Source organism: Trifolium pratense, linkage group LG1 (assembly GCF_020283565.1).
Source record: "Trifolium pratense cultivar HEN17-A07 linkage group LG1, ARS_RC_1.1, whole genome shotgun sequence".
Lineage (NCBI taxonomy): Eukaryota > Viridiplantae > Streptophyta > Magnoliopsida > Fabales > Fabaceae > Trifolium > Trifolium pratense.
In genome coordinates this window covers 50,493,643-50,562,384 of record NC_060059.1, presented here as the reverse complement: position 1 = coordinate 50,562,384, position 68,742 = coordinate 50,493,643, and the positions used below count along the sequence as shown (strand labels likewise).

General features: G+C 32.0%; 8 protein-coding genes across 10 annotated transcripts in view; 3 read left to right on the top strand and 5 right to left on the bottom strand.

The window, feature by feature from the left end:
* LOC123903236 (alpha carbonic anhydrase 1, chloroplastic) overlaps positions 1-1,372 on the bottom strand; it is a 2,571-nt gene extending 1,199 nt beyond the window's left edge. The window contains exons 1-3 of the mRNA XM_045953177.1: positions 1,156-1,372; positions 866-1,074; positions 473-579 (exon numbers count right to left, since the gene is read on the bottom strand). Coding sequence (XP_045809133.1) covers positions 473-579; positions 866-1,074; positions 1,156-1,225 — 386 coding nt within the window. The 5' untranslated portion in view covers positions 1,226-1,372. The remainder of the gene's footprint in view (positions 1-472; positions 580-865; positions 1,075-1,155) is intronic.
* Positions 1,373-5,631: 4,259 nt separating this feature from the next.
* LOC123903235 lies at positions 5,632-18,300 on the bottom strand. Its single transcript, XM_045953176.1, has 12 exons — positions 17,827-18,300; positions 14,749-14,813; positions 13,982-14,054; positions 13,718-13,736; positions 13,356-13,475; positions 7,394-7,463; positions 6,901-6,944; positions 6,766-6,807; positions 6,598-6,657; positions 6,249-6,316; positions 6,054-6,111; positions 5,632-5,945 (listed from the first exon to the last, which is right to left on the bottom strand). Exons 1-12 carry the CDS (start codon positions 18,141-18,143, stop codon positions 5,856-5,858), a joined length of 1,026 nt encoding a protein of 341 aa, XP_045809132.1. The 5' UTR covers positions 18,144-18,300; the 3' UTR covers positions 5,632-5,855.
* A 4,161-nt stretch (positions 18,301-22,461) lies between these two features.
* On the bottom strand, positions 22,462-23,181 carry LOC123903234 (protein BIC1-like). Its single transcript, XM_045953175.1, has one exon. It carries the CDS (start codon positions 23,042-23,044, stop codon positions 22,589-22,591), a length of 456 nt encoding a protein of 151 aa, XP_045809131.1. The 5' UTR covers positions 23,045-23,181; the 3' UTR covers positions 22,462-22,588.
* An 8,379-nt stretch (positions 23,182-31,560) lies between these two features.
* On the bottom strand, positions 31,561-40,785 carry LOC123903233 (cell division protein FtsZ homolog 2-2, chloroplastic-like). Its single transcript, XM_045953174.1, has 8 exons — positions 40,659-40,785; positions 39,601-40,366; positions 34,440-34,739; positions 34,251-34,341; positions 33,915-34,039; positions 33,140-33,232; positions 32,230-32,295; positions 31,561-32,153 (listed from the first exon to the last, which is right to left on the bottom strand). Exons 2-8 carry the CDS (start codon positions 40,246-40,248, stop codon positions 32,019-32,021), a joined length of 1,458 nt encoding a protein of 485 aa, XP_045809130.1. The 5' UTR covers positions 40,249-40,366; positions 40,659-40,785; the 3' UTR covers positions 31,561-32,018.
* Positions 40,786-48,197: 7,412 nt separating this feature from the next.
* On the top strand, positions 48,198-51,696 carry LOC123903232 (iron-sulfur assembly protein IscA-like 1, mitochondrial). Its single transcript, XM_045953172.1, has 4 exons — positions 48,198-48,333; positions 48,451-48,687; positions 49,878-49,995; positions 51,231-51,696. The coding sequence occupies exons 2-4, from the start codon at positions 48,498-48,500 to the stop codon at positions 51,319-51,321; spliced, it is 399 nt and encodes a 132-aa protein (XP_045809128.1). The 5' UTR covers positions 48,198-48,333; positions 48,451-48,497; the 3' UTR covers positions 51,322-51,696.
* Positions 51,697-54,342: 2,646 nt separating this feature from the next.
* LOC123903231 (F-box/LRR-repeat protein At1g67190-like) lies at positions 54,343-56,185 on the top strand. The gene is made up of 2 exons (XM_045953171.1): positions 54,343-54,479; positions 54,743-56,185. The coding sequence occupies exon 2, from the start codon at positions 54,797-54,799 to the stop codon at positions 56,054-56,056; it is 1,260 nt and encodes a 419-aa protein (XP_045809127.1). The 5' UTR covers positions 54,343-54,479; positions 54,743-54,796; the 3' UTR covers positions 56,057-56,185.
* A 1,797-nt stretch (positions 56,186-57,982) lies between these two features.
* On the top strand, positions 57,983-59,031 carry LOC123903230 (germin-like protein subfamily 3 member 2). The gene has a single exon (XM_045953170.1). The coding sequence runs from the start codon at positions 58,014-58,016 to the stop codon at positions 58,689-58,691; it is 678 nt and encodes a 225-aa protein (XP_045809126.1). The 5' UTR covers positions 57,983-58,013; the 3' UTR covers positions 58,692-59,031.
* An 887-nt stretch (positions 59,032-59,918) lies between these two features.
* LOC123903229 lies at positions 59,919-67,337 on the bottom strand. 3 transcript variants are annotated; one of them, XM_045953169.1, is made up of 7 exons: positions 66,953-67,337; positions 66,790-66,881; positions 65,444-65,559; positions 62,589-62,851; positions 62,283-62,494; positions 61,650-61,917; positions 59,919-60,489 (listed from the first exon to the last, which is right to left on the bottom strand). In XM_045953169.1, the coding sequence occupies exons 3-7, from the start codon at positions 65,481-65,483 to the stop codon at positions 60,196-60,198; spliced, it is 1,077 nt and encodes a 358-aa protein (XP_045809125.1). In that variant the 5' UTR covers positions 65,484-65,559; positions 66,790-66,881; positions 66,953-67,337; the 3' UTR covers positions 59,919-60,195. The 3 variants fall into 3 exon arrangements, with proteins under 3 accessions (XP_045809125.1, XP_045809124.1, XP_045809123.1); XM_045953168.1 differs by having other exon boundaries at positions 66,790-67,337; XM_045953167.1 differs by lacking the exons at positions 66,790-66,881; positions 66,953-67,337 and having other exon boundaries at positions 65,444-66,116.
* Between the last annotated feature and the right edge of the window lie 1,405 nt (positions 67,338-68,742).

Sequence of the window (68,742 nt, the reverse complement as noted above, 5' to 3'; positions counted from 1 at the left end):
GACGTAACATGTGAGTCATTGTTCACATGTATATTGATTTGGTCAAAATCAGTGGGGGTCAATATTTTGCAAAATTAACTAAAGTTAGGGAGTCAAATATACTATTATGAAAGTTATGGGGTCAATATTACAAGTTTGTAAAAATTAATGAATCAAAAATGCAATTTAGCCGGTAAAAAATCAAACATAATAAAACAATGCAATTAACAAGAAAAAGATAATTTAAGTTGGAGAGACGGCTTCATCAATGTTGTTGTTTTCTTTTTACTAATGTTCATTTGTTTTTAGTATGTGTATTCAGGTAAATTCCAATTATATAAATCTAGAATAAGTATATGATTATTCATTGACAGGTAAAATAAATAGTAGTATATAATATTTTTTAGTTTCCATAGCCATAGCTCCTGAAAGCTATGAAAGGTGCCACCACCCTTGATTGTGTTGAGATTAGGAGAAGAAAGATGGAACTTACCTACGTCCATGAGCCCAGTGCTCTGCAGGAACATGCCAATGAAGTTGTTTCAATGAGTAATTCTTTCCATTTATATTAATATCTCCCACTTTTCCTTCAAAATGCACCTATAAATAAATCCCAAACTCAACCATATTAGTTTCATACCACAGACACCAGATTAAAAAAAAATTAAATGTAACTACATGTCTCAGTATTGTACTGTAATGATGTCCGACATCAGATTAGTATTTCAAGTTAATTTTTTCTTTTGAGTAAATTGAATGTAACTGTATGTATATGCATCATGTTATATTGGTGTCCGACAACAACACGTATCAGACATTAGACACGCGCCTTAAATTCAAGCGAATTTTTACTTTTGAGTGATTTGGTAGTTGAGAAACATCATACCCCAATGTTGATTTGGTTGTTAACTAGTGTTGCATTTGTTGGAACATAGTTTCTGTCTAAAGATTTCAATCCATTGTTGAGTACAATATCTGTGGATGCAAGATTCACAGGACTCTGAATTTTCCCATTTGAGCATGCTGCGTAGTTCGGACTCAAGTTTCCCCACTTATCAGGTCCGTTTGGACCAATATAACTAAAATTAACTGAATCTACAATAATAAAAAAAAAAATCAAACATACTGTATATCATACTAAAATTAAGGTATGATAAATGCAAAATGAAATCTTACTGTACTCTGCTGAAATGCATAATGCTAAAGTTGCTATAGAAAGAATTATGAAATAAATCTTGAAGGCCATTGTGAATGAATAGAGATATTAGCTAGCAATGCTTGCTTTGATCTAAGAGCCAATGTTTTATTCTCTTAGCTTTATATAGAATATAGAATAATAATGTGATGGTTGTGTGGTCTTGTGTGGTTCTTCAATATATATATTATGATTATGATTATTATGGCTATTTTGTTGAAGGTACTTACAAGATCAGTGGAGAGACATTGCTGTCCTTTTCTATTTTAGGAACATTAATATGCTGCCAAGGAGCATGTACCAGATTCTGTTCTGACTGTTTATTATCTCTGATAACCGTAATTTTTTTTTAAAACTCCGTAGCTTAAGAACTGACGCTTTGTTAATTGTAATTAATGAAGGATTTAATTGTCAAGGTGGTAACTTAGGTTGGTCAGTGATAATTAAGTTTGTAAATTTAATTTTTGTTGTCAATATATTAAGTAACTCGTTGGTGGATAATACTCCTTCCGATTATTATTATAAGCAAAAAACTATTTTTTAGGTTTAAAAAAGTAATTTTTTTGTTTATAATAGTAACCGGAGGGAGTATATAAGTATTTTTATAAATGCTCGTTGAGTCTTGAGACTTTCTCTGACTCTGATGAATTCTTAAGACTTAACTCACCTAAATTTTATATTAATTAAAGTATTCAATCATATATAGCTAAATGTCTTCGTAATAGGATACGATCAAAAGTATGTGTAAAAATGTTTTATGATTTCAATGAATATATAGAAATTAGGACAGTTTCGATTTGGCTTATATTTGAGCTTATGAAAATAGTTTATACAAATAAATAAACTTTTTAAGTTGATTCATACGTTTTCACTTACAAAAAGTGTGTTTTTATAGCTGTTTTTTTTTTCTTTCATAAACTACCTTAAAATGTTTATAATAATACATAAAAATTTATTTATTTACATAAGTTATTTCGCATAAGCTCAAAATAAATCAATTCGAATGAACCCTTAATCACATATATCAATTAATTGAAAAAACATAAAACTTGTTTCTGTTTAATTGACTGTTAAAAAAGTTAATCAATTTGATCTCGTGACTCTATCTCGCGTCAAAAGTATATATTAAAATTTAAAAGACTTAATTAGATTTTGAAATAATTAAAAATAGTTTATGTTATATAGTGATGGACATGAAGGGCCAAAATTAAATAGTTAAATTTAAATATTAATAAATTTTAGTTAAGGTTACGAATTTGATCTCTTTACTTAAATAATTATTAACTAAATATTAGTTACTTTTTAATCGAATTCATGTTAATTAAGACTAATTCTTTTGAGGAATTAGAGGGTTAAAAACATAGTATGAAATGGAAAAAGTTGAAAAGAATGATGTTGATAAAGAAATTAAAAAGTACTTTGTGAACTATATTGCACAAGAAATCACATAGTACTCGCTAATAATACACATATGCCAGCAAATTAAGAAAAAGAAAGCTGAACATTATCATAGAAGTTTACTACATGGATTACAATTCTAATGTTTTTCATCACTTTCTAACATCATTCTTTAAAAGAAAATCACTTTCTACACCATTATTCCAACTACCATTGATAACGTCTTTACCATTACCATGATAATGGTAATATTATTTTTTCAAAATTAGAGAGAATAAATAATTATTAATATAATAATACTAATAATTAATTAGGTACAACCGTCTTTGATAGAAATTGAACTCTACCTCTTAAGATTACAATGTCAATCTCTCATATATGAGGATTTTATAGTTCATGTGTAAATTCAACATGTATCGATAGAATTAACTGATAAATAAATAACTAAATAAGTTATTATTTAATAAAAATTAGTTAATATTATTTAAAAATTTGTTCATCCAAATCCAAAGTACTAAAAAAATTGGAATTTTTTTTGGTTATTTTAGAGTCAATTATGTTTGAACCTAATTAACAATTGATGCGTACTTAGGCTTAATTACTAAAATGGTCCCTTAAAGATATTTTTGGTTTCACATTGGTCCCTTAAATAAAAAAAAGGTCTGAATACGTCCCTTAAAGAAAAAAAATGTTCGAATAGGTCCCTTAAAGACATATCCGTTAATCAGTGTGGTCATTTTCGTCCATTTTTTCCAAAAACCCTTAAATGATTTACCACATATATGCCATGTAATGTAAGCAACCACGATTTACCACATAATGTATGTCATGTAAGTAGCCACAGTGTCACGTGTACACTACTTAACGGTTTCTGGAAAAAATGGACGGAAAGGACCAAACTAATTAACAGATATGTATTTAAGAGACTTATTCAGACCTTTTTTCTTTAAGGAACCAATGTGAAACCAGAAATATCTTTAAGGGATCATTTTACTAATTAAGCCTAAGACTTAAATCTCTTACCAATTTTCAATTTATTTTTGAAGCAACTAAGGAACCATAAACAAAACACTATATTAGCACAAACATAATCTAGAGGTTAAACAAGAGTCAAATTACAACACAAAACAACAAAAATATAAGGTAGAGTGTCGAAAGAGAAGCACATCAAGTTGCACCCAAACAAATTAATGGGTTCACAAAAAACAATATTACTAGCTATAACATTATTTGGAAGAACGTACGAAATCTCTAACCAAGAAATAATACCATACCAAATGACATTAGAGAGGACATTAATGAATGTTGATTTTTTTTTTGTGGAATAGCTTATATATTAGAATTTTACCTTTATAAATAACTAAATAGATATACTAAAATTCAAAGTTCAATTTTTACATATTGGATATAATGTTCCTACCAAACAAAAGTGAAATATGGAAGATATTCCTTTTATTTGCGTGGTTTCTTAAGAACCAAACATAAGCTACAAGTCAATGTCTTTCCTTTCCTCATGAGTGGTGATATGATTAAGATGCATGTAAAAGTAAGGCCACTATTAGTGACACACATTCATATTGGTTTGGGCACGCGTACAAAGCACTATATCAGGCTAAGAGACAGTTGCTACATTTCATTTTTCTTTTTTGATACATTTTTTTCACCTGTTTAAATATACTTTTTAGACCTCATTATTCAAAAAAAATATAATATTATTGACCCATCCAAATTTGGTTCTCCACATTATAGGAAACTATCATCTTTCCCAAAAGTTTTATAGGAATCCGACTTCTCTGGACAATTAAGTTTAGAACATAAAGTGAATAATTTTAATTATTGATTAACAAATTCTAAATGTAAATAGTATGATTAGTAATTAAGTACACACTTTATTCCAAAGAAAAGAGTCACAAGCTTGTCACTGCCACACATGGTGTGCTCCCTGTCTGAGGAAGCTGCCTAAATCTATCCTGCCTTTTGAACCATTCAATTCATCACATGTGTAACTTTAGGTTCTATCTCAATATTTGTATTATTTTTTGATTTCAGACTGTTTAACTTTAAAAAAATCATCAATGTTGCTTGCTGCAGGAAGTAGTGGATACGTAGACCGTTGTATATTGATGGTCGGTTCATTCGTCTCAAGTTTTAGGAACTTCTATTTTATTTTAGGATTAAAAAAAAAGTTGGTTTATTTTATTGTCTTACATGCTTTTGTGTTCACTCACTAAGTTAGGTTTATATTTCTCAATTTTGTATATATTACTTTTTTTAATATAATAAGGAGATATAGGTAAAGAATTAGGTCATAACCTGCTTTATTCTCTAATGTCTACGTGTTTTTCGCCTTGTTATAAAATAATTGTTTAAGTGTTTGTTTATTTATTTTTTTGACAGAAGTGTTTTACTTATAGAAAGAGTTTGGGACCAAGGTATAAATGAACCTCCCCCAGGTGGAAACTTACGTTTAAAGGTAATGCTGAAAAAGGCTTATTATTCTAGTGTCAGATAGTGGAATCTCCATGTCTCTAAAGTGAACGATTCATTTGATGGGTTGAAGAAAGAATTTTTACTGCTAAAAAATAAGCAATTGTTGAGTTTAATCATAGATAGATAGATAGATAGATAGATAGATAGATAGATAGATAGATAGATAGATAAGAAAAAACCTTGATAGCAGCAGCTACGTGAAACATTAAACCGTATTCATAGGTTTTTTTTAAATAAAATATTAGTAGATAACTGTTATGAAAGTTGATAACATATGAACTTAAGGCAGATAAATGGTAATTAACTTAGAGCATCAAATTTGTAATGTTTAATAAAATTAAACATTGAACTAATGATAAATATGAAATGACATGAATAGACATTTTAATTAATATTTAATTTTTACCTCAAACAAATTAATATTTCATTTTTTAATTAAAATAATAAAGATAAAATGGAGAGAAAAATGGATAAATTACAAGTTATAAACTCTCTCACACACACACACACAGATGTATTGTAACCCACAATTTAATCTTTTAAGCACCAAAAACCATTGTATAACTTTATTTTTGAGGCAAATTAAATCCACTATTTGATATTTTTGCTATAGTAACAAATTGATTTACCTGTATAAGTAAGAACCAATTTAAATTTTACAAGATGAAAAGAAGACAGGAGTCAGGCTTAACAAGATATTGAGTAAAAGATCTCATACGCTTCACAAAAAATCGCTTACGAGCGTAAGCTTTTTATTTTTTTCATGAAAGTGATATTGATATGCAATGTATTACTAAAGAGTGTAAGTTGCTCTAATGTAGTCTATGATTTCTGCACTCTCAAACATTTCTATACCAGTGTTTGGATCTTCCAAAAATGGTACCTGTAAACCATAACCATCATAATAATCTATTAACCAAAATACCAAATACCATGTCATGAAACTTGTAAACAGCGTATAAATTTGCATAAACTAGAACCAATAAAATACCTGGAAATGTCCGGTTTTCTGATATAGTATATTTCGTTTTGCGCTACCCCTAGCACAACTACAATCAAAATATTAAAGTAACATGAAAAAACAAAAGCTGATTAGAAATATATCATAATCACCAATAACATTAAACTATGGACTGCATATATTAAAGTAAAAATCATATGGTTAGTAGAAAAATAAGGAATTTACTTGACAAGCAAATGTGGCAGCTCTAATTCCACAAGTACTTCCCGTACAATTTTGCAGAAAGGAGATCCCTGAACAAACGTATTAGAGATATCGTTAGATAGTTCGTTAGTCAGTTACTACTTACTAGTTCGATGTAATCCCTTTACTCATTCAATCAAATTTAGTTTTCGCGATTCACTATTTTCTTATCTGTGAACAATGTTTTTGAGTATGTAAAATATAAAATTTGTAGCACTAGATAAATGCTACATTGTCATGCTCATGCATGCCGATCAATAATTTAGTAATGGTCGCCGCCTTGTATACTCATTAAGTATCAGGATGCATGGTTTGAATGTTTTGGACCAACCTCATACGCCCATAATTTAAGCGGTTGTGGTGGTAACTTTGCTGGAGTATATGTTGTTCCCTGAAACGTTAATATTCTTTGCAAGTTAAATCTTCTGACTACGAAAAATTGAAATGAATGCATAGTAGCGACTTCCATTACATAAAAGGGAAATAAATCAGATATTACCTTTGTAATACGACCAAGCATAGATAGACCACAAGTCAATGACTGCAAAAAGATATAGTATTTGCTTGTTAACATCAATGATTCAATTCAAATTTCTGGTGATAAAAACCAATGATGGTGATGTCAGGTTCTAACCGTTAAAAATCCAAGTGATAAAGCAAGAGGAACGTTTCCATCACCTACAGAACAGATCATGAATGGTCAAAACACATAATAGGATATTTTTGGTGAAGATACAAAACTAGTAATTGCAAGAACCTATAAAGATTACTAATGCTCTTCAAATCGAAGTATTGGCACAATGTTGAATGTTACGGTGCTTAAACATATATATGCTGCATGCTGCAATGTTACATGATGATTTCCCTTTGTAAGTGGTAAAATACACATTTCTGAAAAGTATGGATGATAATATCTTCTCTCGTACACATGTTATTTATTGGACAAAAGCTCGTGTCCTACATCTCCTATAAGATAGGACTTAATTAGAGCTGATAAAGTTTGAACAGTCATGATGTTACAGACTGATTTTGTAAGGTTGTGTTAGGTCCAAAATCTATGCCGTTGCAATTAGAAAGACTAGAATACAAAAAAATGCAACAAAAAGGATATATATGAAGACACTAACCATATTTGCCGACCAAATACCGAATTATGTCATCTGATTCATACATTGAAACGCCAGTGTTTGGGTCAACCTGAAACAACAAAGTTGTTATTTCTTAATCTAATACACTAAATTTTATGACAGATAAATACATAACTAGTAGAAATCAATTTAAGGGGCAAAGCGTTTGGCAGCAACTTCAAAAAAAGAGAAATTTCACTGCACCTTTAATTTAAGTCAGTAAATGTACACATTGTCAAAAGATATGTATATGAACATAATAACAAAGTTTATATATTGGAACACAGTCAAATCAAACCATGTTTAGGATACCACTCTTGGTTACATTTTTCTTTTAAATTAAAAAATTTGAGTCAATTTGCTAGTGTTAGGACTCAGAATACAAATGTTGACAATGAGTCATCATTAGCTAATGATCACCATGTGGGGCCTAGGAATTGGTTAGTTTATTCTAGAAGAAGGACAGCTGGCAGGAAGAGTTAGTTGTGACGTAGAGCAAGAGAGAGAAGGGTGATAGCTAGTAGTAACTTCCTTTCCACAATATAAGGAGTCAGATATGATTGGAGAAGCATCTTATCATTTTACTAAGTTTGTTAGAATGCAGGTCCAAGTCTAACTTGGCCTTACTGAGCGTTGCTCTGGTTAGTTACAGTGTTAGGATCCCATTTCTCCTAATCTCATCTGTAATTCTTCATCATTATTATCAATAAAGCTATATTTGCCCTGTTTTTCACTATATTTCCATTGATACCTGTTCTGGTTCGTATCAATTTGGTCCGACCTACCGGATCGATATCGGAGACCAGTGAATGCCTAAGAACACTTCTCAAATTCAGTTAATCAGAGGAATGGATGATAAGATTGCTTCGTTGGAAGCAGAGATCAGTGGGGTCAAGACGACCTTGGCCAACATGGAAATAAACCAAGCAAAACTCATCGCCATGTTCGAGAAGAGCATCGGAAAATCAGTTGAAGTTGGGGATGAAAGGATCGTTGAGGATCCAACACAAAAAATTGCTGAAGGATCAGCGCAACGTGTTTCTCAATCGGGCAGTAACCAGCTCGATGGAGAGGCTTTGGCTGAGTTTCGCCGTTCGGTGAAAAAAGTGGAGTTACCTATGTTCGTTGGTGAAGATCCAGCTGGTTGGATTTCACGAGCTGAGATTTATTTCCGTGTCCAGAACACACGACCGGAGATTAAGGTGAATCTAGCTCAGTTATGCATGGAAGGGCCAACAATTCATTTTTTCAACTCATTAATTAATGAGAACGAAGAATTGAATTGGGAGCAGTTGAAACATGCGTTACTGGAGAGATATGGAGGACACGGTGAAGGTGATGTGTATGAGCAGTTGACAGAGCTTCGACAACGAGGAAGCGTTGATGATTATATCAACGATTTTGAGTATCTAACCGCTCAAATTCCTAGGCTACCGGATAAACAATTTCTGGGATATTTCTTACATGGATTGAAGGAGGAGGTGCGTGGAAAGGTGCGTAGTTTATCGGTGATGGGAGATTTATCGCGGTCGAAGGTGTTGCAGGTGGCGCGAGCTGTTGAAAGAGAAACGAAAAGAGAATATGGATCTGGGTATATTAGATCTAATAAATCGGGTCATGGGTCGAATCGACCCGGAACCATTGGATCACAAAAAGATAAGGCTGACTGGGTCTTTGTTAAATCTGGAGCAGGCGATGGGCCCAAGGATGGTAACAGTGGGCTTAGACATGAAAGGCCCAATGTGAATGGTAACAAACGTAACAATTTCAGAGACCGTGGATACTCCTCCTTATCGTACAACGAAATCATGGAGAGGAAGAAAAAGGGTTTGTGCTTCCGATGTGGTGGAGCAAATCACCAAAAGAATCGATGCCCAGAAAGACATCTCAAAGTGTTGGTGGTTGATGACGATGACGAAGACGATGGTGAAGGAAAATTGTTAGCTGTTGAGGTGGAGGATGAAGAGGAAATACAAGGAGAAATGAGTATGATGAATCTTTTCCAATTGGGGAATACAGGCCAAACAATACCACAAGTTATCAAGTTACAAGGCACGATTCAAGAAGTACCAGTGGTGATTTTGGTTGATAGTGGTGCGTCCCATAATTTTATTTCACAAAGTTTGGTGCGCAAAATGAATTGGAACGTTCAAAACAATTCATCTTTGAACATTAAACTTGGAGATGGGTCATGTTCGCGAACCAAGGGCACCTGTGAAGGTTTAGAAATCATGGTAGATGGGTTGAAGGTGGTTGTTGATGTTCAGTTGTTCGAACTGGGCTGTGTAGATGTGATACTGGGTATTGAATGGCTGCGAACTTTAGGAGATATGATAGTTAATTGGAAGACTCACACCATGAGTTTCTGGTTCAATAAAAAATGGGTCACAATGAAGGGTATAGGAAGTCAACTCAGCATGATGGAAACATTACAGAGTGTGCTTGGTAAACCCAAATTGAAGGGAGGAATAGGTGGGAAGGAAGAGAAGAATAAGGTAAGTTGTGGAGTCCTACATTCTTTAGAGGTGAATCAATCTGAGGAATTGGAACAACTGTTGAGTTTGTGTGCAGATGTGTTCCAAGATCCAAAGGGATTGCCACCAAAAAGAAAAAAGGAACATGTTATTACCTTAAGAGAAGGAGCAGAGGCTGTCAATGTGAGACCCTATAGGTACCCTCACCATCATAAAAATGAAATTGAAAAACAAGTTAATGAAATGATGAAGGCTGGAATTATTCGACACAGTACCAGCTCATTTTCTAGTCCTGTTATATTAGTTAAAAAGAAAGATAATTCCTGGAGGATGTGTGTGGATTATAGAGCGTTGAACAAAGCTACCATACCAGATAAATTTCCTATTCCGGTGATTGAGGAATTACTGGATGAGCTACATGGAGCTAGCTATTTTTCTAAGCTAGACCTTAAATCAGGGTACCATCAGGTTAGGGTCAAGGAAACAGATATCCACAAGACTGCATTTCGTACACATGAAGGACATTACGAATTTCTTGTTATGCCCTTTGGATTGATGAACGCACCATCAACTTTTCAAAGTCTAATGAATGAGGTATTCAAACCATTATTGAGGAAATCTGTTCTTGTCTTTTTTGATGACATATTGGTTTACAGTAAAACCTGGTCTGAGCACATGAGTCATTTGAAAGAAGTATTACACATAATGCAATCTCAACAACTTGTGGCTAATAAGAAAAAATGCCAGTTTGGTCAGAAATCTGTGGAATATTTGGGGCACTTAATCACATATCAAGGAGTAGCAGTGGACCCTAGTAAAATTGTGAGTGTGACAAACTGGCCCATTCCCAAGAATGTAAAAGGTGTGAGGGGATTTTTGGGTCTAACTGGATATTATAGGAAATTCATCAAGGACTATGGGAAGATAGCTAAGCCCTTGACTGAATTAACTAAAAAGGATGCTTTTGTGTGGAATGAAAAAGCACTTCATGCTTTTGAAACTCTCAAGAAATGCTTGACTACTGCCCCTGTACTTGCTTTACCAAATTTCGGTAAAGAGTTTGTCATTGAATCTGATGCTTCAGGAAGTGGAATTGGGGCCATTCTGATGCAAGATAAGAAACCTATAGCTTATTTCAGTAAAGCTTTAGGGGTTCGAAATCTAGCCAAGTCAGCTTATGAAAAGGAACTGATGGCTGTGGTTCTTTCCATACAACATTGGAGACCCTATTTGATTGGGAGGAAATTTATAGTTTCAACTGATCAAAAGAGTTTGAAGCAACTGTTACAGCAGAGAATGGTTTCTGCAGATCAACAGAATTGGGCAGCAAAATTGTTAGGGTATGATTTTGATATAATATATAAACCTGGGAGGCTCAATAATGGGGCTGATGCACTCTCAAGAGTGAATGAAGGAGAGGTGTGTCAGTTTGTCAGTAGTGTACATTGGCAAGATGAAGATATGTTGAAATCTGAAGTACATGAAGATCCTCAATTAAAGCAGATTATAGAAGCATTGCAACAAGATGCTCAAGCCAAACCAGGTTATGAGTACAAGAATGGTGTTTTGCTGTATGAAGGGAGGTTAGTAATTTCTGCACATTCTTCCATGGTGCAAACTTTATTGTCTGAATTTCATACCACTCCTCAAGGAGGTCATTCAGGTTTTTACAAAACTTATAGAAGAATTGCTGCAAATTTATACTGGATTGGTATGAAGAACACTGTACAGGAATTTGTCAAAGCATGTGATACTTGCCAACGACAGAAGTATTTGACTAGTTCTCCTGGTGGTTTATTACAACCATTACCTATCCCAGATCGCATATGGGAGGATTTGTCAATGGATTTCATAACAGGGCTACCCAAATCTAAAGGTTATGAAGCAATTCTGGTGATAGTTGACAGATTGTCAAAATATGTGCATTTCATACCATTGAAGCATCCTTATACAGCAAAAATCATTGCTGAGATTTTTGTTAGAGAAGTGGTAAGATTACATGGAATTCCTTTATCTATTGTCAGTGACAGGGATCCAATTTTCATGAGTAAGTTTTGGAGAGAGCTGTTCAAGTTACAGGGTACTAAACTTAAAATGAGTACTGCTTACCATCCAGAAACTGATGGTCAAACAGAGGTGGTGAATCGTTGTTTGGAAACATACTTGAGATGTTTCATAACTGATCAGCCTAGAACATGGGCCAATTGGATTTCTTGGTCTGAATACTGGTTTAATACTAGTTATCATTCAGCTACTGGGCAAACCCCTTATGAGGTGGTCTATGGGAGAGCACCCCCAGTCATTACACGCTGGGTGCATGGAGAAACTAGAGTGGATGCTGTGCAAAAAGAGCTAGTGGATAGAGATGAAGCTCTTAGACAATTAAGACAACAATTGCACAGAGCCCAAGATAGAATGAAACAGTTGTCTGATAAAAAGAGGTGTGACAGAAGCTTTGAGATTGGAGAATGGGTTTTTGTCAAGCTAAGGGCTCATAGACAACAATCTGTGGTCTGCAGGATCAATGCAAAATTGGCAGCTAGATATTATGGTCCATACCCTGTATTGGAACGTGTAGGAGCTGTTGCTTATCGTCTCAAACTTCCTGAAGGGTCAAAGGTCCATGCAGTGTTCCATGTATCTTTGTTAAAAAAGGCAGTTGGAAATTACCATGATAGTGAAGAATTACCAGAATTGCAAGGTGAACAGGGGGTGTCAATTGAGCCAGAAGCAGTGTTGGCTAATCGTTTTGTGTGGATGCAAAATGAGAAAGTGGACCAGGTTCTCATTCATTGGAAGGGTCAGAAAATAGAAGAGGCTACATGGGAAGATGTAGTAATGATGAAGAGTCAATTTCCAAATTTTTGTCTTGAGGACAAGACAAGTCTTTCAGGAGGGAGTATTGTTAGGACTCAGAATACAAATGTTGACAATGAGTCATCATTAGCTAATGATCACCATGTGGGGCCTAGGAATTGGTTAGTTTATTCTAGAAGAAGGACAGCTGGCAGGAAGAGTTAGTTGTGACGTAGAGCAAGAGAGAGAAGGGTGATAGCTAGTAGTAACTTCCTTTCCACAATATAAGGAGTCAGATATGATTGGAGAAGCATCTTATCATTTTACTAAGTTTGTTAGAATGCAGGTCCAAGTCTAACTTGGCCTTACTGAGCGTTGCTCTGGTTAGTTACAGTGTTAGGATCCCATTTCTCCTAATCTCATCTGTAATTCTTCATCATTATTATCAATAAAGCTATATTTGCCCTGTTTTTCACTATATTTCCATTGATACCTGTTCTGGTTCGTATCAGCTAGAGTTGGATTTAAGATATATATGGATTCATGAAAAACTACCGCATAGTTTTTGCATTAATTTCATCGAAGCAGTTTAGGTCAGTAACTTTTATCCCATCCTTTTTAGGATGACCAAAAAATCATAACATAAAACTACCAATTTTGTTTTGTAGTTTGTTTTAAGGAGTCAATCTTACCATGTAAGGGAACTGCTGTTTACCACCCAACTGAACAACCTTCGGACGAAAATTTGGACTGTTTCTTGGGCAAGGATAGAAAAGAACATCAAGGTCCAAAATAGCAACTATTTCTCTAACCTGTATACAATCAAAATATTAATCCACAACAAAAAGAATATTTGCTAATTAAATATAGTGACACAAGAATGCCACTGATAGTCATAGATAATCGATGAGTCAGAAACTAATTGATTGACAACTTTTTACATTGACAGTGTATATGAATTAAATCCATAAACTAATCATTGCAAAAAAAAATCTGATCAAGAAGTCTTCAAAAGGAGTTAACACCAATCCTGCAACAAAATGATAATCCGTACCTTCCGACAAAATGGGCAGCTGTGAATGATCCGCGAACGAAGCACGTCATTAAAGAAGAAAACAACATATCAAATTAGTCTATTCTTTATTACTTAGAGTGGCGTGTAAAAAGCTAAAATATTAATGTAAAAGTACAAAAGAAAAAAATAAAATGCCAGTTTGCATTGGGAAAAGAAGGAATGATGAAGTATTTAGTCCAATCCATGAATGAATCTGAATAAATTCATAATTTATAAAAATATTGACAGAGAACTATGAAATACCTTTCAAATTCATATATCTCAATAGGCTTCTCTGGTCGAGCGCCTACCTTTGATGTTTCTTTAACTGTAATGCCTGAAACCACACTGCTAATGTTAACATGGAAAAAGGAGCAAAAATATAAATGAAGATAAAGGGGGGAAAATATCGACAAGTTGAGCATAAAAAATCTAAATTGTATACAACAAACAAGTTGTGCACAGATACTGTTACACGGACAATATCTTTGATTTGCAGATACACTAAGCAGCCAAACCTTAAACTTTGAGCATTTTCACCGTACAAAGGGGTTTAAATGGTGAATTGTAGTAACTTCATTTGAGAAATTTATAAGCACTGTAATCTCAGAGACATGTGTGGCTTTAAATATCAGATAATTTTTTTTTCCTATATAAGAGAGCCAAAGAAGTCTTTCTTTGGAACCTTTTCATGCATGGACAACATAAATTTTTGGTAAGCTACTGAAATGGAGGAAAAAAGTGATTTGATATTATGTAATCGTTCTTAATTTGGAAGAAAAATTTCTAAGCTTTCACTGTCTAAGTAACTGTTTTGACTAAACCAGATTTTTATGAACTATTTTACAATTAACTGATCAACCTTGTATGAAATAGGAGTGATAAGGTACTTTGAAGATTAGAAAGATAATGGATTATGGGCTCAAATCCCCTCGCTAACATTTCTAACAACTAATTACTACTATTGTTAAAATAAACCTAGTATACAAAAATGAGCAATGACCATTGAAATAAAAGAATGGAGTAATTACCAGAAAGTTTAAAAACATATTCATTTGGTGGAATTTCATCCTTAGAAACAAATGAGAAAGAATACCTGTAAAGTGACAACAAAAGCAGGAAAAACGTCAAATTGGTGCTAGGAGAACAACCTCAATATATTAAAAAAATTCTGCATATAAATTATATTGAGTTGGCTTTTGGATACTGCTTTATATACAATAAAAACTACATTATTTTCATATGAATCAATAATTTTCAGCAGAATCTTTCTACAACAACAGTAAGGAAAACTCCAATTCAAAACAGATTTCTTAATTATGATTTTCCACTTTCTTAAAACAAAAATAAAATACACAAGTAGAAACTCGGAAAACACGTTGGCTGAAATTGTAGAATGCACCGTGTAACTATAGGAATATCAATGGAGCGGGGAGTACTTTACCACAGAATTCTCCACCATTTGAAATGATCATCATCCCTGTCCCCATTCCCCGCTTCGGAGGATATTCTTCCTCCATCCCCATCCCCGCGGATCCCCATAGTTCCCGTGGGAATCCATCAACACTAAAACAATTATCAAATTGTAGAATGCACCATGTAAGTAAACTTGGCTTTGTGAATAATAGAATCTTAAAATGGATGACTTGTTTGTTAGCCTATACAAAGGCTTTATGCAATCACTTTGTAATTATTTTACTCATTTCGATATGATTTTATTTTTCAGTTTGTGTATCTTTTCTTTCTTTCGGGGGGGCTTCAATTTAGTTTTGTAACATAAACATTTAATCCAATGCTTTATCTATCTAATCTAATTGAACCTATGTAAAAAAACCCACAGATAACAAAATCGAGCCACTGAAATTGCTTTACCACTACTCTACCAATATAGTTACTTCAATTCAATAACTTCACACTTTATGCAAGGATCATGCTTGTCTAAAGTGAGCAGTAAAGTCAATAGCATTGAGGGACGAATTGACCCATAGAGGTGTGGAGGAAAATGTCCATAAAGAAAAATCAGATGTCCGGCCACTGACTCGGGGTTTAGTTCCATAGCAAGTCCAAAGGGTCTACGTCGAGGGTGTTAAAGTTCGGAGAGAAACACAAAGTAACGGCTAGGGTTTCAATAATATCAGAATAACATTGCTTACAAGAGAATTTATAATAATTCCTAATGGACTATTAGACTACTAACACATAAAGCCCAATACTTAAAGCCCAACTAATACTATTATCTAACACTTCCCCTCAAACTCATATGATGCATTAACAAAACATCACAAGCTTTCGCTCACGAGCTTTCGCTCACCAGACAGACAGATTGCAAGTTTTCGCTCGCTAGAACCAAACAAAACCAGCCATAACAAAACAAACCAAACTGAACCAAATCAATTGGAACCAAAATCGAATCACACAAAATCAATCAGATCAATTCAAACCAACACACCAAACTGATTACTTTATTTTATTTTTTTTCTAACACAACATCACAAGGTGCCTTTTCGTCGGCATCTGATTTCTAAACAAACAAACCAACCAAAAACAAATCATGTTATGTTGAAAAATTCCTATAGCCTTCAAAAAAAATTCAGCATACAATGACTCTAACAAGCATGCACAATTTATTTATTTTTTTTCTTTTCAAAATACCAAATCAACCCTGTTTTCTTTGGTTACCGTCTCTCAAATACCTTCAATGCCAAATTGAATTAAAAAGCAACAAAACTGATGACAGGAATAAACACTCAGTGGCAACAAAATCAAATCAAACTAATTTAGACAACCGTAACTCAAAAATTCACAAACTCGATTCACGATTTCGTTCTCAAATTTTTGAGAACACAAGCAGCGGAAGCAACGGACAGTTCAAGGCGGATCGAACCTTACTCAGGATATCATGTTAAAGTTCAGAGAGAAACACAAAGTAACGGCTAGAGTTTCAATAATATCAGAATAACATTGCTTGACATAATAAGCATTACAAGAGAATTTATAATAATTCATAATGGACTATTAGACTACTAACACATAAAGTCCAATACTTAAAGCCCTGATAATACTATTATCTAACAGAGGGAATACCTTGGGTGAGAAAGAAAAAAACAACTTAACAAATACTAGGAGAGTTAAAACATCAAGCCTTGATTTTATTACATCAAATTCTTTAGTGACTTGATAACAGCCAAAATTCCCCTATCAAACAAATAGAAAACTGAAAAGCCTGCCCACCTAAAAAACCTATTTTCTACCCAAAAAGAACCGAAACCAAGCAAGTCTATGCAGAACGGCCCTGTTTGGATAAACAACTTATTTGCAGATTATAAGCTTACATAAGTTATTTCTTTTTTGATATGAGCGAAAGATAACATTAAATTAAATTGTTTTTGCATACATGCTATAAGTTGTTTTCATAAGCTATCTCGGAGAACTTATGGAAATAAGCTGAAAAAAGCTTATAAAATGTCATAAGCTATTTTTATAAGTTCTCCCAAACAATCTCATAAAACTTATGTATGTAGATAAGCTCCAATAAGACAATCTCCCAAGCTATTTTTTTTTAAATGGACAAAACCAATTATTAGTTGTTAGTATTTTTCTCCTTCATCACGACTTGAACCTGGTCTTTCCACTTTAACTTCTTTAACCCTTAGCTCAAGTTTGAGCTACCCAACCACCTAGCCCAAAGTAATATCCAATGAAGCAAGGCCACAAACACGGACAAAATCAATAATTAGTTGTAAATGTTTTTCTACTTCATCATGATGACTTGAACCTGGTCTTTACACTTTAACTTCTTTAACCCTTAGCTCAAATTTGAGCTACCCAACCACCACATAGCCTAATATTCTATGAAGCAAAGCCACAAACAAAGACACCGGACACGACACTGACACATCGACAACAACGATAATAATTTGAGAATAACACAGTTCAATGTAATCAGTGTTGTGTCAGTCGGACACTGCCGACACGTGTCAGCGCCTAATCCAAGGAAGGAGTGTATGTGGTTGATAGGTAATACTACTAACTAGGAAGTAGGAACTGATCTCCATGTAGTATATGCATTTAACAAAAGGAGTTGATTAAATTGGTTGGTTGGTACTTACCCAGAAACGAAAACTCCAGTAGCAAAACGAAAGAACAATGGAAGAGAAGCAGCAAGGATCTCAAAAGTCTTGTCTGATCTAATAGCAAAGCGTTTAGCTTCAGGTGGCTTGAAATTGGGAGGAGGAGAAATTGACACTGATGATGAAGTTGAAGGAGTATCTTGTTGTGTGGTGACAGAAGTGGAAGGGTTGTTTTCTGTTTCTGACATGGCTCTAATGCAAATTCTGGTTCTTGGTAGTTTTGTAGCTGAAAATGAAAGAGGTTTGTGGAGTGAGAATTGGGAGAGATTCAGAGTTCCTGTTCCAGCCATAGCCATAACTACCTTGGAAAAGGAACAGTTTGATGTTGTTGGTTGAGAGGTGAAGTGAATTTTGTGTGATTTTAATTTAAGGTTTTGTTGTTTTGTGGAGATGGCAAAAGGTTTGGTGCCAATTTGTTTGGCTTTGGCCAATCAACAACGATATTGAAAAGACAGTTAGAATCTTTGGTAAAAAATACAAGTAGATACGGTAGTTCATAGCTCAGTTGGATTTGGTCTCGTGATATTCACTTCGGACTTGAGAATCTGTTTCTCCTTAAAGTTTTAAGTTTGATTTTTTCTGACGCCAATTTAAGTGGGCTAATTTAGCTTCTTAAATAAAAAAGATACAATAATTGATAAGCTAGTTTATACTCACTCCGACCTTATTTATAAGCAAAAGTCAACAAAATCTTTTGACTTTAAATATAAGAAAAAGTGACAAAAATCAATTTTAATTAATGTTATTCTTTCAAAATTATCATCATTAATTGTTGTACTTTTTAACATAATTATAGAGTTTCAATGTAAATTTCATTTTAGTCATGGTAATAGAAACTTCACCTAAAATCAAGATAAAAAAGTAATCCCTCCGGTCCTATATATAAGGAACATATTGAGAAAAACACACATACCAATAAGGCTTATTTTTTTTATTAAAAATTCTAAAATGTTATGTGTTATTCCAAAATTAACCTTGAGAATGTGTCTGTGTAATTAATGCATAACATTGGAATATGTTGCATTTTATACAATTTAATAAGGGTATATAAGGGATTATCAATTTAATAAATAACAAATTTAAAGAGTGTTTCTTATAAAAAGGACCAAAAAATTTTTCCAAAATGTTTCTTATATATAAAACTGGAGGGAGTAATTTCTTAATAAGTGTGCAAATTGGTATATTTGTTTATAAATAGAGGAAGTATCTACTTAAGTGACTTGGCAAATTCACAAGCATTCAACACAAATATCTTCATTTAATTGTCAATTGTATTAAACTATTCTTCCTTCGTCCTATATTATAAGCAAAATAAACTAGGAAAGTCTGACCAAAAATTATTTCTACCAGATTCGAGCTTAGGATCTCCCGAATGATATGTCCTAAGGGAAGCTCATTAACCACTTCAACATAATGTCTTAGTTTAATAGAATGCAATTATAAATATGAACAAAACAAATACACATTTCGGATTACAAACTATATATAATATTTAATTATAAATGTGTAAATTATATATTTTTACACTCTGGTATCCCAAAATTTGATATTTGCTCCCGTCATGCTAAACAGTGCCCCCGGGGCACTTGTTAAACATACCAAAAGATAACATTATTATTAAAAAGACAACTTTTTATACTTTTGAGGTATTGAATGCACGCATTTCGAGACAACATTTTTATTTTAATATGTTTAACCATTGTTTTGGGACACTGTTTAGCATTTTCCTATAGTAACAAATTTTTCGTCTCTAATCTTTGGTCCTTTTAGAGTTTTGTATATGGTTTAAGAACTACTCCCTCCGGTCCTTTTTATTAGGAATACTTTAGAGAAAAAATTTGGTCATTTTTATAATAAACTTTGACCAATTTTCAAATGTTTTGAATGTTTAATTTCACTTCTACCCTTATTTATTATGAAAAAGAATACTGAAAATAATTAAATTAGTTGAATTAAGAGCAATTAAATAAGGGTATATATGAAAAAATTTAAATTTATAAGAGTATTAAATGAAATAACTATGAACAATGTGCTTCATTGGTCTGCGGAATTTTTTCAAAGTATTCCTTATAAATATTGATAAATTAAGTCCTTTTGCCCTTACTTTATTAAGAAAGATAAATTTTCATTTAATGAATGTGATCATGAGACCTACTCTAACCCTTGATAATTTGGGAGTATTTACCCAACAACTGACTTGTAGTCAACTTTTATTTCACATGTTTAAAAAAATACTCCTAAATTACCAAGTTTTTGAAAAGGTACAAATCAAGGTTGTCAGAATTTACTCAATTTAGTTTTTTCGTCAGCTTGTTTTTGCTAAGTGGAATTGAAACGTATATTCACCTCGTAAACTCGTAGAGTTTATCTCATATTAAAATAAATATATATAATATACATTTTAGCTTATTTAATTTTTAACGTAATATAAAATTAATAATTTCAGTTTAATTTTAAAATTTAAGTGTTATGAATATTAATTAAAGAAAATATGACAAAATTAAAATATTATTAAATTTAAATTAAAAAAAATTACATATTAGATAATTCACACTTAATTGATTTTATCTCATTTCATTAGTTAAATATGATAATATTCATGCGTTTCATCAATAACAAATAACATAACAACTATATGTCCATCAATATATATCTTATAAAGAAATATTATCTCTCTCAACTTTCTTACATATAAACTATAACTTTTTGAATCATGCATGTTATGTGAGGTTGAATATTATATATGATGGAAATACAAATAAATTTTAATCCCTGTTATTTTATTTTATTTTTACAAAACCTTCTTTATATATTATTTGTCTTTGTTTTACAATATTTATGTACCTATTATTTATAAAATAACTTATTATATTTAAATGCGCACAAATATATTTAAATGTCCACAAATTTTAGCTCAATTGACAGAAATATCGAAATTGCTAGGACTGACGCCATTTCGTCTATCTAGCAAAAAAACTTATTATATTTAAATAATTGCATAAAATTTTGCAATATTATTTTATCAAAATATAATTTTTTTTTTCTCCCTTGTTTTCATATATTCTTTTTGTATTGTTTTATTTCTTTTTCTATTTTTTTTGCACACATGCTTAAAAATATGAGACATATTATTGGGAACACACAAATACTAAATATTATTATTTGTCTACTCTTAATGTACTCACTCCGTTCCCCGGTCCCCTTTTATAAGCAAAAATTATCTTATCAAGATAATTGAACAATTGATGTAGTTGCAAGTCTATAATATAATCAATTATTCCACCACAAAAGTTTGCTTATAAAAAAGAACAGAGAGTATATTGCTATAAAAAATAATCACAAGTGTAAATAATTATTAACATTAACTGTTATAAAAAGAAGTCTCTCTAGATATAATATTGCATTTATTACTAATATGATAAAATTTAACTTTTAAAAATGAATAAAAAAATTATTAAGTTTTTGAATCGTTAGGGGAAAACATTCGAGTTTAAGTGATTTTTCTGATTTCATAAGGAGTTAAATCGTGTAACTCATTTTAACTTCCGATTTTACTCAATTATTTTTAGCTCTGATTTAACACGAAAGTTATACCTAAAAACGTAGAATCCATAGAGTATGATTTTTTTTTTTTGACAAACCATGGAGTTTATGATTTAAAACAAGGTTTTATAACAACTTTAATACAAATGGTAAAACATTATTAATTGTACTTTGTTCAAAACATCATTAGCAAGTTTTTCATCAATTATGTTTTGTTCAAATTTAGTAAGAGAAAACTACAAAAATTGAAACGACTATTTTTTATTATTTTGTATTTTTATCTTTCATAAAGTTTAACTAAACCAACGACTTTGTACACCCTAACGCTACTACTTCAATTACACATTATATATATAATTAATTAAGTACTAATTAAAAATGAGTTACAATATAAAAAAAATGAGATAGAAAGTTGGAATACAAGTAAAAAATGAGTTAGTAAAAAAGAAAAAACTAAATAATGTGTTTATATGTCTTACGAAGTTGTCAATTGATTTCGTGGCAGTTTGGATGCTAAACATTGCTCCACCCATATTTTACTCTGCAATTACTTTGTGGGGCTAAATGTTAACCAGACACATGTCGTGCTATTGTTAAGATTAATGTGGTTTATGTAACAAATATTCATAACTAATAGCTAATTTTGTTTACGCACAAAAGAGTTTAGTATATTAATTATTTAATTTGGTACATGAAATGTAATATATTGTTCAATATTAAAATATTAGACACTCTTTAGTTATGCCGGTGATGCACTTTCATATATTATCTTGGTTAAAGTAAAAAATAAAAAAATTTGTCAATCACAAACAATAACACAATTGATGCTCTGCTGATCAATAAACAACGACATAATCCATTCAAATTTGATCAATAAACATTATGTACCGAATATATAATTTAGCTTTAATTCAACTATTCTCTAATCAGGCATCAACGCATAGATGTTGTAATCCAATAGTAAAAACAAAACTTTTTTAAAAATCCTAGTATTATAAAATATTTTTCTGATGCATATTGATCTTCCAAAATCAATCAAAATTCATACGGTGGATACTGAGACATATAATATATTCAAAACAATTTTTAAAAAAAATATAGATATTGATTATACAAAGATTAAGATGCATAAAACATCCACAATAACATACTATATATTAATTAATATATGGTAATGGCTAAACTAAAAAATAAAAACTCAACAGCTATAATGAAATCTGAATCCAGCAGTACCACCACCAGTTGCTTCTTGAACCAAAGCTGTTCTAGCAGTAACAATTTTGTTGGAAGAAATCAAAGGAGGATCAAATTTTGTGCAATCAATCCAATCCTTCAAAAACTCTTCTTGTCCCCATAAATCTGGAATCCATACATTTCCACCCATTTCAACTCTATGTCTCTTCAATCTCTCTCTTCCACTTTCCTCCTCTGCTTCAACACCTAACTCTGTTACAATATTAGACATAACCACTTCCTCTGCAGCCTCAACAATAACCGTCTCTTGTTTTAGTTGTTGCTCCTTATTTTTGGGTTGGTGGGGTTTCTTCAATTCTTGATCAATTTGTTCATGAGATTTCCAAGAAGATTGATGAGTCATTGAAGTAGTTTTTGTGTTTGTTTTTGTGATGTTATCTTTCATGCAAAACAGGACCATATTGAAGAAATATATATAATATTTTATTATAGTATATAGTTGTTGATGTTTTTCTATTCTGTGTGCTGTGTTGAATAGTTTGTATCTGAAACTTTTGTGTGGAAAGCAGATTTTGAGAGTGGTGTTAAGTGATTCTGTGTGAGTGAGTGGCTTAAGAAGAATGTGTGGGAAATTAGTTCACACGTCACTCCCAAAAGACAAGACAGATAGAGTTTCATTTGTATGGTATATGACAAAGGTACGTGTCATGTTTGATATTTTGTGGCTTTGGCTATTGGTTTCAACTTGAAATAATAATAAGGAATTTTATTTAATTTGGTTTTGGAATATTAAATAAAGAAAAAGATATATTGAAAGAGAGTGGAGGGGGATGCATGATTGATACCTTGGATTGATATTTGGAGGATTGTGAGGTTGAGGTTGATCTTCTCTTTATAATTTATTCTTGGTTTCTATTTCAATCAATTAGCATTGAGAATTTGATTTTTGGTAGGGTAGTACTATTAATTATATATTATATATTAGTTTAAAAATGGTGACATCATATTTGTCTATTTTTATCTTTTTATTTTTTATCTTTTACAATTTATAGGTTTTTTAAAAATACACATAAAAATATACCGTAAGAATAATTCAATTAGTAAAGATATTGCAACATATAAAAATTGAGGTTTAAACTTTAGTCATTATTGCAATATATAATGGTGTAATCTATTACAAATTTAAAGGAACAATTCGGTACTTAAAAAATTTTAAGGATCAACATGTTATAAACCGGATCGACCCAAACAAATTAGAGGCCCTAAAATAATATTGAACGGTATAAATACAAGTGTCCATATTTTGTGAAAAATGTTATGCATTAGTTTGGTTGTTAGATTCACATGTTGTGTTCGAATCCCACCAGAGTATGTTTCAATGTTTTAAAAACCGGACCGGATGTCGAACCGTTGTGGCCTCCGGTTCATGGTTCAACCGGTTCAATCGGTTCGACCGTTTTAGAACTGTTTGAACCGGATAATAAATAAATAAATATATAATAAAATATAAAATATATATATTTCAACATCAAACTCAAATTTCAATAATAAAAAAAATAAAAATACAAATGTTTATTTCACTAACCCACATTTCAAGAAGACATGGCCCAAGCCCATTACACTAACCCTAGATATAAAAGAAAGTTGCAAATTCACATACATATGCCAAAAGAATGAAAACACGTGAAATAGCCACCACTATCTATCTCTTCTCAACTGTCAAAAAAAATAAAAAATCTATTTCTTCTCAAATTCATCTCTTCTTCTTCCTCTCCATCTTCTCTCTCTAACCATTAACATGAATTAAACAACAACAACAACACATATAAATGGTTTTTTCATCTTCACTTCTATCAAAAACTTCTTTCAATTTGATTCAAAAACATCTTCCAATTTCATTTTTTCTTTCACTTCCATCAAATACTTTTGAGATTCTTGGATCTTATGAGAGAGTGAAAAGGGAATTAAAAATTTCAAATCAATAAATTTGAGAAAAGAAAAAAACAATAAAGATTGAAATTTTAGTGGAAAATAGAAAATGAAACAAAGAAGGGTTTTTCTTTGAAAGGACAAAGATGATGTTTCAGTGCTTTCATGCGTGTTCAGTTTCAGCGAAAAAAAATATAAAAATGGATTTTTTTTTAAAAAAAATCGTTTTTTTTTAACAGAGTTAAAAACCGGCTGGTTTTTCCGGGTTCCCGGTTCACCGGTTTTGCCGGTTTTCACCGGTTCACACCGGTTTTTTACCGGTTCCACTGACTAGCGGTTCTGGCTAGTCATCCGGACCGCTGAGGTGCCCGGTTCACGGGCGAACCGGTCGGACCGGCCGGTCCGGTTTTAAAAACATTGGTATGTTTTGAATTTTATGTTAGGGGAAGAGTTGAACATAGGTCCTTTCCTATTTTATTTTTTTAGGCCCCAGAAATTAGAGACGCAACTTCATAGAGCTAAATATTTCAGCTATAAACATTAAACTTAAATGACCTCAAAATGCATTAACCTTTAAAACATGGCGAAGATTTTGTGAGGATTCAAAATGCCACAAATTTGTGTTGTCACTAGGTGTACAATGAGTTGGGAAAACCATAAAAGTCAGCCAAATTTGTCTAAATCAACCTAATTTGACAAGTTGTGTTGAGTAAATGAGTACTAATACTAATAATTTATCTAGGTAACATGACAAATAAATACCCTTAATAATACTCCCTCTAATCCTTAATATAAGAGAGAATTTGCTTTCTAAATTCATAGAATGTTGAATGTGTATTTGGTCTATTTTTTAGTCCAAATGCAAATACATCAATCATTCCATGTATTTAAAAAGTTAATTTTTTCTTATATTAAGGACCAGATGGAGTAGTAGTTAACGGAGTAATTAAGTTAGTTGAAATACAATAAACAAAAAAAAATAAATAAGAATATATTGCTGGAGAAAAAAATGTGGCATTGAAAAAAAATGTTAGAACTAACCCCGAATCAGATTAAACCGGTGGTGAAAATATTAATTTGTTACATGAAAATATTACTCCTAAAAAAGATATATGCTTTAGTCAAAATATATATATATATATATTGAGTGATGTTACACCGTTCAATAACGCTATAACGAATATAAATTTTTCAAAATCCACCATTGGATTAAAAGTTTATATCATATAGATCATGCATGTTAAGTTTTATAAAAATCTAAAATTGTTTGATATGTTTTTTAGACTCGTCAAAATTAATGGATTATGTGCTTTTATGAAATACCGTTAATCTTGATCGTTTTCAATGACATATCAAACGATTTTAGATTTTTATAAAACTTAACGTGGATGATCTATATGATATAAATTTTCAATCAAACGATAGATTTTGTAAAATTTGTATTCGTTATAGCGTTATTGAGCGGTGTAACATCACTCAGATGTTCTCCCTTATATATATATATATATGTATATATAGGGGAGAGATCAAATTACACCGGTGTAACATTTGAGTAATGTTACCCCACTCAATAATGCTTCAACGAATACAAATTTTACAAAATCCACCGTTGGATTGAAAGTTTATATCATATAGATCATTCATGTTCAATTCTATAAAAATCTAAAATCATTTGATATGTTATTGAGATTGATTAATTAAGCTTAACGGTATTCAATAAAAACACATAAAGCGTTAATCTTGATCGGTCTCAATAACATATCAAACGATTTTAGATTTTTGTAAAATTGAACATGAATGATCTAAATGATATAAACTTTCAATCCAACGGTGTATTTTTTAAAATTTGTATTCGTTGAAGCGTTATTGAGCGGTGTAACATTACTCAAATATTATACCGGTGTGTATATATATATATATATATATATATATATATATATATATATATATATATATATATATATATATATATAAAGATATAATCGACGATAATGAGATAGAAAAGAAAGAATTACATAAAGTGGAATTTAAAGATGTTATGGAACTCTTTAAGAAACCCTCTCAGAATCCCATAACCTTAAGAGATTTACAAGAGGAAATTAAAATCCTTAAAAAAGAAATTCAATCATTAAAAAATAGAGATGATGAATTGGAAGTTAAAATTCTAGAATTACAAGGAACTCTAATTATTCAGGAACAGAATAGGTTACGAACTATGATTCCTTTTCCTTCTTCTAGTAAGAACGAAGAAGAAGAAATCTATATTAATAAAATAGAAAAAATGATTTCTCACAAATGGTATACAAAGATTAAATTAATAATTAGAGATATGACTTATGAATTTACTGCATTAGTAGATTCTGGAGCAGATTTAAACTGCATACAAGAAGGATTAATACCTACCCAGTTCTACGAAAAAACTAAAGAATCATTACGTGGAGCCAATGGTAATAGATTACAAGTTTCGTATAAATTATCCAACGCTAAAGTTTGTAAAGATAAAATATGTTACATAACCTCCTTTCTATTAGTTAAAAATATTACAGAAGAAATTATTCTAGGAACACCTTTCTTAACCTTACTTTATCCCTTTAAAGTAAATGAAAATGGTATAACTACTACAGTATTAAATAGAGAAATTGATTTTGAATTTTTAGATAAACCAAAAATTAGAGATTTAAATTTTGTACAAGAAAGAGCTATATCTCAAATTAATTTAATAAATAAAAAGAAAAAACAAATTAATTTTATTAATAAGGAAATACGTTTAAAGAGAATAGAAGACCAAATAAAAACACCCAACATTAAAGAAAAAATTGATAATGTTTTAGAGAAATTTAAAAAACATCTTTGCTCAGAACAACCTAATGCATTCTGGAAAAGAAAGGTACATACTGTCTCTTTACCTTATGAATCAGACTTTAGAGAAATAAATATACCCACTAGGGCTCGACCAATACAAATGAATCAAGAACACCTAGATTATTGCAAAAAAGAAATACAAGATTACTTAGATAAAGGCTTAATTAGGCCTAGTAAATCTCCTTGGAGTTGCTCGGCATTTTATGTTATTAATGCATCTGAATTAGAACGAGGAAGTCCTAGACTAGTAATAAATTATAAACTATTAAACAAAGCGTTAAAATGGATTAGGTATCCTATACCTAATAAAAAAGATTTAATTAGTAGATTACATAATAAAAGTATTTATTCAAAATTTGATTTAAAATCAGGATATTATCAAATCCAATTAGAAGAACAGGATAAATATAAAACGGCATTTGTGGTACCGTTTGGTCACTATGAATGGAACGTTATGCCTTTAGGACTAAAGAATGCTCCTTCTGAATTTCAAAATATTATGAACACCATATTTAATGATTACTCAGATTTTACCATAGTTTATTTAGATGACATATTAGTTTTTTCGGAGTCCATTAATCAGCATCTTCACCATATGGAACTATTTTTTCAAATCATTAAAGATAATGGTTTAGTGTTATCAGAGAAAAAATTAAAAATATTTCAAACTAAAATTAGATTTTTAGGTTTCGACATAACACAAGGGATGTACACCCCAATTAGTAGATCATTAGAGTTTGTTAGTAAATTTCCTAATGAATTAAAAGATAAAACTCAATTACAGAGATTTCTAGGGTGTGTAAATTATGTGTCAGATTTTATCCCTAACCTTAGAATTATATGCATCCCCTTGTTTAAGAGACTTAGGAAAAATCCACCACCTTGGGATGATACAATGACTCGGAGTATATTACAATTAAAGGAAATAGTGAAAAAATTACCCTGTTTAGGAATACCAGATCCTACAGCCAAATTAATAGTGGAAACAGATGCCTCTGATCTTGGATTTGGAGGAATTTTAAAGCAAATACTACCGGGTATGGTTAAGGAACAAGTAGTCAGATATTATTCTGGAACTTGGAACCCAGCCCAATTAAAATATAGTACTATTAAAAAAGAAATTTTATCAATTGTTTTATGCATTACAAAATTTCAAGATGATTTGTTTTCTAAGAAATTTCTATTAAAAACTGATTGTAAAGCTGCAACCAGTGTTTTACAAAAAGATGTAAAAAATTTAGTTTCAAAACATATTTTTGCTAGATGGCAATCATTACTCTCCTGTTTTGATTTCGAAATTGAGCATATACAGGGAATTAAGAATTCCTTGCCAGACTTTTTAACAAGAGAATTTCTGCAGGGAAAACATGAGTAAAGAGAAATCAGATCCTCGAGATAATTATGGACCTCCGAAGGTAACCAATAAAGAATTAGTTTTAGGATCTTCATCATCCTCGTCAAATAAAACTTTAACCTTAGGGTCACCTTCTTATTTGAATAAAATTATGTCTAGTCCCCAATCCATTACCTCAAAAATTAGTCCTCAACCAGGAATTAGGCCTTGCCTAATTTCCCCATTACACTTTTCTGCCCAGCTTGCTAGTCCTTCTCCTCAAAAACTACGACCATCTAAATTAGCTTATTACTCTCCCCCTGAAACTACTCCAAAATCCTCTTTCGTTACTAAAAAACAGATTACACCAATTCTACCATTAGAACCTTCCTATTGCCCAGCAAATTCCTCATTACTTCAAATAGTGTCAAAAATATTACCCCCTGGATTCTTCTATTTACCAGAAGATTCAAATCTTTTCAAAACAAGAAAATATTACGAATTTATTCTAATAGATACAGACTCTATAACTTTAACCCATCATTATGACCCAAAAGACTCAAACAAAATTACCTTTTCTAAATTCAAAATTAATAAAGTTTTATCTCCAACCGACTGGAGTCAGCCTCCTTACAAAGAAAAAACTTTTAGCAGGACTTTTGTCCCGCAATGTTACAATTATTTTGATTATATAAAAGCTTGGTATCATTTTTTGGATATTGAGCCTTTTAATCATACTTGGTTTATATGGTTTAACAAAAATATATCAATTAGTTTTCCAAATTGGTTCGTAGAATGGTTTTACACCGTTGGTCCGATTGTGGAAATATTACCAGACTTCGCTCAGGAAGCCTTTAATGTTTTTAAGGAAGTTATATATATATATATATATATATATATATATATATATATATATATATATATATATATATATATATATATATATATATATATATATGCTTATAATGAGATACAGTGAGTAATATTTATTTCTTTTGAAAAGAAATTACTTACTGAAAAAATTATCATTGATCTTAAGCATTTTTCATTTTGGAAATTATTAATTTATTATTATTAGTTCCATGAAGACCGTATTTAAGTTATATACTCAATGTGGAGAACAATATGGTGATGCAGCAAGTAGCTACAATGAGTATTTTTATGGTTATTAGCTCCTACGGGAGTATGTCACTGGGTTGAAGGTGCACTACCAAAATATAATTGAGATGGTAAGAATTTCTTCTCTCTTAATTAGTTCCAAAAACACAAGTGTTAAATCTCTTACGGAAAATTTTTGTCGTTCATTATGGTCTATCCAACTTAAAATATTAGACTCAACAACTGCGCGCACAAAAGATATTATATGGTTCACACACACAAAATACACTACACGTGAATAGTGAATGTATGTTTCCTCGAAGGACCTGCCTACGTCAACGAAGTTACATGGATGTTTCCTCAATCAATTGGTGGCTGAGCATTGTTACAAATTTCAAACACTTTGTGTTTGTGGTGATCAATCACTAAACATCGTGAAAGTGATTTTGACTAGTCATCTTCATGAGCTTCTAAAAATTTTCATTAACGTCTACACATGGTTTTGTTGACTCATAATTCTTCTCCAAAAGGTATTAGTGATTTTTTTTTTATAAGCACATTAGTGATCTTCTTAAAAATAACACATTAGTGATCTTCTTAAAAATAACACTTAGTGATTTGTTTTTGCAGCTAAAACAATGTTTTCATGAGTTTTTTTTTGACATACACAGACATATGTGTATCGAGCAACACCAAACAAAAATGTCTTTGACTAAACAAAAAAGATTGTGAACTTTTAAAGAATGCCGTCAATAGTCGATAGTGTTTTATGGTTCTTCACTTGCAAAAAAAAGGTTATACAATTTTGAGAATTTTTTTTATTCAATCTGGATCATTTATTATGGAACAGAGTTAATTTTTTTGAAATACATGAGTTAATTTTAGGCAAATGCTACGGTGGACCACCTTCACAAGTAGTCCACTGTGGACAAGTGATCTACAGAATATGAATTTTATGAAATTTACTGTATTTAATAAACCGTTAATTTTGATGTGTCTCAATAACATATCAAATAATTTTCAATTTTTCTAAATTTTTCTATGGATGATCTATATGATATAAACTTTCAATCCAACGGTGGATTTTGTAAAATTCATATTCGTTATAATGCTATTTACGACTGGTCCACCATGGACCACATGATGAAGTGGTCCATATTAGAATTTACCATTAATTTTAACTTTTATACCTGATGTTTAAAAAACTAATAATTATTGCAAGATTTGTAAATATTTTTTTTCCAACAAGTGCTTCAACAGAAATCTTTTCAAATTGATTCTATAATATGAGGATGGGATGAAAATAGGAAGGAGATGGTATCCTGAAAAAATAAGGAGCCTATAATTGGTAAGCAGACTTAAGTTTAAAGAGCTTATAAATTTTTTATTTAGGTATTATTTGACCTGCCTTTTTTTCCTCTTATTTAAAGCTTATGCAAACAACTTATGCAATTTTTATATACTATTATAATTTTGTCAAGGTAGTTTATGATAAAATAGCTTATAAAATTACAATTTTCACTAGTATGAACTTATAAAATAGCATAAAACTTAATTTATATTGCATAAGTTGTTTGCATAAGCTCTAAAAAAGCTGGGTCAAACGGACCCTTAGTATATGTTTCAGATGTCATTTGAGTTATTATTATTCACAAAAAAAAAAAAAAAAAAAACTTATAACAGATTATAATAATCTACATGCACAACAGCTTTTTTGTCCATAAGCAAAAATATTGATGAAACAGGCCAAAGAATTATAATAACAATCTCTGAACATTAAGAAATATTTACCTATACAAGAATACAAGCTAATTAACTTATTCAAACATGCCAAGAAAATCATAAAATCTGCAATTTTTCAAATAACTAGTACAAATCTAAATAAACAAACCGAAACTACCAATCCTTAGTTGGTTCAGTGGTGATTGGCGCTGAACTTGGTAGGGAGGACCGCAGTTTGATCCCCCGCAACTGCGATCGGGAGGGGGCTGGAACCACTTGATGCCAGAACTGACCCCCGAACCAGATTAAACTGGTGGTGAAAACCAAAAAAATAAAATAAATAAATAAACAAACCGAAACTATATGAACAAGAACTCGAGTAAAAGGATAAAAATAGGAATGTAACACCTAGACCAATGTTATTTATAATCCCTAAAGTAAAAAAATTGATGCATTGTTGAAGAAATGCAGAGCATTGGGAAGAAGAGTATTAAACCCTCGGATAGCGTGAGCGTCCTTTCTTCTTTAAGAAATCAGGGATCTCAAACAAACTACCATCATCAGAGAAAGTGGAAGATCGACGATTGAAACCGATGACTGTATCTCCTTGAGTGAGCTGACTGGTCTGTGTTTAGAACATTAACAAAAACTATGAGTTAGCATGACATGGAAAGGGATAGAGGGAGAGATTTGAATTATACCTGTAGGGGCCTCTCTTCATCTTCCTCTTGACGCTTGAAGCCGGTTGCAATTAATGTTATGCTTACCTAAATGAAACCAAATGACATAGCTCACCATGCCGATGATCATATTATATATACTAGTATTCAGCACAAAATATCACAGGGCAAGTTAACAATGCAAGAGTTAAGGTCTTTTTGAATTGACTTATTTACCGGCATAAGCAGCACTTTTGACGGTTAGGAAATGCTTATAGAAACAACTGATGATGTAAGTGCTTATATGAAAGCAGTTTGACTTTATTTTCTCTTTTTATTATAAAAATAGCTTATACATAAGCACTTATAAGATAAGCGTTTTTTTTTTTCCTTTTAGTCTATTTCTTTGAATATTACTTGTGTTTTGTGTCCATAATGTGATAAAAGGACATTCTCTATTTCCATTGGGGACTTGATATTTGTGGTCAAATTTTTTGGATTATTTTTTAAAAGCTACTACTCATTCTTTAACAATATTAACACAACACAATGAGAGGGTTGTCCTAGAAGATTTTAGTTTCTTTTTTATGCAAATGTTATTAAGTTAGTGATTATGTTGGTTTTCAGACCTCCTGTTTATATCTCCTTCAATGCCCCTTAGCTCATCAAGCAAGATACCTACTGGTCTACTACTTTTACTAGTACAAACGAAAGCATTTTCGAACCATTTACGAATTTCTTAAGGATAGAAGATGTTCATTGCTACACACTTTTATATCTAGGAATGGTTGCCGTGTATCTGCTTCCCCTAATAGGGATACAATACGATAAACTGAAGTGCTGTAAGCTGCACAATTCATATATGATAGTATATCATGCATGACTTCTTATGATTAATGTTAAAGATTGCTGTCAGCAAAAAAAAAGTTAAAGATTACATGGTTTAACTTACTTGACCGGTGAGTGATGGATCTATTACTGCTCCAAAAATCAAATTAGCACTAGGGTCCACAAGGTCATAAATAACCTCTGCAGCAGCATTTACCTGTAAATGATTATATTAAAATTCATAGCATACAAAAGAGGTATCATTCATAGCGAGCCTGCAGGAGCATGATGAATTCAATAGACAGCAGATCATCAATCGCAATGCCTCAAACTAGGGGTGGGCAAAAAAAAAAAAAAAAAACGAACCGCCAAATCAAACCGAACCAAAAAAAACTGAACCATATATAATAGTTTGGAAACTGAACAGAAACAGTTCGGTTCGCTTTAATGGTTCGGATCGGTTTTCGTTTTTTAAAAGTCCTAATATTCAATTTGGTTTGGTTTTTTATATTTTTTTCAATGGTACTAATAATAACAATACGGTTAAAAAAATTAATTCAGTTCGGAATAGTAAATTTTAATTTTTTAAAAGTTAGTTATTGTTCGGTTTGGAACCATAGAACCGAACCATTTTAACACTTCGGTTACTATGAATTTTGAAAACAGTTCGGTTTTCCTCCCGAACCGAAACCATGCCCACCCCTACTTCAAACATATATTTAGCAACTTCCCTAAGCACTTAGACGATTCAAATTTCAAAGTAGCGGAGGGAAAAAGGAAGCCAACAAATAACACCACCAAAGAATAGGGAAAAAAGAGAACATCATGGGCACAGCTGAAACGTATACAGTATACTTAGCAAGGATTAAAGCACAAGATCCAGAAGGATAGGCAGTTACCTCAAACAAGGTCAGATCAGTCCCACCAGTTATGTTCCATACAATTCCAGTAGCTCTCTCTATACCAATATCTAGTAAAGGTGACTGGATAGCATTTAATGCAGCGTCTCTTGCCCTTGTTTTCCCTTCAACACAAAAAAATCGCATAAGATAAATTTCAATATATGTAGTTCAAAAATTAAAATATGCTCATAATCCTGAATCAACAATGGCAGAAACGAGGCTTAATTACACTTTAATATTAGAAAAATTAAAAACAAAAGGCGGTGTAGATTTGGCAAAAGTTGAAGTCTAAAGTCTAAACAGCATTAAATCATTTTCATTTTCCACACATACCAGTTGCCGTTCCTATACCCATCAGTGAAGAACCAGCATTGGCCATTATAGATCGAACATCAGCAAAATCAACATTTACCAACCCTGGTATCTGCATTCAATTAGTAATATCAATGAACATTATCCACTTTACATTTTACAGAAAGATAACATCAACTTTACAGGAAATAAATCAATAATATATCATACAGTAACAATATCAGATATGCCACGAACACCCTGTCTAAGAATATCATCAGCAAGATTGAATGCTTCAGTTACAGGGGTTGATTGCGAAACAGCAGTTAATAGCTTGTCATTTGGAATAACTATTAGAGTATCGACATTATCTCTTAAAGCTGTAATTCCTTCTTGTGCTTGAATGGCTCTCTTCCGTCCTTCAAATGAAAAAGGGGTGGTGACAATCCCAACAGTTAGTATACCCATTGATTTTGCAACACCGGCAATAATTGGAGCACCACCTGTGCCGGTTCCACCTCCCATTCCAGCCTGCAAAAGTTAATTTTTAATTTTCATGTTTAGAAAAAGGTACTGATAAAGAACAATTTAAAAGAAACGGTAGCACGTTGGTTCCAAATTTTGAAAAGTTTAGGGCACATTGTTAGAACCTGGAAATGCAACTATATGAAACAATGTGTTTATTGCTATATTGTTAATCTCAGATAGTGGTGCGTAGCGCCGACCCAAAAAAATGCTATAGTGGGTAGCGGGATGACCGCTATTGTGAATCCAAAAATCCATGTACAAATTAAACATAAATTCCAACAACATACATAAATACTACAAAATAGAAAAATACACAAAATTAAAGGGACTTTCATACTTATATATTATCTAAATATTGTCATTTACCATCAAAATAGGTTCTAAACAAAAGACTAAATAACATTCCATCAAGTTCTAGAAGTACTCAAAATGACATCCCATCAAAATAAAGCATAAGAAAGTTCTAAAAGTAAACAAAATGACAAGCCATTAATGACAAGTTCTAAAAGTATGTAAAATCATACTTTCAAAGCGAGCATTGAAGGAGAAGAGGAGAAGAACGTTGAAGAATTTGAGAAACATTGAAAGAAGAAATGGCGCACAGAGAAAAGTAATCACCTGATATGAGAACTTAGGGCACTAATGGGGTGCGGAAAAGCCTAAAATACCCCTAACTTTATGATTTATTTCCAATTTCCAAAAATTAGGGTTCTCATCAATTTTTTCCCCCCAAAAGGCAATAGCGGCCAAATAACACTATGGATCCGCTACGAATACGCTATTCACCTGCAAATAGTGGCTGCTATTTCCGCTTTTCTATATAGCGGAAAGCGGACCTGTAGCATAGCGGGGAGGGGTCTGCCGCTACGCTATCCCGCTATATTATTAAATTTATAATTGCCCAATGGCTAACTGATAGTGATACTTATTGAATTAATAAAACCAACATCTGACATAACTCATAGTGATACTTATTGAATCAATAAAAAGAACATCTGGAATGACATAAGAGAAAACCCTAATAGTGCTAAATGAAAAGAATTAAAAAAACATAAATCACTATCAAGTAGTCCTAGGTTTATTCCTTTTCAATCTTGACTTTTTTTTAGAATTTGCTTTGATGCAGAATCAGGGTCAAGCTCTTTTGATCTCTTATTATCAGGGGTCTCCTCCGCATCAGCATCCAAAGTCCACAACACCGACCGATTGACTCGTAGAGCCGGTTTCAAAATCAGGGGAAGCTTCATAAAACCTTTGTAGAAGGTCTTGTAATATAAATAGTTTTTTTAGTTTTATAACCTTTGAATTTAGTTTATAATAAGATGCCAATGTGTTTTTATATTATAATACGTTGGAAGTTAAAGATGAGACAAGAACGGGCCACCTTTGTACTGTTTGACCAGGATGTTATTGTGTTGCTTAACAAGTCTTGTGTTGATCTTATGGAGTCTCTCAATTAGGTAATGTGTCTATATAATATATAACCTAATTCAATGAGTCTAATTTAACATTACATATTACTGATTTAGATTAACTCATGTTTTGTATATTTTAAGATCCAAATGAAGGTACTCTGCCAAAGCCAATTGCTAACTTAAAAGGCCAGAGTTTTCTTTTTAAAGTTGAAGTTGACAGTGAAAATGGTGGCATATTTCAGCCATCATACAAGGTTAAAAAAGTTACTGGTGATGATTTTATGCTTAAGAAGTTTAAAGAGTCAACAACTAATGTCATAAGTCTTTTAAACCATTCCTTATTGTAAATCAAAACCAACTTTAATACATGAACTAGCTTTGGATGTCACTAATGTCTAATGATTTGCAAATAGGATTCTGAAAAGCTAGATCCACTTGATAAGGGCAAAGCTGTTGTAGTTGATTCTGGTGTCGCAGATGTGGCACATGTATTTGCAACGTATTATAATATAAACACTTTACTCATTGGCATCTTATTATAAACTCAATTCAAAGATTATAAAACTAAAAAAGGAAACTATTTGTATTACAGGACCTTCTACAAAGGTTTTCTGAAGCTTCCCCTGATTTTGAAACTGGCTCTATGAGTCTATCGGTCTGTGTTGTGGACCTGGATGCTAATGCAGAGGAGACCCCTAATAATAAGAGATCAAGAGAGCTTGACCCTGATTATGCGTCAAAGCAAATTCTGATGAAAGTCTAAGATTGAAAAGGAATAAACCTAGGACTACTTGATAGTGATTTATGTTTTTCAATTCTTTTCATTTAACACTATCAGGGTTTTCACTGCCATGTTTTCTCTTATGTCATTCCAGATGTAGCTTTTATTAATTCAATAAGTATCACTATCAGTTATGTCAATCCAGATTTTGTCACTATCAGTTAGCCATTTGGCAATTATAAATTTAATAATATTATCTTGATATGGACTGTTTGTTATACTATGCTATTTAATTAATACTATATGATTTGTATCCAATCATATGACATTATAACCACCTGTTTTATCTCAAATTGAATATTGTCACATGCTGAAAAAATATTACTTAAGTTGGAAGTTACACTCGGGTCTCTATCAGATGTTTACTTCCCATATTTCTTGTTTTTATCTTCACTCCAACTAATAAACACAAAAGAACATATTCAATACTTTCCTCACCATTTTGAAAATGAAAGACACCGTTTTCATTGTTTCAAAAAATGCATTCTCCCTAGCTTCCCTTCTATCTTTTCTCTAGTACAAATGTTCCCTACATGAATATTTCATCTCCTTATTAACAAATTAAAACGAATATATGCATTATAGAAAAGATTATAATTGGATTATAAGCTTGAAAACAGCTACTAGCTTGAGGAGGAGAACTCTCATAAACAACCATGTCATTGTCATTAACACACGCCAAATTAGCAAAAGCATCTGCAAAGGTGTTAGCTTCGCGATAGATATGCATTATAGAAACCTCCCAATTTAAAGCTAATAAACTACGGGTCAGTATAAAATGGACCCATGATAAAATTGGTCCAAAATGGACCACTCTTTTCCACTGTCAGATTATATCATCTCACAAAATCTTATCGTGGTCTAGAAACACCAAATCTAGCTAATTTATTAACTCTATCTCCTTCACTGTCTCTCTCTCTCTCTCTCTCTCTCTCTCTCTCTCTCTCTGTATGTTCCTTTTCTCTTTTAAACTCATTTGTACACAAGCAATGTCTTCACTCTTCAAAAACTTGTTGGATTTCAAAATTACAAGACAAAAACCTCTTTTTACCAAAAGTTTAGAAGTCTTAAACTAACTAATCAAATAAAAAACCAAATTAGATGAAATAATATTGAAAAACAAACAGCATACACATTGAATTTTTAATCATAGGTGTGATGTTATTAGTGACTATGGTGTTTGGATTCAAGTGACAAACTCAAGGTTGCACGGCTCAAGGGGGTTGTTTCTCTATTTTTTGTAGCTTTTTTGTTTTTGTTTTGGCTTACATGTTTGGTCATGGTAGGCTTTTATTTGGGTTTTGAGGTTTGTCATTGTAAAAAAGAAAAGATGGAACTTGCTTCAGTCTTGCAAATGGTGTTTCTATTACATTGGGATGCAGTAGTAGCAGCAGTAGTAGTAGTAGTGGTAGTAGTAGGGAGAAAACAACTTTGAAAGAGAAAGTAAACGAGAGACAGAAATTGCAATGAGAGAGAATAGATGGGTTAAGGGCCCGTTTGGAATAGCTTACTTTTGAGCTTATGCTAAACAACTTATGCAAATAAATAAGTTTTTATGTATAAGTTTGTTAACGTAGTTTATGAAAAAAATAGTTTATAAAAATACAGTTTTCGTTAGTGGAAACTTATAAATTAACATAAAAACTTATTTATTTGCATAAGTTGTTGTGCATAAGCTCAAAAATAAGCTATTCCAAACAGGCCCTAAATTTAGTGCGGATGAACTATGATAAGAGTTGGTGGATGGTCAAATCTAAGGGTGGAAAAAAATTGGTCCATTATACACCAATTCTTCAACGGGTCCAAGCTAAACGGACCCATAAACTATTGATGTTTTGCACTAGTATCCACCCATCCGGAGATCCATACTTAGAGTCCCAATATATATTTTAGAAAATGAAAACTGAAAATATTTTCTAAAAGTAAACGGGCCTTACATTCATAAAGGTTTTTAAAATATCGAGAACTACCGATCCCTTGTCTTAAATGGACACTTACGAAAAAGCAGAACAGTAAATAACTTTAAATTATTCAATAAATTTCCTCCTATATTATTAAAAGAAACATCACAAATGAGCATATTTGTATTTGATATCAGAGTGTACTAACCAAGATTAACTTATTACCTTAAAGACAAATTTTTATTAAGAATTTCTTAGCATTTGACGACCTTGGCCCTACTGTTTGTTTAATGAGGTATTGCCTTATAATATATAAAAGTCATTAATAAGTCTTCAACAGCAGCTAAAACATTTAAAAGAGTTGATCCTTCACATGCTAGCAGTGCCTGTATGAATAAGTTGCCATGTTAGGAGTTTGATCCAAGCTTCTACTGTTGTCAATCGCCAATCGCTGAAAATAGCAGTTTATTCAAATTCTGCTAAGCTACAACACTATAGGCTATAGCCGCTGTTTGACAACACTTTGTACTAAATCGCATATTGTAGAACAATAACAGTTTGTTAAAATTTTAGTTACACTATAGCCCACTATTTGACATCATTGTGCCACGCTTCTAGCTCAAAGAGCTCTATTTGACATCAATGTTTTGCAGAGTTGATCCCTTAACATATATACTGGCATTTGCAATGATGGCGTAATACTAAGAAAATTCATAATGTAATTCAATTTGCAGAAACTATAATTGAAGAAAAGTAGTTGAACATACTGTAACAAAGACCATATCAGCTCCATAAACAGCCTCTTCAATTGATTCTTTACTTTCTTTACCAGCATTCATTCCAGTCTCAGGGTTACCACCAGCTCCAAGACCTCGAGTAAGTTCCAGACCAATTTGCAGACGGTTCTCAGGAAACACAGGCGACATTCTCATGGCTTGTACATCAGTATTAACAATCCAAAACTCAACTCCGTGCATCGAACTCTCTATCATGCGATTGACAGCATTTGATCCACCACCTCCAACACCAATAACTTTGATCTTTGCCTGATTGTAATTACATTGACTAGATATAGATTCTAAGCTCTCAGTTAAATCCTCACCAAAACTATCCTTTCTTGGAATATTCACCGTGCTACTTGCCTCTCCTCGAAGCAACGAAACCTCGGGATGTAGATGTAGAAAAGGATCTTTGCTATTATATGAACTCGCATTATGAGAATTAGATGAACACTTGATTTGAACTAAACCTAACTTTCTTAAACCGCACGAAAATCCATTCTTGCCGTCAAAAAACTTCACCAAATTAACTCTCCTAGGGAAACTCTCTGCTAATGTTCTTCCTCTAACTACATTCAACACATCTGAATTTCTAGCATTAGAATGTACAAAATTTGTTGACAAACATGTCACCATTTCGATTAATATTGAGTCTAAACTTCAAAATTGTGATATGTAGGTCAATATATGGAGGAAAATTAGGGACCCAAAAGATTCAAACTTTCCATTTGCCTAGAAAATCTTCTTCCAAAACCTGTTCATTTCACAAAAAATAAAATGTACCCATGAATGTTAAACTATTATCAAGTCACTAATAACAAAAAGGGTATACACAAAAATAAAATTGGTGAATTAACACGAAGTAAAGCCAAATTAGTAGCAAAATTAAGACCCAGAATGTGGAAACTCGGTAAAATTAAAAAAAAAATGGAAAAGAGAAACTCGGTAAATTGGTTTGATATTAAAGAGTAGAAGCAGAAAATTGTAGTGAAGAAAAAAGAGGTAAAAAAACATAGCAAATTGGTTAGAGAAAGAGAAAGAGAAACCTGAGAAAGATGAAGAAGAGAAGTCGAGGGAAGCATTTGTTTGGTAAACACAAATGACAGTTCTCAAAACACAAGGGTTTAGAGCAAGGAAGACCATTTTTTTTCTCTTATTGATAATATAAATTATAGAGAGCATTTGATCAAATAAAAAATAGGAGATTGGACTGTAACTTTTTTTTATCTTTGATTTCAAACTGATTATGGGAATGGAGAAATTAAGCAGTAAGAGATTTGATAAAAATAAGATTTTTGTCTCTTATTGATAGGGGTGTTCGCGGTTCGGTTTGGATCGGTTTTGTGGCAAAAATTCATCTGATCCATAGTTAAAATTACTCGCAGTTCGGTTCGGTTTTGGATTGCTAATTAAAAAAATCCAATCTAATCCGATCCAATTTTGTGCGGTTTAATTTAGATTGGTTTTTGGATATCCAAATTACAAATTAAATTTTATTTAATTAAATATTAATATTATAAATAGATGGTAAAATAATATATTTGATGTAAAATATAACACATAATAGGTTAAAAATTAATATTTTGCAATGATAATTATCAAATATATTTGAAACCTATGAAATAGTAAAAACAAATAGATGAAATTGAACTAATAAGTATTATTGAAAAAATTAAAAACCAAGAATTAATATGTTAATGCAATATATCATAATAATAAAAAGTTAAATAACTATTAAAAATTATGTATGCGGTTTGGTTCGGTTTTGAAAAATCAATCCAAAATCCGATCCGATCCAGCGATTTTCACAAAATGACATCCAAACACATCCAAAAATATTCGTTTTTTGCGGTTTTCGGTTTTTTTGGATCGGTTTGCGGTTATTTTTTGGATTGGTTTGGATTTGAGCACCCCTACTCACTGATCCTTAGTACAACTTTTTGTTCATAGTACAACTATAAAAAATATGAAAATACTCATTTTATTTTCGAATATAAAAATATTATCGCCATATATCTCTCCGGTACAATTTTGTCCTGTCATGTATTATCTTGTTCTGTGCGGTACTGTTCTGTCCAGTTCTTACTGTTTTACGAATCAAACGCACTCATTGGGTTAAATATGTTTTTTTCTCTATAGTTTAGTTTATCAGAATTTTCATAGCTCAAATATCACATTAGTCTCTGTATGTTCCCGGTTTTTTGGTTTTAGTCCCTGTATATTTTTTTAAAAAAAATAGTTCTTGCATGTCCAATTCCTTTTGGTTTTCGTCCCTCCCCTCTCAAAAATGCTGATGTGCCTAACGGCATGACATGTGGCATGCTGACGTGACAAACGAAGAATCAAAACAAAAAAAAAAGTTATTATTGAAGAACAAAATTAAAAAATAAAGTTTAAAATCTCTAAAATTTTAAAAAAAATAAATAAATTATGTAAAACAAGTTATATTATTAACAACTTTTTAGTGCCTTAATGATCACTTGTTATTAATTTTGTGCAATATTAAGGCTTCATTTGGATTAGCTTATTTTTGAGCTTATTCAAACAACTTATACAATATAAATTAGGTTTTATGTTATTTTATAAGTTCACACTAGTGAAAATTGTATTTTATAAGCTATTTTATCATAAACTACCTTGACAAACTTATAATACTTCATTTTGGTGAATTAAAATAAATGTATAATAGAAAAATAAGGTGCAAAAATACACTTTCTTAAAAAAAAATTCTAAAATGTGAACAAGTTTTTACACTATAGGTTTATGGATTTTAAATTTTAGCATTCTTATATATATATTTTAAATTTTGTTTTCTATTTGAAAAAAAAATTGGTTTTTTTAAAAGTAAAAATTGTTTAAAAATTGTTTTTTTAAAAAAAAAAACAATTATTTTAGGGATTTTGTTTTTTTGGTTTTGGTCCTTCATTAAATTATTATTTTTTTGTTTTGGTCCTTCATTTGTCATGTCAGCATGCCACATGTCATGACGTTAGCCACATCAGCATTTTTTAGAGGGGAGGGACGAAAACCAAAATGAATTGGACATGCAGGGACTGTTTTATAAAAAAACATACATGGACTAAAACAAAAAAAAAACGGGAACATACAGGAAACAATGTGATATTTAAGCCAATTTTCATTTTAGCCCCGAAAGTCTTTTCACATTTCTTAGTCCTGAACTTTTTTAAATCAATGTTTTTAACCCTAAATTTTAATTAAAAAAATTATATTTGAAAAACGTTTTGTTATATGCATACTATTTTATACTATTTTATGTACCCAAAAAAATATACATACTATTTTATTTTGTTCTATTTTATACTCTCATCTCATTTGAATATTTGTATTTAATTTTACCGTAAAAACAAAAATAATGATTTCTATTTTATTTGATCAACCAAAGAGTCAAATATAGTCTATACTAGTATCCGGACCCGTGCCAAGCACGGGTAAAATGAGACTACAAAAATAATATTTTAATATTAAAATTTTCAAAATTCTCAAATAAAAAGAATGGAAATTTATAAACATATAAAAAAAAGATCTCGTATTAGTAAAAAAATAAAACATAGGATATCATATTAATATATGAATATGAATATAAATCCCGTGTAAATCTCAATGTAAAAATATAGACTCGTGTGTAAACTTTTTAAAAAAAAACTCAAACAAACAAAAAAAAGTTAAATTCGATAGTAAAATAAATATGAAACAAAAATACCCTAAAGAAATTATCATAATATATCGTATATTAGTTAATTTTCACATCAATATCCTCCGAATAAAATAAATATAGAACCTAGTATATATTATAAATAAAAAATATGTCTCTGTATTAATATATAAACAAACATAATATATCCCCAAATAATACATGTGCAAAATTCTCACATAAATAAAAAAAATAGATCATATATAAATAACAAAATAAAAAGAACACAGGCCACATACAAATACAAAAAAATAGGTCTATGTATTAATATATGAATAAAAGTATAAAATCCCGTATAAATATCTTAAAATAAAAGTATATAACCACGATAAAAAATATAACAAATAAAATAGATAAAAAAAAGGAAAATTAATAAAAAATAGGAGAATGTCTTAAAATCCCGTATAAATGTCTTAAAATAATTGTACTATTTTCCTCCTTTTTTTTTTGAACAATTCTCTTCCTCCTCTTTATTATTGGTCTTCTCTTCTTTTTTTTTTTTGTACAAATTATTGGTCTTCTCTAAATAAATAAAAAATTAATACAGAAAATAATTTTAACCTAATCAAATAAATTTAATTCACTCTAAGAAAAGAATATCATTGATCCCGTCAAGTTCTATCGCAATCAACTTGGTATTAATTCATTCTTTTCATAGGGAGAAGTTATTATACATAAGTGTAATCCTTATGCATGGTACATAAGTCAATAACATCCATTAGATTGAGCATCCACATGTAATAATCCTAGCCAATCTCAACTCACACACTCACACCTAATCTCACACCCCCCAAATTTCTCACGTACCCCCCAAATTACTCGCGCACCCCCAAATTTCTCGTGCACCCCCCCAAATTTCTCATGCACCCCCAATTTCTCGCGCACCCCCCAAATTTCTAGCGCACCCCCCAAAAATTTTCACGCACCCCCGAGATGACTTGTGCGCCCAATTTTTTTTTAACCCCCCATATTTCAAGCCTAAACCATTTTGCTGTGGGAATGGTTTCAAAAATATACACTCCAAAACCATTAAGTGCATAAGATGGTTTTGAAGTACAACCTATAATTAGAATCATAATTGTTTTTTTTTGGTACAATTATAATCATTATTTAAAACCAGTTAAATGGTTTCAGATGGTTATACACTAAAACCATTTGTATTGTAAAATGGTTTTATGTGTGTTTTTATGGTTTCAAAAATTCTGGAAACCATTATGCTGGTTAAATGGTTTCAGATAGTTATACACTGAAACCATTTGTATTGTAAAATGGTTTTATGTGTGTTTTTATGGTTTTAAAAATTCTGGAAACCATTATGTTGGTTAAATGGTTTCAGATAGTTATACACTGAAACCATTTGTATTGTAAAATGGTTTTATGTGTGTTTATATGGTTTTAAAAATTCTGGAAACCATTATGTTGGTTAAATGGTTTCAAATCACAATTATTGTTTGTATTCTAATTATAGGGTTGTACTATAAAACCATCTTATACACTTAATGGTTTTGGAGTGCATATCTCTGAAACCATTCCCACAACAAAATGGTTTAGGCTAGAAATGTGGAGGGGACCAAAAAAATAAAATTGGGGGGCAAAAGTCATATTGGGGGTGTGCGAGAAATTTTGGGGGTGCATGAGAAATTTGGGGGTGCACAAGTAATTTGGGGGGTGCATGAGAAATTTGGGGGTGTGCTAGTAATTTGGGGGGTGCACAAGTAATTTGGGGGGTGCACTAAGTAACTTATGCATGGTGCATAAGGATAGCTTATGTATAATAACCAATCCCCTTTTCATAGTCTTTCTATACATTTGCAAATAAAATATAATAAATTATTAAATTCAATATAAAACATTGCTTTTAATATTTTTATGGTACAATAAATATAATAAAATTAATGTTTGCAATAAAAAGAATATTCCTTTTTTATCAAAAAAAAAAGAATATTCCTTAACGATGTGAATTTTCTATACAACTATTAATAGAATGTTGCATCGCCTATTTTATTATATAATGTTTTTAATAATGTCGAATTTTGCATATTATTAGTATTAATGGTACAACTATAAATCATCAATTGTCTATTTAGAATTTGAATTTTTGGTTTCTCATGTTAATTTATGTGAATTAATTGTCAAAGCCATATAAGAAGAGAAACCTTTTGGACATGTCATGTGTACAAAATTCTTTTTCCCATGAAACTTATTACAAGTAAAACACAAAAATTCATATTTTAAATTATTCTATTTTATGAATTTATTTATTTATAATATAAGATGGAGGAAAATTTCAATACTACTATGAATTCTTTTTCTCAAATTTAACTTCCCGTTTATCCACTACTTTTTTTTTTACTAATTATATATAGTACTTTCTTACTAAATCTCTTTTTTTTACTAATTATATATGTGATAAAAATATAATATTTAATATTTATAAAATCAAATATGAATGTACATCGTTATTTGAATAAAAATAAATGTATATGTGATAAAAGTATAATATTTTAAATTTATAAAATCGAATATGAATGTTTAATATTTAAACGGATAATAACAAATTATATTTTCACTAATCAAATATGAATTGTTTATAAAATATATTAATTTAGTTAATTTAATTATTAATTATTGTAATAATAGCATTTAATATCAAATACATGAGGATTGAGAATGAATGAGAAGAAGAGAGAGAAAGGCAAATAAGTTTGGCTTTTTACATATTATAGATTAGTAAAGCGACACTCAAAATCGGCACAAGGTGTACTCAGTCTAGAGGCGCAACAAGAGTTAAATTATAGAAAATAAAAGAAATGAAAAATGGATAAAAATTTAACATTACACATCTCTCAAAGGGTGTGTATATCATAAGCTAAATGCATAATCAAAACTTTAACTTTCGCCTAGAATCACCACAGAACATGAATTTTGATAGTGTCAATCAATGATTCAGCTGCAAACTCTTCATTGTTAAACAAATAGTCATTGTGAGATTTCCGAATGAACCAATATGTAGCCAACTAAATAACATGAAAGCAATCTTTACTCTTTAGAAAGCGAAGCCGTAAACCGACAAACTGGTGAGCATGTGTGAGAGCACATTAAAATGAAAAGCACTCTGCACACCTAATCATTTCAGAACCAATCATGATCACATATAAAAAATAGATGTGATAAAGTTTCAGTTGAATCACACCCAAGAACACAATTTTGAGCATCAACAATCAGTCAGTCACAATCCCCTGTTTAAAAAGGTTGTCTCTTGTCATAATCCTATTAGTCAAAAGTTGTCAAGCAAACAAAAACTTTAAGAGGAACAACTTTATTCCAAACCAACGTCTTATCATTCATCATCGCATCTTCGTCCTCCCCTCTCTGGCTTGACTATGAAAAACATTTGAATGAGTAATCCTCTATAGCCACATGTCACATACATTACTTTTGTAACACCATTTTCCTAACAAAGCTATATTAAACTCCTTCACTTTTCTAACTCCAAGACTCCGCTGACCCTTCTAAGCAGAAATGTCTCAATGAATCCAATGGACCTTACGAGACTCCTCATCCCTACCCACAAAAATGATTTAAAGAGATATTCAATTAAAGTAATAATACATGTAGAGCTTGAAAAGAAAAAGGAAATAAACCGAGAGAGACGACAAGACAACTTTGAGAAGAACCAATCGACCTCCCATAGATAGGTTACAACGTTTATAGGCTGATAACCGGGATTTAATTCGACTAACAACCGGTTTCCAAAACGAAAGTTTTCTAGAGTTACCACCAATAGGAAAATCAAGATAATTAAACAGAGTCTTCCCAATTTTACAGTCTAGAACATAAGAAGCCTCCAACAACCAAGAATCATATACATTCACCCCCACCAACAAACTTTTATGATAATTGACTTTTAATCCCGAGATAAACTCAAATAAAAGCAAGATAGATTTAATAACACTGACATTCACTGAACTCTTCTCAAAAATAATAAGAGTATACCATTAGCAAATTGTAAACGAGTAACTCTAAAAGACAAATCCTATCCAATAGGAAATCCAGAAGAAAAAAAAAAGTATGTATGCACAACAATATTTGTCAAGACATTCGACCCTTCTATCGCTATAAAAAACAAAAACAACAACAAATGACAAATTGCATAATTCTACACATTTGATAATATTGAAGTGCCTAGAATATTCATTCATCTGGATAACTCAATACACAAATCTTGTTTATTTTGTTAAAAACTCGTAGTAGTTTTTTTTTTTTTTTGTGAATAAGAGTATTTTGGTTCGACCTCGGTCTTGACATGTTACATGCAATATCTCTACCAACTGAACTAATTGAATAAAAATATTACCATTAAATGTTCCGGTGTTTTGCTAATTTTATTCTCTTTCTTTACAATTCATGAGAGGAAATAAACCCACCATTTATTCTTTTCGATTTTCTTTTTGTTTACAAGAGAGCTGATGATCGAACCCATGACCTTTAGCATATTGCCCAAATCCTTCAGTACTAGACCAAATCTAGTGGTTTTTTTTTTTTTTGTAAACCAAAGATACCCTCCGCGCGCAACTGTAGAGATTAATCCCCTCGAGGTAATTGCGATCAATTTAAGAGGTTGACCTCTCCCAATAAATACTTCTCCATATGCATTGACCGATGATCGAACCCAGAACCAAATGGTTAAAGGACCCAAGTATCTACCACCTGTGTCACACTATGTTGGTAAATTTAATGGCTTTATTCTTCTCAATTTCTACAATCCAAAAAAATGGCTAAATTCTCTTCACTATCATTCTTCTATATTTCTCTCAATCCAATCAAATTCTTCCAAGTACTCCGTTAACTTCTTTACCAAACCAAACACACCCATAAGGATACTTTAGTAATTTGATCACGCATGAGTATATTCGTCATACCGCTTCTTTCGCTGGGTGCGTGGCCTCCACGAATTTCTTCTCTCTCTCTCGACCCTTCTTCGTCTCCGTTCTCTGCAACTACTTCAGGTAACAAACAATTTATTATTACTATGTTCCTAATTTATGCGCTTTTTCTTTTCAATTTCTTCTAATCCCTAATAAACATGCTTCTGTCCCTAATTTTTTTTCCTAATCAATGTGCAGTGCTGAAAAATTAAATTGGGAAAAATAATTTGCTGAACCTTCAAGCAATGGGTTCCAAAGCGATGGCTATGGCAGCTGAGAAGATAGGGACGGCGGTGAGGCGACAAGCAGTTTCCTTAACCGACGCCGCTGCCTCTAGAATACGCGTCTTGCTTCAGCAGCGTCAGAGACCGTTCTTAAAGCTCGGCGTTAAAGCTCGTGGTTGTAATGGCTTATCTTATACCCTAAATTATGCAGGTATATTATTTGTTGATTATTGTTTTGAAAAATTAATGAGGTTTGAAATAGAGAAAATGATTTGTGTGTGTGTGAACGGTTAATTTTGTGTATGTTTGGTTCTGTGATGAGCAAAATTTGATTTTCAGTGAATTGATTATGAAAAAAATTTAGTTGAAGTCAAAGTGATTTATGTTTGAATACACTTTCTAGTATTAATTACTTGAATAATTTCTGGAAGCAAAATCAATTATGTCAAAATCAATTCTACATCTCTAGAATCAATTTTGGCTCCTCCAAAAGGGGAACCAAACATACACAAGTGTGCTTTGTAGTTGTTAGAAAAATCATCATGAAGCATTATATGTGTTCGTTTCATTAGGTATCTGTTTATGATGTTTTAAACTTGATTTATTTATAATAATCTTATGCAAGATGAATTGGTGATTTTGGATTTGAATTTGGTTATTGTGTTATTGAGTTAGTTGGATCGGTTGTTTGAAACATAATTGACTGATAGGTAATTAGCATTTTCTTTTACCGGAGAATTTTTGGGTGTGTGGAAGTTATATATCTAGCAAACTGATACATGATACACATGAGATGGATGCGGTGACAGTTTTTGTGAAGAAATTAAATTGTTATCTTGGCGATGGGAAACAGGGAACAAAAAACTGTCCCAATGTATGTTTTATGAATGGAGTTGTCAGCCAAGTTTGTGTTTGGTCCGTTCAAATGGTGCTAGTGATAGTTCCAAGGTTTCATGTGTGTGCTTTGGCGTGTGAAGTCAGTGTTTTTCTGCCTCCTTCACAGTGTAGAGCTGCTTTTTGGGTCTAGAGGCCTATTGTATTGCGATTGTAGTTGCTAAACTTAGATTGCAAAACCATAACTCTTTAGGACCATTGTAGTGTTGTGCTGTTATATTTAGGTGTTGGTTAGTGATGTTGCTTTTAGGGGGGATATGGTAGGCGTTGAGTGCTTGTTTTTTACCGCTACCACTGGTCTTAGTTTTTGAAGGCTGTTAGTGTTAGTGTTGGGTTAACTCTTGGTCATGGTTGACTAGTATATATGTTATTCACTTGTATCATTTTGATGTACTATTTGTACCTTAACTGATTTTAATAAACTCATTTGCTGTTAAAAAAAAAAAAACAGATGATGAAAAGTATGTTTTGAAGTTTGTTGATTTAGATTTTCTGTTGCTTTGACAGATGAAAAAGGGAAATTTGATGAGTTGGTTGAGGATAAGGGTGTTAAGATATTGATTGATCCCAAGGCTCTTATGCATGTTATTGGAACCAAGATGGATTTTGTTGATGACAAACTAAGGTAATGTTTTATTTAGTTATTATTCTATATGTCCCTCTTGTAGTTTTGATTATAAACTGGTGATTTGAATCCAAAAGAAGCTCATCCAAAGTCCAAACACATGTTGATTTTTTACCCTCATGAATCTTATGCAAGTGAAATTCTTCTGTCTGAAATTGAAAAGTATTCATATTATGATGTTGATGTGAACTTAGAATCTTAAGCACACTTTGTTGCGAATTTGCAATTGTTCATGTTCCCCTATGTCGCCAGGGTTAATTTTTGCCACCTCCTTTCCTTCCACTTCCAAGTTGTGAATAACTCATGCTTATCATTATACAACTCTTATTATTTAGTGTTTGTGAGCTAGATCTGTTGTCCAATGGGAAAACTGCATGCACATTTTGGCCATTGATTATCTTGATACTGCAATTTTTTGCCCCGGCCTTATGACGAAGATGTATGAATGAATTTGTAATTTTGGGATAATGGATTTTATTCAAATATTGGGTTTTTGGTAGGAACATGTATTACTAAAAGGGAAGCTTTCTATGAAGTACAAATACTTGATACGACACGGATATGATACCGAGATGCGGGAACTTTTTTTTTTTTGAAAACTTAGATGCTGGAAAATTTTAAAATTTAAAATATGATATGGCTAAGATACTTTAGTAAAAAAATTAAATTCAAAGACCCTACATTTTATTTTTCAAAAGGCAAAGTAGTAAAAAATGGGTGGAAAAAATAAAATAATTAAAAGACCCTGCCTTTAACGTATCCCATCCATATATGCTAAGTGTAGTCGTATCCCATGTCCGTTTAAGCTGTGTCGGACACGTATCGCGTATTTTTATATCAAAGTAAATAAAATTTAATCGCCGGCTATTCTATGCTATGCTTTGTCATAGGAATAGTCAATGACTGTATTGCAATCCCAATTTTACTTGGGTAAAAATCTACTTCATTAAATAAAATTTTGATACCCAAGAACACTAGCTCGAAAGGCACTAATTCACATTAGTTACCTGCTTGATCTGATCTCGGGATCAAATCCTTCAGAGTTCTAAGGCTGCTCTGCCTCCATTTTTGCATAACCCTTGTACATGAAGGTTTAGACCTCCCTTGTAAAAGAGGGAAGATGTTGATAAATTAAATATGTGACATGAATATTAGTGTTTGGTTACATGTGCATGATCCTGCTACTTGCTTCTAGTTTTTTCTATCGAGTTGTTTAAAATATTATTTCCTGGCAGATCTGAGTTCGTTTTCATCAATCCAAATTCCAAAGGCCAGTGTGGTTGTGGTGAATCTTTCATGACAAAACCAAGTCCTGGAGCCGCCTAAGCAAGGAAATGGTTGAAATTGTCATTCAACTTGGTGCTGATCCACACTTATGAAGTCTTTCTTTCATGATTTCATTGTTGAATTCGCAAATACCAATTGGATTTCTGAAAATTTTCTTGCAAGAACAGAGGAAAATAAAAACTTTGCTATACTGACACTGATACGGTTTCGTATACAGAGTTTTCTGAAGCTGATGCTGACTAGGCTTAAGACATCAATAATATGTACTAGCATATCATTTGTTTAGATGATTCTTATTTCATGTAAAACAATTGTATTATAGAAATTGTATAATTTGTAGTTTCAAAAAATCAATAAAATAATTTTCCCCTTATTTTTATAATCAGCAGATCAGGCCCTGAACATTTTTTCTTACATTTATTTGTTTAGACATGTTGAGATGTTGGGATCTTTGTATTCAGTAATGTGATTGAATTCTGATATATGGCATTACTCGTAGTACTACTAACTTTGGTTATGTGGTGTGTATTACTTGTACCAATTTTGGTTATGGAGTGTGTATCAGCAATCTCCAAGCTGACTAATTAATCGTTGAGTATAATAAAGTGAGAGAAATGATTTTAAAAATTACTCAAAATGAGTAAAAACAAAGTTACTTAAAATCTTTCAATATCCTTTTTCAATGATTGTGAGTTCTTTCATATTAAAAAAATTTCGTCCAGTAAAAAAATGTTTGGAACATGTAGTGCGTATCAGCGTATGTATCGGAATTGTCCTATAGTTTATGAGTTTATAGTAATGAGTTTATAGTTTATGATAATTGTCCTATAGTTGGAAATTGTTCTCAAACTTATGTCCTTGGAGTTTCTACTCATTGAATAGTAGCGTTGTAGTTTCTTTTCTCTTAGGGTTAGACCCTCTTTGTTATCCAAAAAAAGAAATACAAACACATGTAAGATGAGTGACTCTATTCTCCCATCTCCTTCCCTTTTATGGTAAGTCATGTTTTCCACTCTTTTCCAAACTTGCAAAAATTTGGAGTGTGGTGAGCATGGTTTGTGACTTGTTGTTGTCGGATCTTTGGTGATCTTGTTATCCACCATCATTTTACATCCTTTGTAAAAAAGACTTTTTATTTTTTTGAATAACTGCTCTTGCTTTTTAGTCCACCATCATATCATTTTGTGAATGTGAATTTTATGAATAATAGAAGAATAGAAACCGCCCAAAAAAAATAAAAATAGAAGAATAGAAGAGTATTATATGGTGCAGAGAACAAGTTTTGCAACATGCAGTGCACAAGCACAAGTATATATGTTGAGATTTGGTTGATGTGTTATTTTTATTTATTTTTACAGTTTGGTTGATGCGTCATTCTTTCTTAATCATCATGCAGATAGAGTTTATTGATCATTCCAAACTTGATATAAAGTTTGCATAAATCATTACAACTTCAAAAAATTACAATACTATACTTCAAATTCATGCGAGTCTCGTCATTTCTTCAATAAGGTATACTTTATATAGAGACAATTCTATTGATGTAACTAAATTCTTACAATATAATATAAATACATATTGAAATATAGTTTTTATATTGGCTAGTTAAAGAATATTCCAATGCATAATAAAACTAAGTTTTATACTAACAAAAAGTCAAAAACAATGAAAGCAACCTTAAGAGTATGGTAAAATTAACATCTTAGGTTGTAAAATTAACAACATCCAAACAACAAATGCTCATGTTGTAAAATAAATGGTTTAAAAGAATCATTAAATTCCTTAAAATCTAAGTCAAAAAATAAAGAAAGTTATGTCTCATGCATCTTTTAAAATTTGACATGAAATGTAACTCTTTTGGCATTGACAAGATTCAACTAAGTGAGACTTTCAACCGATTTCCCGATTTCAATACGGGATTTTCTGTCTCTAGCATTTGACTTCTTCACATCCTTTCTGGCTAACACAGTATCATCACTTTTAACCTCCTTGGCAAGTTTCCATTGATCGAGGTTTTCTACTGGCTTTAACACTGGATTAACATAACAACGACGTCTAGCATTGATATTAACTTCATTTGTCTTCACAAATGGGATAAGACAAGAATATACAAATGCAAATGATGAAAGAGGAGAAGAAACATTGTCGTCATTACCAAGATTAGTCTTTTTTTGGAGTAACTTACATCGATTGCATATCCCGTTCTTTTGTGTTGAAAAATCAGTTTCTTTTTTTTTTTTTTACAAAAAAACCAGTTTCTTGTTGCCCACAATTTGTGTTTGCCATTTGTGTTGTACAAGAGGTACAAGAAAGGTCATTTAGATAAGCATCGGTGGTACAAGAAAAAGGAGAAAGATAGGTATTCTTGGAGTGAGTGAGCCATTAAATACGATGATGATGAATGAGAGGTTGTGTCTTGACAAACAAGTTTGTTAATTAATACTAGTATTGTAATAACAATAAGTGTAATAATCTTCTTATGTCTATTATCAAAAAAATCTTCCCATGTCTATTTTCATTTTTCTTTTTAAGGTTTAAATGTTGGCTAATGCTACGGTGGACCACCTTCATAAGTGGTCCACTGTGGACAAGTGACCTACCGAATATGAATTTTACGAAATTCACATTTGGATTAAAAGTTTATATCGTATAGATCATCCATAAATTTTTAAAATTTTTTTGAAAATCATTTGATACGTTATTGAGACACATCAAGATTAACGACATTTGATATGTTATTGAGACCCATCAAGATTTACGTTATTTAATAAACCGTTAATCTTAATGTGTCTCAATAACATATCAAATGATTTTTAATTTTTCTAAATTTTTCTATGGATGATATATATGATATAAACTTTCAATCCAACGGTGAATTATGTAAAATTTGTATTCGTTATAATGTTAAAGCCTCATTAAAATATATACTTCTTCTTCTTTTTCTTATTCGTATTCGTATCCGTGCCTATCCTAAATATTCTTCTTCTTTTTTTTCTTTTTCGTATCGATTTATAAATATTCTTTTTTTATCTCGATAATTAGACAAATATACTTTTTCATTTGGCGTTTTCTCTATTGATGAAATTTGGCATTTTCTTTAAATTATTATTCGCATAACCACCAACAAACCTAATCTCCTAATTCCTTTGATCCATTCCCAAATTCCACTTCAACTTCACGATCGCTTCATTCTCCTGGTTAGTCACTTTCTTCAATTCCCTTTTTTTTCTCTATTTCTTGCACAATCTTCCACACTTCACTATCACAGTAACTCCCAATTTCAACAATTTTTTATTTTTATTTTTTTTCGTATTCTTAGATGCTAATTCTGTGTATTTACTATCTAATCCAATTGGGTTTCAATTTCACTCATAAAGTTTCAATTTTTAAATTTTTAAATTTTCAACTTAATTAATTTTCACATTGTGTCTAATTCTTGAAATCTTTGCATAATTCACAGTATCTGATCATTGGTTAAGAATTTTAGATTCTGGGTTTGTTTTATTAATCCCTTATGGAGAATCTTCCTGTTGAAGTTATTGGTAATATACTATCCCATCTCGAGTCGGCTCGAGATGTTGTCATTGCTTCATCAACTTGCAAGAAATGGAGAGAAGCATGGCGTTGCCATCTTCATACTCTTTCATTCAACTCATGTGATTGGCCCATTTATCATGAATTATCGTCCAATAGTTTGGAAATACTTATTACTCAAACCATTTTTCAAACCAAGGCGTTGCGGTGTTTAACGATTTCTATGGATGATGTTCATGAATTCTCTGCTGCATCGGTTATTGCTTGGCTTATGTATACGAGGGATACGTTACGCCGGTTGCATTTTTATGTGAGGACACCGCCGATGTTTAATATTATTGAGAAATGTGGTAGGCAGAAGTTGGAAGTGTTGGCGTTAGGTCGTAATTTTATCACGCGTGTGGAGCCGAGTTATCAGAAGTTTCCTTGCTTGAAATCGCTTTCGTTGAGTTTTGTTAGTATCTCGGAATTGGATCTTTGTCTTTTACTTGCTGCTTGTCCGAGGCTTGAAACTTTGTCTATGGTTAGCCCGGTAATTGCCTCTTCGGATTCGCAGGCTTCTATGGAGATTAGCAGTTCTTCTTTGAAGGAATTCTCTGTTGAGTCATTTGGTTTGGATAAATTTGTTTTAGAGGCGGATTTACTTGAGCATTTACATCTTAAAGATTGTACCTTTGAGGTTTTTGAATTGATTGGGAAAGGAACTTTGAAAGTGTTGAAGGTTGATGATGTGAGTGTTATCCATCTTGATATTGGCGAGAATGCAGATAACCTTGAGTTTGTAGACATAAGCAACTTCACAATTATGTGGCCAAAGTTTTACCATATGATCTCAAAAGCATCAAAGTTACGTAGACTTCGGCTGTGGGGTGTTGTTTTTGAAGACGACGACGAAGTTGTGGACTTGGAAACGATTTCTGTTTGTTTTCCTCAATTGAGTCACCTATCCTTAAGCTATGATTTAAGAGATGGTGTACTTAATTATGGTTTGCAAGGTTTGTCTCTTCTGGTGAACGTGGCGGTGCTAGAACTTGGATGGACTTCAATCAATGATCTTTTTGCAACATGGGTAGCTGGACTTTTGGAAAGATGTCCCAACTTGACGAAATTGATAATTTATGGTTTTGTTTCAGAGGTCAAAATACATGAAGAGTGTCAAATTTTGGCAAAATTTACTGAATTCATTATTGAACTTGGAAGAAAATATATGCATGTAAAGATAGAGTTTGAATATGAATAATGAGTTCTGCAGTACTTTTCAAACCGTGTAATGGATATTTTACTTTTCGCCTGTTTTACACCCGCTTTTAGGGATTCCGTAGTTCTATTCCTGGTTTTTTCTATAAGATTGAGAAAAGGTTTTGCATCATTTTGTTGTTTGCTAAATTAAATTGCATTCTATATGTACTAGAGTATAGTGTTCACCCCTTCCTATGTATATTCTACTTTAAATATGTTTGACATTTATCAGATGCTCGAGTCAAACTTGACATGCCATTTTTGGGAAGGAGATTGATTCATGGTTTTGCAAAGGCTAGCCTTATTATTTGAACATTCCTGAAAATGTGAAACATGTTGGGTGCACTATACATTAGGTACTGATAGATGTGGTAAGGATAGGCATCTCCTATTTGAAGATACTCTTGCTGGCAAGTGTTAAAATCAATGATTTAAAATGTGAACCTGAAATCGAACCAGTGAATTTTCAGCTCATGGTTCAATCGTTTGGACCACAGTTATACCGGATGACAAGTAAATAAATAAATAAACAAACGTATTAAAACATGGATGAAAACAGGTTGAATTAACTTCAGTTCAACAGGTTAATCCTTGTTTTCAATTAGACTTACATGACATGATTCATTTCATCTGGTAATTCAATATTATTAATGCGATAGAAAAGTTCTCTGAGAAGGGAATGTTATTATTACGTGATATGTCGTGTTAGTGTCGAACACTGAAACACACATTCAATCAGAAGTATCGGCGCTACATAAAAAAACACTTGTGAGTATGAATTCCACTATTCCAACGGGACCACGAGCAACTCAAAAGTTGCTGACAATTATAACCACATCAGCAATGCGTGGATTAAAATTCATCATTCTGATTTATTAGCCAACTCAATGCTTTCCTTTACAAATAAGCAAAGCAATGAGAACATGCAGCACACCATATAATATAAAATCCATAAATATATATGGCATGAGTACATGAAATGAAACCAAATGAATGGTTTGCAAATAAACCAACATCACTATACACTTTAGTGTTAGTAGTGATGCACTCATGGTGTAATTCCCTATTAAATCAAAGCACAGATTCTTAATTAATCATTTTAATCAAAATCAATGTTAGCACCGTTTTATACAAGGCGTGGAATAGCTTATGATTTAATCACTTTTAATTAATTTAATATAAGGTTTCTATATTATAACCATGTACTTGTAACAAAAATTGACTTTTAGTAGGACCCTTCTTTGACAGAATTATAGTTTTGAAACATTAATTACAGATTATGTGCCTAAGTTCCTGCAATAAAGCTTTTGTATATCTACATATACCATGTAATTATTCCAAGAAAGTAGTGTAGCTCATTTTAAACGTACAAGTGAGTTTCAGTTAAAGTCAAATAAAATACTTTCTTTTTAACAATATGGCTTCTCCACTGACCACTGGGTTCAAACTTGATCACGGAGTTAGGCTACCAAAATAACCTAGTACACGGACACATACATTGACATCAGCGCTATCAATTATTTCCTATAAATAATGTTATGTGTAGTGATCTGAACATTTAAAATCAAAGTCACTTTGCTACTTCCATTCTCAAACTCAATTTTTTGTCTTCATGGTATTATTAAGAAACCAATCATGATAACTGTGACGTTAGCGTTATCCCCTGTCCATTTCCCAGTTAGCCAATCAAATTTCGATAGTGCTGATTGGGATTGTTGACGTCAGCACCGATTGAGATTGTTGACGTTAGTGTTATCAATTCAGTTGACATTTGAACCACGTTATTTGAGATTATATGATTAAACTCTTACCATCAAATAGACACATCAATACGTCATGGATATGGACTATTTGTAGACCGACTAAATAGGATCCCCAATATTTTACAACTTGAATACTTTATCTATTTTCATTTCTATATAAGCAAGCTCAAACTCACACTCATTATTCAACACAAAATGTTTATACAAAAGAACCTTTGGCTTTTGCTTCCAATATTCTCCCTCAACATAGCCATCACATTAGCCTCTGACCCTGATCCACTACAAGACTTTTGCATACCAAACCCAACATTTGCTTCTATCAAAACACATCATACCTTTCACACCATTCTCCCATGCAAAAACACCTCACAAGTTACCACTAATGACTTCATCTTCTCCAACATGAAAACATCAGGAAACTTCTCAGAAATAGGCTTAGCAGTAATACCAGCAAACCCTACAAATTTTCCAGGTCTCAACACACTAGGAATGTCATTTGCAAGAACAGATATAGAAGTTGGAGGAATCAATCCACCACATTTTCATCCAAGAGCCACGGAACTAATTCATGTGATTCAAGGAAAAATGTATTCAGGCTTTGTTGATTCTAACAATAGGGTTTTTGCTAGAATACTTGAACAAGGTGAGGTCATGGTTTTTCCTAGAGGACTTGTTCATTTTATGATGAATGTTGGAGATGAAGATGTTACTTTGTTTGGTAGTTTTAATAGCCAAAATCCTGGTTTGCAGAAGATACCTTCTGCTGTGTTTGGTTCTGGGATTGATGAAGAGCTTTTACAAAAGGCTTTTGGTTTGAGTTCTAAACAGATCGGAACCATGAAAAGAAAATTAGATCCCAAACAAGAGAGGTAGATTAGTAGAAGTTAATGGTAGTTTTGTTGTCCATTATTACATTTTCGGTGTTTGAGTCGTATGCTATGTAGCACAGACACTTCATATCAAATATGTGTTAGGTGTCTGACACATGTAGTTACATTCAATCACTTTCATTTTCTTAAATTATTATCGGTGTTTACATGTCAGTGTTGTGTTTGTGTCCGTGTTTTCATATGATATGTTGGGTTTAGGTTCTCTTTTGTTTCATAGATCATATGTTGAGAGTTTTCAACTTTTCCTTTTTTTCCTTCTCACTTTTTGTGTGCCTATGCAATGTGCCATTGTAATGTTATATGAATGAAATGTAGATTGGCCACATTCCCTTGTTAACTCTGAAGAACAACAAATAATCATTTTCCCTCTCTCGATTATGATAATAACTAGATAAAAAATCATACTCATTTTTCTAAAGAAAAATTTAAACTACATTAGTTCTTGGTGCTTATGCTTTAAAGTTGATCTGGAAATTAAAAATGATCTGTCAATATAGTCAAATAATGAACAAACATGCATGGCAATCTAAAATGCAACAAAACATATTTTTGAAAAATACAGAAACTACTTTAAAAGAATATATAAGGCTGGCTTAGTAATTAGAGTTTGAGAATTAAGAACAGGAGGTTCAATTCCCACATCTAGTAGTATAATAATACTATATATTAAAAACGAAAAACAAATTACTATATATTAATATTTCTCAATAAAAAAACAAAAACAAATTTAACAAATCGTAAATGTAGTAGACTTTCTGCAAGGTATGATAACAATCATAACGCCTTGCCAATTAAGAAAGCAAGTAAAAGACATCAGATGCACCACATCCACACACCATGATTAAGCCTCAAAATAAAATATCTATAAATTTATGAGAAACCACCCTTTTTTATACCTTTTTTTTTTCTGAATATTTTTTATCTGTTTTGTTGGCAAGTTGGGAACATTTTTTGTGTGAAGAAAACCCAAATTTATATATCAAACCAACCAAGTACATGATTTCATATATAATCATATCATATACGAAGTATCCGTAGCCATTTAGCAGTATCTAATACTTTCAAGGAACTTGTTGGACATATAAGATAAATTTTCCCCTCCCAATTGAGTTTTCTCTATACGCGTGAATGAAGGATTAAACCCTTCAACAATGTAGATATCAGAAAATTTAAAGTACCCTCAACCTAGAAGAAAAAACGCATAAAAGAGTGAAAGCAAACCCTATTTAGACAAATTATACTCCACCAAATGCATTCATGTAGTTGCTATCTCCAAATACATCTTATTTATAACAAAACATGCCAGCTTATGTTAAATTTTAAAAGACAAGAACTTATTTAATTATCAAGAATTAACTAGATTCATCTTACAGACGAAGTTGCTCGAAGTTTATCATATGTATTGTGTGTGATCTTCAGTTTGAATTTTCCGAATTCTAGATAATAAATGCTGAAGCTGACCCGAGATAGCCGGTGACTACAGAAGCCTACTTCACACCTAAAAGAGACTTAATGATAGTCTCACTCATGCCATCGGCGTGAGGAAAGAGGTGACCCGAACCTGTAAGTTCGTGATAGTGAATCCATGGAAGGTTTTGTGCGATGAATCGTTGTTGTGCAACATTAACAAATAAATCATCATCTCCTTGCCAAAGATGAACAGAACCTTCATTGTTTGGAAATGGATTTTGAAGATCCAATGGAGTATATTCCCAGCTTCCATATGCAATATTTAAGTCGCGGTGGACAGATTCATATTCCCCTTGCTGTCTTACTTGCGCCTGTGGAACGAGACATAATATTAGATTATCACGAGAAAAAGTATTTAGTTGAAGAAAAAAAATACTGCAACATATTATGCTCAACTAAATTGAGGCTAATCCGGAATTTGATGGTTTGATTGATCAACCTCTTCTCATGTATCAGATTCCCATAAAACTAATTTATTATAAGGGTGCTTATAGAAGTCAAATGTTGTTTTGCATTTGTCTGATAACTGTAACATCAATTACCAAAATGTCATGATAAGTCCAATGGCATATCTAGGACCCTGAATCAATAAACTTCAGGCGTTATCCATGGAAGCGTAGGGAAAATCGAAAAAAATTACAAGACACATTATGAAGATTGAATCACTCGTTATGCTGAGCTTACCAAGTCAAAGCAGCATTGGTCTAATAACTTTCTAAATAAGTTGCTTAAACATTTTGGAGAGAAAAGAACAAAGAGTTAATGCATTTTTTTGTGGCGATTAATTCCAAAAGTTTTTTTTTTCTTCAAGTTTTGGCTGGACTTTTTTCATCTGCCTTATCATAAAAACCAATACATAGCATGATTAAAAATAAAACTCTGAAACATAAGAAATTAAGAATAAGGATAAACTACTTAATTAACCGCTTATTACATAAGCACTTTTCAATAAGTGATTATCATATAAGTGCATATGTATAAGCTATTTCTGTGACAAAAGATAAAATAAAGTCAAACTGTTTTTATATAGGTCATAAGTTGTTTAAATAAAGAATCTTGGAGAGCTTATGAAAATAAGTTAAAGACAGTTTATGGACATGTCATAAGTTGTTTCCAAAAGTTCTACAAAACAGCTTGCAAGTGCTTATGCCAGTAGAGAAGCTCAAGTAAGTCAATACAAATAGGTCCTAAGTAGTGAAAGTTGTTCATAAATGACTTCAAAAACCGAAAACATACATATGCTGCGTTAAACAGTTAAAAAATCTAAACTAAAAATCAAAATGTGCCACAAACTGAATGTGTGCAGTCGATCCGAGGTCTGATATTCACCAAAAAAATCAAAAACCAAATTCAAAATCAATTTTAATTAATTTAACAAATACAACTATCAGCTAAATCACTACATGTATTGCATCCAGAATAGAAAGAAAAAATATCCAATTTTGGGATCACCAAAAAGCTTGATACTTACCACATAATTATCTTTATTATCCAACAACTTAGTTAAAAGCTCTTTGTCTTGTTTCAAAAAGTTATGTAGACTACGAGAAATTGCGCTACAAATCGGGAACCATCTTTGAGTGTTCCACCAGTACGTTAGCCATGGCGTGTAGTGAGCAACACGAAGTGCCCATTGGTCTTCTAATTTCATTTGGGAATAGGCTTCTGCAGTTATGTTTGCAGGAAAACCAGGCCACCAGTAGTTGACGACTGGGGCTAAGAGCGCTATACCTGCCAGCCTGTCAGTATTGGAAAAGTATTATCAGTTAGAAATACGGAGGGGTCAACAACTGTATCTCACATCACACAACTACAATGTTGAGAGAAATAAAAAGGTATACAAAAAACAAGAAAGAAATAGTAGTGATATATTTGGGTGTCAACACTCAACAAAACAAAACTACAAATAAACTGAATAAGGGTCTATTTGGACAAAACTTACAACTTAATTAAGTGCTTATATATATATATATAAGCTATTACTATAACCAAAGATAAAATAAAGTCAAATTATTTTCATAAGCTATCCTAGAGAGCTTATGGGCATGTCATAAATTGTTTCCATAAGCTCTCTCAAATAGTGTCACAACTAAGTCAATCATACCTGTGAGGTATATACTTAAGGCAGTTCCAAGTAATTTGCCCACCCATGGAATAACCAACCACGTAGAATTTGGATCCCAATCCCAATTGATCAGCAAGCTCCTCGATATCCAAAGCAATGCTCTTTAAAGTACGATTTGGATCAGGATCACTTTCTCCATAACCAGGTCTGTCGAAAGATACAACGTAGATCCCCAATTCCTTCACAATATCCTGAAAAATCTCACATTAAATATAATTACACAAATCACGAAGAAATCTGAGAATGCTATAATAGACAGAAGAAAAATGTAATATAGAAAATTACAGGTGATAGGGTGTCGGCAACCACAGCGTCATGTCTACAACTGGTGAAACCGTGGACAAAGATGATTTTATACTTTGAGTCGTCTTTTGGAACACCGTGCTCTTTGTATGCCAAATGTCTTCCATCTCTTAGTTTGATTCTTGGCGCCGTTATAGGTGGTCCATTAGGAGAGCCACATATCTTGGGAGGAGGAGGTTGAGAAACTTGATAAGCCCATGCTAGAAATCCAACAACCAACACTGCCAGTGTTGTTTTAACTATTCCTAAGAATTTGTAATGTAATACCAAATTAAAAGACAGATAAGTACAATTTAAAACATAAATTATGGTTTAAAGTTCATAAGTCAATGCCAAAATAAATTTCAATAATTAGCTTATGCTGAACACAGGTAAACGTTGGGGTCTTAACCCTTTGATTGCTAGGGTAAAGGGTCCAAGTAATCCATAGTTTGACCAGGAGTTAGGTAAAGTTTGGCCAATGATAGTTTCGGCCATGAATCAAACTGAGATTCTCCTGATCGATCGATTCGACCTTAACTAACATGGTGCCATTATAAGTGGTCCATCAGGAGAGCCACCTATATTGGGAGGAGGAGGAGGTTGAACAACTTGATAAGCCCATGCTAGAAATCCAATAAACAACATTGCCAATGTTGTTTTAACTATTCCTAAGAATTTGTAATGTAATACCAAATTAAAAGACAGATAAGTACAATTTAAAACATAAATTATGGTTTAAAGTTCATAAGTCAATGCCAAAATAAATTTCAATAATTAGCTTATGCTGAACACAGGTAAACGTTGGGGTCTTAACCCTTTGATTGCTAGGGTAAAGGGTCCAAGTAATCCATAGTTTGACCAGGAGTTAGGTAAAGTTTGGCCAATGATAGTTTCGGCCATGAATCAAACTGAGATTCTCCTGATCGATCGATTCGACCTTAACTAAAGTTCATTAACCACTTTAGCTCAGGTAAAACAAACTGTAAACGACATAGACATACTAATGTCAACAAGGATAGATTCAGTTACTATAGATCAAAGGGTTGCTCTTGAAAGACTTAAGTTTGGTTCATGGCCTCTCCCTACACTTTAGCATACTCATAATTAGACAATATTGTTGGGTTCTTTATATTGGCTACATTTTGCAAAAGCCAACTCTAGCCAGATGCTGGACAAGATGTTGTAGAGCATTCGAGTACAACATTATATGCTCTATTTTTGCGCAGAATTTTTATATCATATCGAAGGAAGATTCAATTCGTTTTTATGCATCAAGCTTATGTGCCAAGCCAACCGCGCCTTGTTGTCCAAGTTTCTGAAGGTTCTGGAAGGCGTACATGTGTTATTATTTAATACAAAAATATATCGTGATATATTTTTGAATTTAATCAAACATGGTTTTATTTTTGAAAATAATATAGGGCTGGCCGCAATTCTTACAGGCTGTATGTCTGTAAACCTAGCTTGCACACCAAGACAATTGAAGACTATAAATACGTGAAGACTCATGCCATTCTACTTGTGTATTTTTCTAAACCGTGTTTACTAAAAGTGTGTGTTTTAGGGTTTAGAGTTTTGTGTTAATTGTGAGTCTTTCTTGTGTCACTTTGATGCAAGTTTAGGACTGTGTCTTGGGTTTTAATTGTAAACTACTCCTAAGCTTTGAAGCACGGAGTTAGTATGTGTGTTTCACTCAGAGCTTTTAAGCGAGCGTGGAATCTAGTTTCTTAGGAGGTTGTCTCCATTTTTTATCGTTATAAAGTTGACAGCAACACAGTACATGTTGTTAGAAGGAATTGGGACGGGGTCTCATATCTAGGAGGTTCCTAGGTATGATTGCACGGGTAGTGTCTAGGCGATAAGTCAAGTACCGGGTGTTGGTCGAGAGCTTTGAACTAGAGCTATTATAGTGGATTCATTCCTGGATTGGTATCCCCAGAGTAGGTGACGTTGCACTGAACTGGGTTAACAAACGATCTGTGTTATTTACTTTTCCTGCTGTTTATCGCTTAATTGTATTCAGCGTTTATATTGCTACAACAGTTGTTGTAGCATCTTGCGTAGCATCTGTTCACGGCGTGTCAGATTTCAAATACAAATAACTAAATGTCATACTAAAGGAAAAGAACAATTAAATTAAAATTCGACAAACTCATATTGACAACTAATAAATGTTATATATTGATTAAGGGAAAGGAATATCATAATTCGCAAACAACAGATAGTTTCTTATTTTTAATCCTCCGTTGGTAATTCAGAGTTCGGCCAAGAGGGAAAGTAAAGTCTAACCAATTCAAACTTGAGTTTACCCGAACAATTTTCTCTTAACTGGAGTTCATTATTCATTTCAGCCCAATGCTTTGATTAACAAACAATAGATATAGCTTAATTAAGATAGGTGCAAACAGTATCCAAAAAAAAAAAAGATAGGTGCAAACAGATAGTTCATCATAGGTATCCAAACAACCATAATAGTAATCTGCATCTTTCTATATTATTATTGTGGGAAAGGTTTCCCTAGTGCCGATTAAATAAACAAACCAATTTATATGGGAAAGTAACCTCTCAATTTTAAAGCTACCTATGAATCACGGACATGGACAGGAACACCGAACACGACACAGATAATAATTTGAGAAAATGACATAATTTAGTGTAATTATAATTGTCGGTGTCGTGTCAGGGTCCGACACTGGGACATGTCTACGGCTAATCTGAGAAGTGTCTGTGCTTCATAGAAAGGTACAGTACGACACGACCATCAAAATTTTCAGTCAAAAAGGGATAAAAGAACATTCAAAAAGTGAAACTTTGATGAAGAAAGAAGAAAAGAGAATGGAAGAGTGAAGACCCACCTGCAGGAAGGTGAAAAGAAGTTGATTTGTTGGCCCTCATGGTATGAGAACGAGCTAATGCTTCAGAAATATTTGTGTTTCAAGTGAAGAGAAACACAGTAGAAAGGAATAATAGCCTAGACAGAGTTGAAAGGTTTGTGAGATGGTAAGAACAGAGACAGGTCTATAAGTAGAGGTGATGAACAACAACATACAGAGACCATGGCGGCTATCTATCTTTTCTCATTTTTCCTTAAAAATCAAATTTGCTTCTTCATTTTGGGTCAGTCAATTATTCAAACAAGTCGTGGGCAAGCAAAACAAACAACGACTACGACAGAAGAATGAAAGCATTCAACAAACAAACACCTGAATCGAGTCAATTCCTTCGGCATCCACAATTATTAGTTTGTGAAAATTAGAGGGTCAAAAATATAATTTAGCCTTTTTTTTTTAGTTTGTTGTACCGCAACGTTTAAAATTATGTTGATGCCGTCTACCTATAGTACTTCTAGGATTTCAATACAGTCAATTAGTGAAGTTGAGGTGATACAGCTGTAGCACACATGATAACTTGCAAACTTGAAATTTGAACAAAAATTGTGTAGTGATAAGAAGAAAATGAACCACAACAGAAAATAAGAAGTTGAAAATGTGTAGTGTCTTGACTGTTTGCAACAGTTTCTTGTCGGTAAAAGGGGATAATTGATATACTCCTCCGTCCCAAAATATAAGCAAAAATGAGTCAAAGAAACTTGATGTATTTAGTTAAAAATTTGGACCAAATACATTCACTTTTATTGACCAACTTTTACTTATATTTTGGGACGGAGAGAGTATATGCATGGCTCATACACTAAAGCACGTTCATCTGCTTGTGCACGTATCTTAAGTGCCACGTAGGTGTGGCTTTTGTTGTTTTTCTTCTTGTTGTTTCAAACAATCGACAAATTAAGTGGGACCCATTTTAGAGTATTTAATGAATTATATGGATATTTAAAAAATGTAGTTGAGTTGTTTAAATAATTGAGAAGTCTAAAATAATATAAAATATATTAAGTGGAACACATTTAAAGAAGCTAAATGAATTTGATGATGCGAGTGCTCTAATGACCATAGAACTGTCGATGATATTAAAACCACAAAAAGTACCGGTGCATTGAGGACCACACAAAGTGTCGGTGCATAATATCTAATATCTTAAAACAAAATATTACAAAATAAACCATATATTATACATGTCAACTAGATTACCGCTTCAATCATCACTCAATACGATGAAGTTGTCTTTATTTGTTGGTTGGTCACTGTTCGTAACAGAACTCAAGTTTTATCTTAAGAGATAAAAAAAGAGGTAGAGAACTCACATTGATGGATCAGTGGAAGAAATGCTCCGAGCTGGAGGTCAGAATCCGAACATGGAGATGGCCGACGATGCAAACGAGGGGGATGGGGGTACCTGCAGATAACGCTCCGACGCCGAAGTCAGTATAAGCTTAAGGTGGAGGTAGAGGTTAGAATAATGCATACCTTGTGAGATTTGTATATATAAACCATGAACATGACATTGAATCGATGTATTTGACATTGATCTTGGTTCAGTCCAAAAGTCTTGTCCAGAACAGTCACCTTTTCATTAGATTTTGAAACACATTTTGTGTCTCCACAAAATTATCCTCCCATTGCCACAAAGCATCAGTGATATACTTTAGAAGTCATAACCACAAATAAATCACCAAAACATAACAAAAATAGATAAACATATTGGTAAAAAAAACTTGTTAAAATAGAGACACTTGAAGAAAAATGCAAGTTTTGGACATTCCTATTTAGTTCAGAACATAGAATTTGAATTGTACTAGTGTGTGTATATAATAATACAAGATTCAAAACTACGAATGCACAAAAAAATGGATTGAAAACATATTACCTTATCTTCAACTCCAAATAGGGGTGCTCAAATCCAAACCAATCCAAATAAAAACCGATAACCGATCCAAAAAAACCGATAACCGCAAAAAACCGAAGTTTTTTGGATGTGTTTGGATGTTCTTTTGTGAAAACCGCTGGATCGGATCGGATTTCGGATTGATTTCTTAAAACCGATCCAAACCGAACCAAACCGCATACATATATTTTAATATTTATTTATCTTTTTATTAGTATAAATATATATATTGCATTAACCTTTTTTTTCCATTTTAAATTTTGTTAATTAATACTATATGTTAGTTTAATTTAATCTATTTTAAATTTTGATAATACTATATGTTAGTTTAATTTAATCTATTTTTTTTACTTTTTATATGTTTCGAATATAATTGGTAATTGTCATTCCAAAATATTAATTTTCAATATATTATATGTTATATTTTACATCAAACTTAATATTTATTTTGTCAAAAATGTCAAACTATTATTTTGTAGTGTTTTTTATAATATTTATATTTATTAAAAAAAAATTACAATTTATAATTTGGATATCCAAAAACCGATCCAAATTAAACCGCATAATATTGGATCGGATTGGATCGGATTTTTTTTATTTGTCATCCAAAACCGAACCAAACCGCAAATGAATTTATTTTTGGATCGGATGAGTTTTTGCCTCAAAACCGATCCAAACCGAACCGCGAGCACCCCTAACTCCAAATGAGTATAGAAAGAATTTGTGAAGGAGACAATGTGATTAAGTGTATAGATTTGAAGTGATGGATTTAGATTTGCTGCAGCTATACTCTCGACATTCATCTAAAGTCACATGTGTTTGTAAGAAATGAATGCTTTTTTTGAAAGGAGAGAGAAAATAAAATTCTAATAAAAAAACTAAAGAGGGGCAATTGTGCTTAAATTTAGGAATTGTAGGAAGATTTAAATGCAGTGAATCCTAATCCAAGAAGTAACAATACAAATTACAATGAGTAATAATTGACGTTTGAAAAGTTCTTGTTCAAATTCTAGGTTCCGAAATCTAACACATGGAAAATAAATTCCGAACCGTGGTTAATTTTTTTTAGCCAAACTAGAAAGTTATGGCTAGGTCCGCCATTGCACCGATCAATAAGTTCTTATTTATTTATTTATTTATCTCTATATTACATTTCCTTCGTCTCAAAATATAAGAACTCATTGATCGGTGCAATGGCAGACCTAGCCATAACTTTCAAGTGTGGCTAAAAAAAATTAGGCACTACCGAATTTTTTTCATCCTGATAATTCAATTACACAACAAATAATATATGAAATTACTATTAATACAACATGTATATCCAAAAAAGAAGAACAACAACAAACCATAAAATATTTATTCAAAAAAAGAA

What these genes read in the sequence shown, in the direction of transcription:
- LOC123903235 (XM_045953176.1), bottom strand. Translation starts at nt 18,143, where the DNA reads ATGGCTATGGCTGGAACAGGAACTCTGAATCTCTCCCAATTCTCACTC. An exon ending in GTATTTGGTCGGCAAATATG is followed by an intron (nt 6,945 to 7,393) that starts GTTAGTGTCTTC and finishes TCTGTTCTGTAG; the next exon opens with GTGATGGAAACGTTCCTCTT. An exon ending in AGAAAACCGGACATTTCCAG is followed by an intron (nt 5,946 to 6,053) that starts GTATTTTATTGG and finishes TATGGTTTACAG; the next exon opens with GTACCATTTTTGGAAGATCC.
- LOC123903234 (XM_045953175.1), bottom strand. Translation starts at nt 23,044, where the DNA reads ATGGTCCTGTTTTGCATGAAAGATAACATCACAAAAACAAACACAAAA.
- LOC123903233 (XM_045953174.1), bottom strand. Translation starts at nt 40,248, where the DNA reads ATGGTGACATGTTTGTCAACAAATTTTGTACATTCTAATGCTAGAAAT. An exon ending in CTGATATGGTCTTTGTTACA is followed by an intron (nt 34,740 to 39,600) that starts GTATGTTCAACT and finishes TAACTTTTGCAG; the next exon opens with GCTGGAATGGGAGGTGGAAC. An exon ending in ATCCATCACTCACCGGTCAA is followed by an intron (nt 32,296 to 33,139) that starts GTAAGTTAAACC and finishes GGTTTCATTTAG; the next exon opens with GTAAGCATAACATTAATTGC.
- LOC123903232 (XM_045953172.1), top strand. Translation starts at nt 48,498, where the DNA reads ATGGGTTCCAAAGCGATGGCTATGGCAGCTGAGAAGATAGGGACGGCG. An exon ending in TTATACCCTAAATTATGCAG is followed by an intron (nt 48,688 to 49,877) that starts GTATATTATTTG and finishes TTGCTTTGACAG; the next exon opens with ATGAAAAAGGGAAATTTGAT. An exon ending in TTTGTTGATGACAAACTAAG is followed by an intron (nt 49,996 to 51,230) that starts GTAATGTTTTAT and finishes ATTTCCTGGCAG; the next exon opens with ATCTGAGTTCGTTTTCATCA.
- LOC123903231 (XM_045953171.1), top strand. Translation starts at nt 54,797, where the DNA reads ATGGAGAATCTTCCTGTTGAAGTTATTGGTAATATACTATCCCATCTC.
- LOC123903230 (XM_045953170.1), top strand. Translation starts at nt 58,014, where the DNA reads ATGTTTATACAAAAGAACCTTTGGCTTTTGCTTCCAATATTCTCCCTC.
- LOC123903229 (XM_045953168.1), bottom strand. Translation starts at nt 65,483, where the DNA reads ATGAGGGCCAACAAATCAACTTCTTTTCACCTTCCTGCAG. An exon ending in TTCTTTTCACCTTCCTGCAG is followed by an intron (nt 62,852 to 65,443) that starts GTGGGTCTTCAC and finishes ACAAATTCTTAG; the next exon opens with GAATAGTTAAAACAACACTG. An exon ending in TTGCCGACACCCTATCACCT is followed by an intron (nt 62,495 to 62,588) that starts GTAATTTTCTAT and finishes GAGATTTTTCAG; the next exon opens with GATATTGTGAAGGAATTGGG.